Here is a 72089-nt window from a genome sequence, read left to right on the forward strand (position 1 = left end):
ACATACATCTGTATGGATTAAACCCAATAGTTCATTTGCTCTTTCTCCAACTTTAGAGAAAGGTTGCTTTGTCATTTTGCCAAGTAAACATGATTCGCATTTACCATAATCCTCTAAGTCAAATGGTTCTAGAATTCCTTCCCTTTGAAGTCTTTCTAAGCGTTTCAAGTTTATATGGCCTAATCGACAATGCCACAGATAGGTGAGATCTGAATCATCCTTTTTGGCCCTTTTGGTATTTATGTTATATACTTGTTTGTCGTGATCTAATAAATAAAGTCCATTGACTAATCTAGCAGATCCATAAAACATCTCTTTAAAATAAAACGAACAACTATTGTCTTTTATTATAAAGGAAAATCCCTTAGCATCTAAGCAAGAAACTGAAATGATGTTTTTAGTAAGACTTGGAACATGGAAACATTCTTCCAGTTCCAAAACTAGCCCGGAGGGCAACGACAAATAGTAAGTTCCTACAGCTAATGCAGCAATCCGTGCTCCATTTCCCACTCGTAGGTCGACTTCACCCTTGCTTAACTTTCTACTTCTTCTTAGTCCCTGTGGATTGGAACATAAGTGTGAGCCACAACCTGTATCTAATACCCAAGAAGTTGAATTAGCAAGTATACAGTCTATAACGAAAATACCTGAAGATGGAACGACTGTTCCGTTCTTCTGATCTTCCTTTAGCTTCAAGCAATCTCTCTTCCAATGCCCCTTCTTCTTGCAGTAGAAGCATTCGGATTCAGAAGTGGGTTGACTGACCTTCCTCTTTGCAGATTTGGCGCCAGTTTGCTTAGTTGGGCTGGCCTTGTTGCCACCTTTCTTAGCATTCCTCTTCTTTCCAGATTTCTTGAACTTGCCCCCACGCACCATAAGCACATCCTGCTTATCACTTTTGAGCGTCTTTTCAGCGGTCTTCAGCATACCGTGAAGCTCAGTGAGCGTTTTGTCCAGACTATTCATACTGTAGTTCAGTTTGAACTGATCATACCCGCTATGAAGAGAATGGAGGATGGTGTCTATAGCCATTTCCTGAGAAAATTGCTGATCCAGCCGACTCATATTCTCAATGAGTCCAATCATTTTGAGAACATGTGGACTTACGGGCTCGCCTTTCTTAAGCTTGGTCTCAAGAATTTGCCTATGAGTCTCGAATCTTTCGACTCGAGCCAGATCTTGGAACATGTTCTTCAACTCACTGATGATTGTGAAAGCATCTGAGTTGATGAACGTTTTCTGCAGATCTGCACTCATGGTGGCGAGCATTAGACATTTCACATCCTTGTTGGCATCAATCCAACGATTGAGGGCTGCCTGAGTGACCCCGTCGCCTGGAGCTTCGGGCATCGCCACATCTAGGACATACTCCTTTTCTTCCTGCATAAGAACTATTTGCAAGTTCCTTTGCCAGTCAAGGAAGTTTTTCCCGTTCAACTTCTCCTTTTCGAGAATTGATCGAATGTTGAATGAATTGTTGTTTGCCATATTAAAAACTACAATTGAAAAGAATAAACAAATAAATAACCATTCACAGTTTCTCTTAATAAACTTAAATTCTAGCATACATGCATAATTCAATGTTTATTAAGCATTTTATTCAAGTTATGTGTTCCGGCAGGTGTGAATAAAATGATTCCAAGATCCTAAAATCATTGAAGAACTAAGCACAGTTTGTCGACTTAATCCTAGAACATCTTAGGTAAGCAAAAGCCTTTTGCTAATAGTCTAGAAACTATTCTTGGTTGATAGGTACGTCTAAGAACTTATTAGGTAAACCTATCGAATTTGCCACGACATAAAAGGACTCCTTACTTATATCGTTGAGTTTCACCAAAACTAACATGTACTCACAATTATTTGTGTACCTTGCCCCTTTAGGACCAATAAGTAACACCTCGCTGAGCGAAAACTATTACTAGATTGATGTAAAGGATATCCAAGCAAGTGTATATTTTGGCATGGCACCTTTTAACTCAATTTTTAAGTTTGGAACTTAAGGCTCTTACTATGTTGGTTAGATTTTAAGTGAACTAAAATCCTTAATCATGCAACATAATCAAGCTTTTGATCTCATGCATTTTAAGACATATTTAAAGCAATAAATAACTTAAAACATGCATAAGATATTTGTGATCTAGTATGGCCCGACTTCATCTTGAAGCTTTGACTTCAAAGTCCGTCTTGAAAATCTCCGTGGGAGGCACCATTTTCTTCAAATAGGATAAGCTATAACTAATTACAACTATTTGATGGTTCGCAGACCATATTTGAATTGAAAAATAACTTTGGTACTTTAGACCAATTACATTCAAATTAATGGTACGCAGACCATATTTTCTATCCTATTTGGGCCATACTAGTCACTTCATAACCTGCAAAACAGTACATATACAATATATACCATTCACCCATTCATTATCATGAATGGCCCACATAGCTGGTTAGTAAAACACATTATGCATCACGTAAACATTTGCAGCAATTAATCAAGGGCACCAATAATCTACCAATTATTCAGTCCTTATTAATTCTAATCAAGTTGTTTTAACCTTAAGGATTTGTAGACCTAATCAAGAGTTTATGACTAAAAAGCGCTCCCACTTAAACCAATAAATTCATATGCTTTACCAATTTTAAACATAAAAATGTATTTCTAGTCCAACCGGAAACATACAAATTTAATTAAAATTTAAAGCTCATATCAATTTATAATTGAATCCAAAAATTTAATTTAATTTCAGTCGTATTTAAATTAATTCATGATTTTAATTTTAGTAAAATAATTAGAATAAATAACATTTATTATAATTATAATATTCAAAATTAAAATCCAAGAAAATAATTCAAATTATTAATTTTAAAATCAATTAAAATTACGTGAACTGAAATTTTCAAATTAAACATTCAAAACGATCTAATCGTAACGCAAACACCCTACGCGTTGCACGCCCATGGACCGTACGCACATAGCCATTGCTGGCCATGTGCGCGCAGCCCATGCGCTCGTCGCATAGCTGCTGCTTCCCTATCGCAAGCCTCCGCACACATTGTGCTCGCTGCGCGCGCCAGCGCTCATCGCACGCGAGCTATCGCTCGCAGTGCGCGCGCGCGACATCGCTCGCTGGGCGCGCGACATCGCTCGCTGGGCGCGCGAGCCATCGCTCGCTGGGCGCGCGACATCGCTCGCTGGGCGCGCGACATCGCTCGCTGCGCGCGCGAGCCATCGCTCGCTGGCGCGAGCCATCGCTCGCTGGGGCGCGACATCGCTCGCTGGGCGGGCGACATCGCGCGCTGTGCGCGCGAGTAATGCTGGGCGCAGCGCTCGTGGCACGCGAGCTTGCGCTCGCTGCGCGCGAGGCTGCGCGCTCTTGTGCGAGGCAGCGCGCGCTGTGGCGCAGCTCGCTTGCTGCCCACACGCGACTGCCTTGGCTCGCCCTTCGCCCATGCCCATTCGTTCATTGCTCGTGGCACACGACACAAGGCAGGGCTGCTGCCTTGTGCTCGTGCACTACGCCCTTGCTCATTGCATTCGTGCCGCACGGGCGACGAGCTCCCTTGCTCGTCGTCGCATGCCCGCATTATACAACACCCCTTAAGGGTAACACGAAGCGTCCATTGCTTCGTGCGTGCAAGTTATATGAACGAATCGCATAAAAATTTAAAATTTATATTAAAAATTAATGACAAATTAATAAATATTATTAATTTCATAATTTTAGGGCGAAAAAATCGAAAATTTATTATCCAATTGATTTCCGATTGTTATGGATTCAAGTCTAGGTCATAAAAACTTAAAATTTATCGTAAATTTACAATTTTTATGGTGGTTTTTAATCATAGGTTTCTAATTAAATTACAATTAATTATGAAAATCAAATTAATTCTAAATTATTCTAATTTTCAACAAATTAATCATAATTACAAATTAGATTGCATAATTAACAAGACTAGGCATTAAAACTTGTTAAACATATGCAGTAGGTCAATCAAAAATTCAAGATTTATCAACAAGAATCGCAAATATTTAATTTAACATCTTAAATTTACGAAATTTTGCATTCGAAAAACTAAAACCTTCGAAAAGTCATAGTTAGGCTTCGAATTTGAGAATTCTGGGTTCGGCAGAAAAATACTGTTTTTGTCAAAATTTTAGAATGCCTTTTACATGCGGAATTGACACAAAAATCACTCAATTTGGATGAGTAACGAAGAAACTGCCGAAAAACTGCGTACGTATAATTAAATAAACGCAATTTGCAATTAATTAACAATTACGAAAATTAATCACCCCTTTTAATTCTTGCAAATTTGTAATATTTAACCATGTTCATGCAATTTAGATTATGAAAATAATAAGGGGCTCGTGATACCACTGTTAGGTTATGATTCATATGACAGTTCATAAATCATGCGGAAAAACCATAAAGCCAGGAAACATATTATTTACACATAATCATTTAGCATAGTTTAGATGCATACTCTTTGTTGCGTGCCTTCCCTAGCTGCGCCCGAACCGAACAAGAACAAGTCTTTAGGACTCCAAGTGTCGTCCCTCCGTAGATAGTCCACAGCACGTCCGGATCCGCCTTAAGATTGACCAACTAGAATCGCCCTTAAGGTTCTAATATTTTCGGTTAGGTAGGCAAGAATATTGGCTGATTTTTCTGCTTAAAAATCTTAGTTTTGAATACTTAAAACTTGTGTATAAATAATGACCCCTAGGCCTTTATTTATAGAGTTATGGAAAAGGAATCGTAATCCTAGTAGGATACGAATTAATTGAAATTAGAATCCTACATGAATTCTATTAATTAATTTATCCAATTAGGAATAGAAATTTAATCATACACTGACTCTTGTAGATTTAGGAATCACGCATGAGCACAAACTCACACACACACGGCAGCCACAAGGGCTGCCCATGCGCGTGCGAGCAGCAGCCCACGCAGCGCGGCCCACGCATCCGTGGCCTTGGCGCGCGCTGGGCCTGCCTTGCGGTAGGCCTGGGCGCTGCCTTGGCTGGGCTTGTGGCGCGCGTGCTTGCTGGGCGATGGCCCGGCTTCGTGCTGGGCCTTCGTCCGGCAGGCCTCGTCCGATGCTAATTCGTACGATACGCTTCCGATTAAATTTCCAGTTCCGGAATTTATTTCCGATACGAACAATATTTAATATTTCCGATTCCGGAATTAATTTCCGTTTCGAACAAATATTTAATATTTCCGTTTCCGGAATTATTTTCCGATTCCGGTAATATTTCCGATTCTGACAATATTTCCGTTTCCGACAATATTTCCGATTCTGGTAATATTTCCATTTCCAATAATATTTTCCGATACGTACCATGTTTCCGTTTCCGGCAACATCTACGACTTGGATAATATTCATATTTCCGATACGATCCATATTTCCGTTTCCGGCAATATCATCGTTTCCGGAGTATTCATTTCTTGCCTGTGACAATCTTAGCTCCCACTGAAACCAAGATCCGTCGGTTCCGAATATTCATAGATGGAGTATTTAATGCCATTAAATACTTGATCCGTTTACGTACTATTTGTGTGACCCTACGGGTTCAGTCAAGAGTAAGCTGTGGATTAATATCATTAATTCCACTTGAACTGAAGCGGCCTCTAGCTAGGCATTCAGCTCACTTGATCTCACTGAATTATTAACTTGTTAATTAATACTGAACCGCATTTATTAGACTTAACATAGAATGCATACTTGGACCAAGGGCATTATTTCCTTCAAAATAATCATTGGAAGATTGAGAAGTAAATTCACCAGCATTATCAAGACGAATAGACTTAATAGGAGTATCTGGAAAATGTGCTCTTAATTTAATCAATTGAGCAAGTAATCTCGCAAACGCCAAGTTGCGAGATGATAACAAACATACATGTGACCATCTAGTCGATGCATCGATTAAAACCATAAAGTATCTAAATGATCCACATGGGGGATGTATTGGCCCACAAATATCCCCTTGTATACGTTCCAGAAAATTGATTGATTCAAAATTTATCTTAGCTGGTGATGGCCGAATTATCAACTTTCCTTGTGAGCAAGCAACACATGAAAAAATATTAGAGAGAATCTGTTGGCTCTTTAATGAATGCCCACAAGAATTTTCAATGATTTTTCGCATCATGATTGAACCGGGATGGCCTAACCGGTCATGCCAAACTATGAAGCTATCAGTAAACTTCTGGTTTACTATAGCATGTGTTTCAATAGAATTAATTCTCGTGTAGTACAAACCAGTGGAGAATGTAGGTAATCTCTCCAAGACAGTCTTTGTGCCATTGGTTATGCTCGTGATTTGAAGGAATTCATCATTTCCTTCACTAATTGTCTCAATATAATAACCATTACTTCGAATATCTTTAAAACTCAATAAATTTCTTTGAGACTTGGAAGAATATAATGCATCAATGATGACAAATTTAGTTCCTATAGGCAACAATATATTTGCTCTTCCGGAGCCTTCTATAATATTTGTACTACCCGATATAGTACTTACACTAGTTTTTCTCATCATCAATTGAGAGAAATATTTCTTATTCTTAAGTATAGTACTCCCTCTGTATTTATTTAAGAGATACACTTGTCTTTTCCGGCCGTATTTATTTAAGAGATACACTTGCCATTTTTTGTAACTTATCAACCCCACCATCTAATTAAATAATCTATCTACACTCCACCTCCATCCCCCACTCCCTAAAATGACATGGTCCCCACTTATTTTTCTTATTAAAATATCTACTCAACCCCACTTGTTTTATTAATTTATTTCATTTAATTCTTTTTCTTAATACCCGTGCCCGACCAAGTGTATCTCTTAAATAAATACGGAGTGAGTATGAGTAGTTGCACTGTCTGCAAGACACAATTCTTCACCATTTATTTCCCATTGACCTTGAGAGGTATTCATATTCTTCAAGGAAATAAAAATATGTGTCACAAAACTAAACATGTCCAAAATAACCATTATGAAATAAAACACCCAAAATAATACAATATCTTAGAAAACACACAGAATATAAAGTCATAATACAATCACAAAGTTCATAACTTAAACACATAATGTCATAATTAAAATACAATTCTATACCAAATCTAACACAACATATTAAAAACTTAATTATTCCTTTCAGGGGAAGTAAAGAAATCTGCAACTTCTAGGTGAGTTGTATCACCAGACTCAAAATCACCTTCGCCATCTTCAAATACAAGATTGGTCTCAACATTCTTTCTTTTCTTCTTCAATGATGATTGATAAAGGTCAACAAGGTGTTTTGGAGTGCGACATACGCGTGACCAATGGCCTTTTCCTCCACAACGATAACAAACACTAGTCACATTGTCACTTTTTCCTTTCTCACCTTTACCATCTTTACGGTCCCACTTCTGGTGGGAATGTGAGCTCTTGTAATAACCTCCACGACCTCTACCATAGCCACCAAAACCACATCCACGCCCACGGCCTCGCCATTGGCCACGACCACGACCACTGCTGCTGACATGGTCTTTATTCTTTGATATTTTCCCGCTATGGGTTGTCACATTCGCTTCAGGGAATGGAGTTGAGCCAGTAGGGCGTGCTTCATGATTTTTCATTAACAGCTCATTATTTTATTCAGCCACAAGAAGACAAGATAACAATTCAGAATATTTTTTAAAACCCTTTTCTCGATACTGTGTCTGCAGGACAATATTGTTTGCATGAAAAGTGGAGTATGTTTTTTCTAACATATCTGCATCAGTAATTTTCTCTCCACATAATTTCAGTCGAGAAGTAATTTTAAACATGGCTGAGTTATATTCACTCACAGATTTAAAATCTTGTAATCTTAAATGCAACCAATCATAACGAGCTTTTGGCAATATCACAGTTTTCTGGTGGTCATACCTTTCCTTTAGATTACTCCAAAGAATTTGTGGATCTTTAACTGTCAGATACTCAGTTTTAAGCCCTTCATGGAGGTGATGGCGAAGAAATATCATAGCTTTAGCTTTATCTTGACATGTTGCTTTATTTCCTTCTTCCATTGTGTCACCAAGCCCTTTAGCATCTAGGTGTATTTCAGCATCTAACACCCATGACAAATAATTTTCCCAGTAATATCAAGGACCACAATTTCAAGCTTTGCAAGGTTCAACATAATTCACTATACAAAATAATAATGTTATAAATCAATCAAGCATATTATATACGGATTTAGGTATTCTATACAACTTAAGACATACATTATCTCAAGAAAATACATCCATAATTCCATGGTATGTTACGGACTCCATATGAATCTAAACAAATATGATATGCATTATGGAAGTAATTGAATGAACCTTAACCAAACAATCACTCGCTATTATTAATGCATAGAATATATTTAACAATTAATCACTCGCCATTACAAACCAATTGCAAATTATTGACGGTTACCAAATCATGAGTACTTATAGCATCTCCAATGGTTGTAGCTAGCGACTTGCTTGCAATTTTTAGAAATTCCAAGCTACTAGCTTGACCATTGGAGTTGATATAATAAATTAGCTTGGCTAAGCAAATTAGCTTATTTAAGCTAATTTGCTTGAAAAAACTTGGCCAATGAAATAATATTAAATTAAATTAAATTAAAATATTAATTGACAAATATGACTACATTAAATATCAAGCTAGTAGCTAACCACTAAGGTACTAACTAGCTAGAAAGAGAAATAGCTTGAAATATTATGTGGCATGACAGGCTAATTTAGAAATTAGCTTACCATTGTAGATGCTCTTAGTATAATTATCCATCAAAATCACGTGCAACTTATTATAATTATCAAACAACTGAACAAGTTAATAATCAATTAAAATCATGTGCAAGAACAGTGAACTCTTGTTTAAAAGAAAATCATGAAAATGAAGATGAGCATAATAACAAATAATATAGTAATACGTAAATTAAAAATAAAAATAAAATAACAATCCTAAAATATTAAATCTGGAATACGTACTGATAATTTGATAACAAGGAATTAAAACCAACGTCGTTTAAATCTACGAAGTTCCGCTACTCAAACTACCACTTTCTATATCAAACCAACACATCAAGATGTATCATGCTATCGATTTCCGTCAATCAAAACTCCAAGTATAAAATCAAAACCCTTTCTCAATCAGACGCATGTAGTGCAATAAATATGGAAAATTATCACAAACGGTTAATCAAATAAACAATGCGAAATTGACGGTTATCATCGCGGTTTATAAAATTATAGACGAGGAAACACAAAATAATATAATAATTAATACGTAGTGATACTAACCAATAACGATGATTCTTGTAGTTATTTTCTCGTTTGTTCAATCGCGGTTTCCTTTGATTTCCATCAATGTTTGGCAATGGTGCTGATAACGTATTATAAAAGTAGAGAGAAAGGGAGAGAGAGAAAGGGAGAAACTGTCAGTTATCTTATTATTCATTCATATCCAAAGTCCTATATATAATATATACACATATAGGGGTAAGGGTATAATGGTCATCCATTCTAATATATGTATTTTATAACACTTTCACATTTGTCTTTTGATGTGAGGAAAAGTGAAAGAGGAGCCACCAATGGGCATTAAAATACCCTTGGGTACATGGTGCACCCTGGTGTACCTAATAATTTTCAAATTCATCCATTTATTAATTGATTAATTAATTAATTAATGATTTTAAAATTTCTAAAAACCTCTCACTCTATCAGTGAAAGAATGAATGGATTTGAATGAAACCATATGAATTAACTATGTCATTGTTTTTGAAGGTTGAAGGAAGTTAGGGAGATAATGAAGGTGAAATATTTACCATAAATCTTTGTAGCATCACGAAGTTTTTTTTTCTATTATTTATTTATAAAAAAGAAAATGATATGCCGCGTGTCATGAGCAGATTTTAATATAAAAGAGGAGTAAAAGGAGTAGATGCCAAATGTCATTGTGTCATAATTCATGAATGGTTTGAGTTTTAAATACTAGATATAGATTAATGTTTTTGGAAACTTTTATAGTTCTTCTAAACAAAGTCCTATTCTAAAACAACTTTTCTTTATCTATTTGATAATTTCTACTTTTTTGTTTTTTTGTTGGGTGTAAAGGAGGAGCAAGCTCTTGATAAAATTTCTTTATACTCAATATATCTAAAGGGTGGTTTAGTTGGAAAAGGGGAAAGGGAAAGAGAATGAGAATGAGAATTAAGGAGAATGAAATAAAATCATTTGTTTAAGAATGATGTTTGGTTTATCCATTTTTCTTTCCTCTCTCACCTGAATAATAAATAATAAATAATAAATAAAAATAATATATAATAATATAATAATAATAATAATAAATAAATAATAAATAAATAAATAAATAAATAAATATGATTTGTTATTATTATTAATTATTATTTATTATTATAATTTATAATTTATAATATTTTATTCATTACTACGTATTTATTATTATTATTATTTATTATTTATTATTAAAGACAGTGGTCAAGGGAAAGAGAGTGACAAACCTTGGGAGGTAGGGTTAGGGGTGTTCATAAAAAATCGTAACCGTGAACCGTACCGAAAACCGAAAAAACCGGACTAAATGCGCGGTAAGCCGAACCGTAAAAACAACATAAACGGTTACGGTAACCGAATCGACAAAATTAACGGTTAAACGGGTCGGTTACAAATTTTGACAAAACGGTTAACTGAAAAAACCGAAATTTATTTTTAAAAAAAACTTATTCAATTTAATTTAGTTGGAAGTGACAAAATCACTAAATTATAAGTAAAGTATTTTAGTAAAAAAATGTTTGTTTGTGCGCTTCTAGCTCAATTAGGTACTTACTTCTTAGGCTCTTAGCCTATTAGTCCATTATTGCAAAAATGAGTACGTGACTTCATAATTTTTTTTGAACACGATGAGCTTGTGTAATTTTTGACGTTGTTTGGACTTATTTTTGTTTTACTTGGTCTTCTATTTAAAACTATTATTTCTTGTAAAAAAATACGATAAATGCGACCCAAAATAGAAATAAAAAATTGACGGTTTATGGTTAGCCGCGTAATCGTACCGAAATCGTGGTTAACCGTTTAAACGGTAACCGGTTTAAACGGTACGCTTACGGTTCATGAAAACGCCAAAATGAAATTTTCGGTTACCGAACCGAATCAAGTTTAGGGACGGTTAACCACCCATGAACACCCCTGGGTAGGGTATCATTGTAGAGGGATTTGGGGTTAAGTGAAAAAGAAAAGAGGGTAAAGGAAATAACAAAAACCACCAAACAAACAACAACAAATGGAATGAAACTCCATCATTCCCTTTCCCTTTCCTGAAGACCCGCAACCAAACGCCCCCTAAAGGTTATGTGCCTATTGTAGGATTTTTTTTGTTCTACTACGAGGAGTTCCCACTGCCATCGGCGAGTGGACTAATCTCCCGCGTGAGTTTGCATGAGTACCTCGATGGGTAACATCTATTTCAGGGATGCTTTTACCATACCCAATGCTCAATCCCGAGACCCTGGTTAAGAAGCAAGAGACCCTTAACCACTCACGACAACACCAGTTAGTGCATATGGTAGGATTTAACAAAATCGATTAATACGTGAGTGTAGAAGTTATCAAATTGTTTATGCGGTGGTAACAACTTGGGTCGTGTAGATTCGGGCCATTCGGCCATTTGGGTCATAATGGATAATGATTTACGTTGGGTAGTTTGTGTGTGTAACAAATGCGTTAAAAGTTCCTTAAGGTCACTGACTCACTTATGTTATTATCTATTTATCTGATTGAGAATAATCATGTTAGTTTTCACAAATTTCTGAGTATAGCCCAAATTTTAACTTAAATTATAAACTCAGCCCAAATCCAAAGGGCACCCAAAAAAAGAAAATTCTATTAGTACAAAAGAGATCAAGTTCGAGGGTTATTCCCCTCGAAATTGAAAAGACCAGAACCATCATCAAACTAAAGTTGCTTGACTCCTCGCTCAGGCAAACGAATGGTCAAATCGCGCAAATTTTTGGTTATATCGGGTACAGTCAAAGCTGGCTGTACCCCCATCCAAAACGATGTCGTTTTGTGTTGTTTAAAATGAATATTAATATACTGGTATAAAAATGAACATTTACTAGAAATGAACATTTATTTATTTATTTATTTGGAATGAACATTTACTATTCTGGAAATGAACATTTATTTATTTATTTGGAAATAAACTACAAAAATGAACATTTACTATTTCAGAAATGAACATTTATTTATTTATTTGGAAGGAATATTTACTATTTTGGAAATGAACATTTATTTATTTATTTGGAAATAAACTACAAAAATGAACATTTACTATTTCGGAAATGAACATTTACTATTTCGGAAATGAACATTTACTATTTCGGAAATGAACATTTATTTATTTATTTGGAATGAACATTTACTATTTTGGAAATGAACATTTATTTATTTATTTGGAAATAAACAATATAGGCGCTTGTAAAAAAGAACATAAAATTCTAGAAAAAAGAACAAACAATACCACAATTATGAACAATTTTATGATGAATTTTAAAGCCAACATGAAAGAACAAACAATAAAACAAGAAAGAACAAACAATAAAGCAGATAATTATTATGAACAAACAAATAAACAAGAAAGAACAAATAATTCAACAAAAAAGAACAAACAATATAAAAAAGAACATAAAATTCCAGAAAAAAGAACAAACAATACAACAATTATGAACAATTTTATGATGAATTTTAAAGCCAACATGAAAGAACAAACAATACAACAATAAGTTTGATGAATGAATTTAAAAAACAACAAGAAAGAACAAACAGTATAACAAGAAAGAACAAACAATACAAAAAGAAAGAATAAAAGATTAATGAAGAGTTTAATTATCAACATTAACCATATGATTATTATAAACAAACAAATAAACAAGAAAGAACAAACAATATAAAAAAGAACATAAAATTTCAGAAAGAAAGAACAAAAAATACAACAATTATGAAAATTTGATGAATGAATTTAAAAAACAACATGAAAGAACAAACAATACAACAAGAAAGAACAAACAGTACAACAAGAAAGAACAAACAGTACAATAAGAATGAACAAACAGCACAATAAAAAAGAACAAACAATCGACAAGAATGAACAAACAATATGAGCGTGTCGTTTTTGGGGGGTACAGCCAGAGTTGGCTGTACCCCGGGTATAGCAGTTAGCGATTGGTCAAATCGAATCCAATTTAAACGACTTGATTGTCGCCTCTAATATTATTATAGGGTCCTAAAAGCAGCCTGATTTTACTTTCATCTTTTCATTCTAAAAAAAAGTCCTAGCCCTCACTTTTATCATTTTTTCTCAACCTTTTTTTTTTATTATTATTTTGGTTCAAACAAATTTGATTTCTTTTTAGTGTCATGTGTATCTAATCAAATTAGAATACATGGTTTAATTGCAATAGACAATTTATTTTTACTTTTTACTTTGAAGACCTTGGAATTGAGGTAAATTTTTTTTTGTTTGTTTTATCGAGCCATTTCATGCAATTTGTATGAAATAAATAATATATTTTGTGCAGATTGAACAAAGTATAATTAACTATTTTGTACAGATTGAACAAAATTTGATTAACCATTTCGTACAGATTGAACATTATCGAACTAAGTATTCCGAAAATAACAAATCCGTACAAATTGAACTTACCATAAATTGAACAACACACATAATTCCGTACAAATTTAACATAACAGAAATGAGTTCTATCATCGCTACTAATATATAACAAACAACTACTGCATGACCAGTCGACAGTTCTTTCACTATAGACAACCTGAAAGAACTATTATCACGATTTTGTTCAATTTGTACGGAATACTTAGTTCTCTTACGTTCAATCTGTATAAAATGGTTACTTATAATTTGTTCAATATGTATGAAAAAATTAATTATATTCTGTTCAATTTGTACAAAATAGAAGTATTTATTTCATACAAATTGCATGAAAAAGGCTCAAAAAGCAGGAAAAAAAACAAAAATGACCTCAATTCAAGGGTTTTTCAAGCCAAAAAAACATCAATTACAATCAAAATATGTATTCTAATTTGATTAGATACACGTGACATTAAAAAAAATCAAATTTATTTGAACCAAAATAATATCATAAAAGGTTGAGAGAAAATAATAAAAGTGAAGGGTATGGTGTTTTTTAGAATAAAAAAAAAGAAAAAAAAAATTGCGTAAAATAAAATCATGCTACGTTTAACCACCGTGTTTATTTTATACATCATTCAATTATTTTACAGATTAAGTATACAAACTTTAATTGTTTGTTACCACAAAAACGTGAGGACCAGGAATTCTTGTCTAAGACAACTTCAACTACTTTTGCTAATTTAGACAGAATCCAAGGGGTTTCACTAAACACTTATTTAAGTACACACGCTTTCGTAGATCACAAATTCTTATTTACAAAGGTTGTACAATAAATATTGTACACTAGAGTAAAAGTTAACTCAAAATGCTTAAAAGTCAAGCTTATATATGTAAAAGTTATCTATTTTTTAGTGAATTTTTTTTCATTTTTAATAAAACTTATTTCTTCAAAATCACTAATAAATGTATAAAATTAATCATATAACCATTTAAAATGTTTATCTATCAACTTTTTTTTACTAATATAAAAGTTAATCAAAATTAGGTTAAAGTTACAAGAAAATGAGTAAAAGTTATATTGGTGTACAATAAATTTATTGTACACCTTGTGCGCGCAAGACATTTTGTTCATAGATTTAGTTTAAGATTTAATGGATTGAGACAACATTAGATATCAACAATTTTTAAATGTACAATCGTTTGTACCGTATATTGATAGTATCTTGTGAATGGTATACGAAGAAGGATAATTTTTTACCCACGTACTTATAATTCGTGAGCTCATAGGGAAAAATATAGTCTTGATTAAAGGTGTTCGCCGGTCTAAACCCGAACAGGACCATCGTGGAACGAAGATCGAAATTTTGAAATTTTAAGACCTATAGATAGGACCATCGTGGAACGAAAACCGGAATTTTGAAACTTCTAAGGATTGACCGAAAAAAAAAAAATCGACCTGAAAACCGGATCAATTGTCTCTTATCCGGTTCGATCTATTTCTCTGGTCCGGACTGATTTTGCACACCCGTAGCCTGTAGTCCTGTACAGCGAAGATGCTCTTTCAACTTGGCAATCCTGTTAGTGTGTTTTATATTTCGTGTCATTATCAATCCAACGTATGTCGACTGCACTTATGTTTAACTTACATTAGAAGCAATTTCAAATAATAATTCAAGGAAAGCAACCTTAAAATATCTTCACTTGAAAATATGAATAAAACAAAAACAAAAATAATGATGTCAATTGTCAAACCAAGCTTTAATTCAATTCAAATTTACTGGAAATTCAAAATAAAATAATGTGAAAAGTAGAATTAAAGAACTGCCATGTCACAATCCTTCTGCTTAAATAACCTACGATGGCCTGAATACAATAAGTAGCAGGTTCAAATTCCCTCCCGCCTCTTTCGTACAACAACAACAACTACAAAAAAAAAATTAAACCCTGTAATCCTCAACCATAATCAAAATATAAAGACTTTTATCCTTAATTGGAAACGGATTTCCGACTAACTAATCTTCGTGGCATCTTTTTTTTTTTTTTGACAGATGATTTTTTGTAAATAATAAAATTTAACCAAAACACTAGGCTGTACAAACTTTACAAGGGACTTCTTCCTACAATAAACAGGAAAATTGGACCTTTTTTAATCCAATAAATAGATGATAATAAATGATTAATAAACACACTAAACTGAAAATTAAATTAGACTTGTAAATGAAGAAGTTAGCATGTAAGGTAAGTTGGCTAGCGGCCCTCTTTGGTCTGCTAGTTCATGAAGATCCCTAACAATTTCAAACACGGCCTCTGGTTTCGCCAACTTGAGGGCATTTTCCGACATCTTCCTTAGCTCATCGCCCTTGGTACTGAACCATTCCGCGACTATTCTTGCTGTTTCCTTAGGACTGCGTGTGAAGACACCCGCACCATTTTCTACCACGTATGGTACATTGCCTTTCTCCTGAAGTTTCCATAAGGGAAACACAGATAAAAGTTAGCTATGAACTTCGAAGTACATACAATGTATGAGTCAGAAAGTAAGGCCTTGTTAGCTGGTTTGACTAACCGCTGGGTGTTAGCTGGTTTGACTAGCCATTGGGTGTTAGTTGTTTACTTGTTTGTGTAAAGTGTTTGGCAAATTAGCTTGTTAGTTGTTGTTTGTATTAGCTGATATCTATTTTTCGGATGACTAGTCCATTATCTAGCACAGATTCTGCATATATACTGTATAATGTTTGAATTTTGTACTGAAATACAAGATTTCAAGCCAGTTTTAGTCAGATTATGCTCAGTCAGGTATAGATCCGTGAAAATATACAACAGATGGTGCATACTGTAAAATCGGATGATTAGTCCATTATCTAGCACAGATGCTGCATATATAATAATATACTGTATAATACGTGAAGTTTAAATGAAAATTCAAGATTTCAAGCCAGTTGTAGTAAGATTTTGCTCGGTCAAGTTGAGAGTTTACGACAGGTCTATACGAGAAGAAGTAGCAATGAGTTGTAAGCAAATGTATCAAACTCACTTGTCCGGGAATATAGTCATTGAGGATGATTGGAAGACCCCTGATCATCGCCTCTGCTATTGTCCCTGGTCCTGCCTGTTAAAATCCGAAACCATTCAACTCGTTAAGTCCAGTTTTTGGCTTAATAGTAATGCAAAATTTCACAAGCATGGGAAATCATTCACCTTTGTAATAATGCAATCACAAGCTCCCATCCACTTCTCCATCTGTTTCTCAAACCCTCGAACCTGTAAATCACAAGGCATTGTTATTCGACAAAGAAAAATTGTACCAAACTATGAGGAAATTTGCAATCTGGCTGTAAAGGAAAGTTACCTTAACCGGTATTTTCCATTCCTTCGATTCAAGGGTAGAAGCTAGGGATTTATTGCGGCCACATATAATGATCAATTGACCGATGGGTTTCTCAAGCTTTTTATCAAATAAGGACTCTGCGAGAGCCTTGGCAGTCTTCTGCACAGGACCCATCCCTTCACCACCTCCCATTAGCAAAACTGCTGGCAAATCCGGGTCCATCTCTAGCTCCACTCTCAAGTCATCCTACAAGCACAAGTTTTGTTAAGCAAAAATCTTCATAAACACACAAACACACACACACAAAACACGTGCAAAATTACTTCAGAGCGAGCACAATGCTGCCAAACATATCATCAAAATGTGAGCACACCTTTGAGAGAACTGCACGAGCAAAAGAAGGCCTAACAGGCAAGCCAAAAACTTGGATTTGAGAGTCTTCAAGACCATCTAATGAAGCCCTCTTTGCAACCTCTTCTGAGGGACAATAGCAACGATTGACAGCAGGATGAAACCTGCGAAAAATAATTTGTTTCTGAATGTTAAAAAACAATCCAATTAACTTCTGTTTTTCGAGTGATCAATGTGAATCCAATCCATCTTACCAAGTTCGATGACAAGAGTTGAGATCAGTGATAACAGTTACAAATATCACTTTCTTCTGAAGTCCTTGCCATCTTAAAACCCACAAGGGAATATGTTGCATAAGAGGATGAACACTAATGATTATATCCGGCTTGTATTCCATCAAACCAGCCTCCACTTCCCTTCATCCATCCAAAAAAAGTTCCACCATTAATCATTAATACCGTGTTTTAGTAATAACTCAAGCATCAAGGCTTTCCAGAGACAATAAAAACTAGCTACGCAACTAACAGGAGGAAAGATGCCTTAAATACCCTTGTCGAGAAAATTGTAGTAAGACTTCGAACAAGGGCAATAGGGCATTATTGGCGTTGCACACTTGCACCCCTGTTAATTGACTAACCGTTAGCCAATAAGTAGGGCTCATCCCAAAAGCAAAAGAAAATGATTACCAAAATGGTGTTTTAGTCATTTCTTATAAGCATTGTGAACTGGAAACAGCCATGATTAAGTTGATTACAATAATTTCATTTGAAAAGGCCACATGCATTGTAATGGTGTCATTAGTGATCAGCAATATACAAATATTAGATCATGATCACAGTTACAAGGCTTCTATTAGAAAGGAAATGGTAGACTCTTTCTTCAAAGGATTGATTATTTCGCGGAGAAGGTAATCTACCATTTTTAACAAGAATTGTTCAAGTCATTGAAGCAAAGGCAAACATACTTGGCATAAAAGGCGGCGATAGCAGCAAGATACACAGAGTGAATCCACTTAGGTGAAGTACTGTGAAATGCAAGGCTCCAAAGCTGGACATGCTTCACCATGAACTTGTACTGTCTTTCCATGTCATTCAATGGCCAACCAGTATACTCTTTCCATACATCCTTTATTATAATCTGGAATTACAATGTGACAACCCATCAGATGCAGATTCTATTTTTTGATATGACAGCAAGATTAACATAATGTAAGGTTCTTTATTCAGTTTTTTTTTTTTTTTTTTTAGGGTAATTACACTAATGAGCAATTTCATAGAAACTCCTCTATCATAACATTTACGAAAGAAACAAATCAAGGAAGGTTCAGATATAATCAAGCAAAAAAACAGTACAAAAAATGCCAGGAAATTCTGGTAATTTACTGCACAAAATAACTGTGAAATTCAGCACTTGCAACTTCTTTACAGTAGATGATGAAACTTCAGGCATCAAACTTTTTTCTTTTTAATAAGAAAAGAAAACTCAGGCCGACTATCTGAAATCTACCCTTTCGGAACAGGCATCAAACTATGATCAAATGGTTAAACATCTTCAGTCTAAAGCAGAATCAGAATTGCAAATTTGCCTCTTTTGAGTTTTGACCATATATCTAGCAAATCATAAGCTTAAAAAAATAAAAATGGAAGCTTAAAATAAGCATTTGACATTTTGACCCCAACTAACAGAATTCAAGAGATACCATATGACCAAATCACAGCACACACTTCTACAGAAACCCAGAAAAATTCAGCAGAAACCCAGAAAAACCCAGATATTTTTTATGAAAAATCAGAAAATTCAAGAGAAAACAAGAAAATTTGATATAAACCCAGAAATCTTAGAGAAAACCCAGAAAAACCCAAGAAACAAGACTTGAAAAGGCAAGTAAAGTTAACCAAAAAAGACCCAGAAAAAAAAACTCACATTATATTCATCACCAAACTCCAAATTGAAAGCATCCCTTATAGCTTCAGCAGAAGCCCTGTGGCCCCCACCAGTATCACTCATCAAGATCAAGACGTTTTTTGTACGGTCAGCTCCAAGTTGAACCATCTCCATTGTTGAACCATCTTCATCATCTTCCATTTCGTCAATCACCATTGAAGAAGAAGAAGATGAAATTCCAGATGAAGAAGAAGGGTAAAACTGTGAAGAACACCTCTTTTTACTGTAGTAACCTCCAACTCTTGAGAATACAGAGCTTAATGATGACGACCTTTTTGGCGCAATTACCGACATCACCATCTCACAAACAACAACAACAGCACCAGCAATTTCTCTCACTCCTCAGCTTGTTCTTGAAAGTATAAAAAAGATAAATCTTTGTTCAAAGTTTTGAATTTTGAACAAAACCCAACGGTTAAATTTGGAAATAAAATTGTGGGGTTGTGAAAAAAAATTGATCTTTGCTTTGTCTTGGTCCAAAATTTGTTTGGGCAATTGAGCGGAGGAAGAAGGTGAGTTTTTGTAAGGGGTGTGTTTGATGCTTGGAATTATTCTAGGAATTTTAGGAGGAGGGAATTCTTTCTATTTTTAATTGAGGAATGTTCTGATAAATAGATTCGGATCTTCCAATTGGCTCCATTAACAAACAGCAGTAATGTGTTAAAAAAAAATTAAAAAATAATACATTTCTAATTTTAGGTCCCATTTGTCAAGGGTCCGTTTAATATTGTTTTTACATTTAACTTGACTATTATAAGTACATAATTTTCTTTTTTAGTGTGCATGAGTCAGAATGACGGTACAAATTATACACAGGCCCCTCAATCTTCATCATTGGGCCAAGAAATTATTTGCTCTATTAACAAACCGCAACAATATGTTAAAAAAATAAAAATGAAACAAAATAAATCAACATTGTTTTTTGGTCATTAGAATCATTTTTAATGGGGCCTAAACCTTTGTTTTTGGGGTATAATTTGAACTTTGTTATTTTGGTGCGAATAATATGAAGTTGATTCTTTTGATGAGTATTGCTAATTGTTACAATAACAATTATTCCCGTCAAGAAAATGGAAAAAACAGCATTTACCAATAGTTTAGCCAACTGTGCCAAGTGGAAACCTTTTTGTTAATTTTGTCACTCAATTACTGATATTGGTCAACTTCGCAATCTGGATGTTTGGGTATAGATGCCATTAGGCCGAACCAGACTTACGTAAGCCACCAGCGGGACACGATATGAGCATGAAGTCTTGGTTGTCAGCTGGGCTTGGCCGTATTTTTTTTTTGGAAAAAGCACGGTACGATACAACAAAACACGTTAAATTGAGTGAAATTAAGCCTAGACATGGAGGCACAATCCGAATGTCATGAGGGCACGTGGGCTTGGATTGTGCCCGAGCCACCTTTTTGAAATTTTTGTCCGACCGGTCTAATACGAAACAAGTGATCTTGGCGTAGGTGGGACCCGTTCAGGCCCAAGGCACGTGGGCATGGCGGCTTTGTCGGCCCATAATCGTCTTTAGGGTTAGGCTCAATCAGGGGATTAACGTATCTAATCGGGTGAAGCTCAAAAATCAGATTAGCTGATTATTCCGGAATTCAGTGATGTTTACGCGCCTGACCGGGGGACTTTGTCATGAGACGACTTTTGTCATATTTTGCCAAGTTGTATGTACATCTGATTGAATGAGCTCGCTCAGCTGGTCAGGCAAAGTTCAATTTAGCAGTTATCTATTTTGAACAACTAGCTTTGTGAATGAACATGTTTGTTGGTTATCAAGTTAATTCTTCATATGAACTTTGTAAATAAAAGTTGATGTGACATACTTATATGATAGCTAACATATACATACGATACTTTGAGAGAAAATTTGCACTAATTTAAGGTGAAACAAACACATTAAACACAAACACTTTGTTGAATTGAGTATTTAGAACAAACAAATTCAATTGGTTTCTCACTGTATCCCAATAGTTTATTGTACAACTCGGTTGTTCCATAAAAGAGTTGATATATGACTACTTCGTATTATTGAAAAAAAAAGAAAAATAATAAAAAAAATTAAAGGAAATTTTCAAAATTAACACCTTATTAAGTCCACATTTTCAAACTTACCACCTTATAAAATTTTAATTTAAAATTACCACCTTATAAAATCACAAACCTTTAAAGTTACCACCTGTTAACGAATTCTGTCAATTTTTCGTTAACAGGTGGCAAATTTAAAGGTTTATTTATGTTTTTCCTACAAAATTCCACTTTTTGGGTTTAAAATTACCACCTTATAAAATCACAAACCTTTAAAGTTACCACGTGTTCACAGAAAAATTGACAAAATCCGTAAACAAGTGGTAACTTTGAAAGTTTGTGATTTTATAAGGTGGTAATTTTAAATTAAAACTTTATAAGGTGGTAAATTTGAAAAAGTGGACTTTATAAGGTGTTAATTTTGAAATTTTCCTATTTTAAATAATTTATCTAGTTTTCTGATTTCTTGATTCTTTCCTATTTTTTCTAACACTAAATATACAAGGGTATTGTCATCTAAAATAAATTTACACGTGTGTTTTGTGTTACATGCATTTTATATTTGTAGGAAAAAGAACTTTACTGAGCCCACGCCTAAGGTTAATCTGTCAAGTTATGCATGTCAAAGATTGAGTCACTCGCAAGCATATCGCAACTACCACTCTACCAGTGCTCGACCTTGCAACCTGGTGAATTTCCCACCAACTCTATCAACTTGTGTTGATTTTGTTGCATTGCATATATACAATTCGATTGAATAATTGTGGTTCGTTTTTACTACGTACTCAGTATATACTAACAACCACAAATCCAAAACAACTACTCCGTATCTAGTATATACCGACTACGAGTCCAAAATAAGTATCTACAGACTACTCAAGTCCAAAATATTCCAACAACCAAATGGTGTACGGACTATAGTCATTGTCATAGTATTAAAGAATACCTGTAAAGCCAGTTAAACCAGTGATGTTTACGTTCAACTAATAAGTAAAAACCCCTTAAGCCAATTAAGATGGCTAGAATAAAAATTAATAAGTTGTCAAATCGGTTCATTGGTCTATCACGGATCGGTTTCAATCGAATAATGTTTTGTACAACTTTTTGTGTCTATATAGATTGAATGCATAAACTTTTTCTTTAATACGGTTACAACGTCACGACTCTTATGTAAGATTGAACCCTATATCTTGAGTACTGAGTATTACACAACATCTTTCAACAGCATCCATATGTAAGCAACCTTGAAATACCTCTGCCCGAAAAATACGGGGAAAAACAGCATATTCTACCAAAACACCTGAACATAACAACTTTTGCCTTGTAATTCTAACAACAAACTAAAGGGGATAAATAACTTACCAAAACACCTGAACATAGCAACTTTTGCCTTGTAATTCTACAACAACAAACCTAAAGGGGTTAATTAACAAAGTTAAACCACGAAGAAAACGACCATCATTAAAAACCAGACCTTGCAAGCTAATTGCACAGGAATCTATCTCTATACATGATGTTTAATTTAATGTTAATGAGTCTGAATATTTATCCCTAATTCAAGTAACCTCGGTGTGTCCTCCCGAGCAAATTGAACAAGGAGGGTCTCGTTTATCCTCAAGGCGTGTTCTTTGTTCTAAGCAATCAGCATGAAAAATATGCCCACAAATTAAAACTGCAACAATTGATAGCTCTTCCAAGGCAAGGGCGGTTCCAAAATGATGTGGCTTCCGTCTTAATGATTTCTGGCATATCCCACAAACCTTTCTCGCTCCTTCGGGTGAAACTGCACGAATGACCGAGGAGCTCCGCCTAATTCTTTCTGGCCTCCAGAAGGCCCTTTCCCTAAACTCTGTAAAATCTTCATTTAATAAAAAATAAAACAAATGAAAAAGGTAAGAATTCGTGTTGAGAAATGCGGAAAATAACTAGGCACAACTGAACAGCTTTGGTAACAACCAAGAAAAGTGTCCACCCTAATTGCGGGTAAAAGGGTTGATCGTATAGTAAAAGACCAAAATGATATCGTTAATATCAGCAACTAGCAGATCTACGGGTTCTAAGAACGGTCTCAAATAGTAAATATCCAAAGAAAGGAAACTGATTTTGGCACACCACATTGTGACAAAAGCACGGGAAACTGTGTCTCACAGAGGTGTGTCAAAATAGAACTTTTTTGGTGAGCCAAAATCATTTCCCCCAAAGAAAGGTTAACGTTTTTTACACAAAAGCCTTTTTTCCGTCTCATTCTCAAGAGAATGACTACGCAAAATCGAACTTGTACAGCTCGTAGTTATGAAGCAACCATCTTTAGTCTAGTAACTAAGCGATCTTGATTCTTGCACGTCGTCATGTATCCCCCCTCCCCCCATTTCTTATGCAAAGAAAATCTCCAAACGCACGCATATATACTAAGTTACTAACTAATCTTAGAGACAGGTATATCATAATCAATATATCATACAACATTGTAAATGTACAAATTTACGTGCCAATAAGTTCCAGAGAACCACCCAAAAAAATCAAGTTTGAAATAATGAGAAGAGAATGGCGACATGTCACTTCGTAAAGCATGTAAGAAAATGTTGTGGTAGAAGTACAACAATCCCCCTTCCCTAGGTTGATATCTTACTTTAAGCGGACAGCAAATTGCATGCTAAACATGTTCGAGGAAAAACGAATCAAGCTCCTTGAAATGTAATGCTTGAACTCATAAAAGTGATTTATTGAACCAACATCTAGTCCTCATAAACTCACGGATTTTTTTGGTATTTACTCCTTAAAAATATGGAGTATTTTTCTTTGGAATCACTACCACTTTACAGTTTTCTCATTTTAAAATTGAGATATCTCTTTCGTTTCTTAATCATTTTAAGTGATTCAAAACTCATTCTTCTCATTTATGTGTACGGATTCCGTAGAGATCTTGGTTATAAAATTTAGTAAAAGGTAAAACGAATTAAATAATATTTGTACAATTTTAAAATATTTGTGAATTATCAAACGAATTGTTTTGAAATGCCGTTCTCAATGAAATCCCTATAGAGAAAGGAAAATAATGAACTTTGAATCATTTTAAACGATTAAGAAACGAAAGAGATATCTTAATTTTAAAATGAGAAAACGGTAAAGGGGTAGTGATTCCAAACAAAAAACATACTTTAAGGTAGTAAATTAAAATAAAATTTTCATAAGGTAGTAAATACAAAAGTGATGTATTTTTTAAGGTAGTAAATACCAAATTTTCCTAAATTCACGCTATAATCTTTATCACCTCCAAGAATACACCTATAAGGAAAAAATGACATGAGATAAAAAGGTGAGGAAAGAAGGAAACCTGGATGATGACCCAAATCAGAGTTGTATTTACTACCCAGCTTAAAACATAATCGCTCATCGTGAAAAGGGCTACTCTTCCCGTAAGAAGTAGAGGGTTTAAGGTAATTGGATGAGTTTCGCCGAGAATACTGATTTCCATAGTGATGACGAGGGCGCTTCCATAACATTGAGCGGCTCAGATTTTGATGATGATGTTGACCAAGTGCAAGTTGAGATACTGGTTGCTTTCCATGACTATCCATGATGTCTTTAACAGAAGGACGAGGCTTGAATATACCACTGTTGTCAGGATCGGAAGAGTTCTGCTATACAAGTGAGAAACATAAGCCCTTCAATCAGGGAGCAACAATAAAAGGGTAGTACACAGTAAATCGAAAGCGTAAAATAGACAAAAACAAAAAACACCCGCTTCAAATCAAATTTCGGGGTTCTAAAACCAACAAAAGGTATGCAGTTTCTAGTAAGTTATTCAGAAAACATTAGCCGGTTACATCAACAAAAAAAAAAAACATTATGGTAATGAAGTGATAGCAATGAGGGGCAGAGCCATAGCGGTAGTGGTTGGTAGTGAAAGTGTTACCTAATTCTCTAATCACCCCACGAACGCGAACCGAAAAGGCGAATTATAACATGAAAATGGTATATTTTGGTCTAATTTAGCAACGTAGGTAGCAAATTGCGATCCCGTACCCGGTCTCATACTAGCGAATCAGGAAACAGAGGTAGTGATACAAGAACTAATTGACAAAACACACACACACGGGAAAGGGTAAAAACCTAGGTTCTTTTGAGATATTGGAATCTCTGTTTTAGCAATAGGCTTTTGGGCCTTCTTTTTCCTTTCTTCAACTAGAAGGACATGGATGAAATAAGATGAGTACAGTACAAAAAAATTGTTGATAGAAATAGTCTCAACCTAGGATTGTTGATAGAAATTGTTCCATTATTTATGATCTATTATCCAAAAGGATGGGGAATTGGATGGCGATGTGGCTCATAGAATCAAAGCAGGTTGGTTGAAGTGGAAAAGTGTCACGGGGTTCCTATGTGATCCTGGCATGCCCCAAAGATATAAAGGAAAATTCTACCGCACGGCAATTTGACCGGCGTTATTATACGGCACGGAATGCTGGGCAGTGAAACATTGTCACGTGCATAACATGAATGTGGCAGAGATGCGCATATTACGTTGGATGTGTGAGCATACAAGAAAAGATCTTTTGAGGAATGAGATTATTAGGAAGAAAGTAGGGGTTGCACCGATTGAGTTTAAGATGAAGGAAAATCGTTTAAGATGGTTTGGGCATATGAGCAGAAGATCAAGTGATGCCCCGGTTAGGAGGCTAGAAGGATGGCAAAGTGATAAAATTGCAAGGGGTAGGGGAAGACCTAAGAAAATTTGGAGGAAGGTGATTGAGCACGGTATGAGCCTTCTTGGGATTGAGGAAAGTATGGCGTTGGATAAGACAGAGTGGAGGGAGAAAATATACGTGATGACTTCATTTGACTTAGACAACTTCCATTTTGACTTTTTATTTTATTATTTGTTTTTACATGTTATTTTGAAATATACTTATTTTAATTATCCCTTATAATTTTTTCTGCAATATATATATATATATATATATATATATATATATATATATATATATATAAATTTACACTCAAATGAGAAGGAGACTTAAAATGGGAAGAATGAGAAGGAATCTGACATGTTCAAAGATCATACAACAGACGACCAAGATTAGATCCGATTTTCCTTTATTTTGTTCCCCTTCTTCACAAATTATACCTCCTGTGAAGCCTATATCCATGGCACCCTCACTCCCTCCCTCCTCCTTATCTCTCTCCTCACCCTTACCTCCACCCAACCACCAGTCGCACCATCACCGTGTTCCCACCTGCTACAACCACCAAACCTCCATTATCGTCCTTCATAGCTAGAAAATAAAAGAAAAAATTGAAAATAAAATGCAATGTTAAACAAGAGGAAAGAAGAATGAGTTGGGGACGAGATGGAATCACAAACCAACATTGTGTCGAAGAAGCACCAGCAAAGCCATTAATATTTGAGCTCGGAACATAATAATGACTGAATTGTTTGAGCGAAAAAAATTGCTCATTTATTCAAATGAGTAAAAAAAATTGCTCATTTATTCAAATGAGTAAAAAAAATTGCTCCTTTACTCAAATGAGCAAAAAAAGGTTGCTCATTTAGTATAAATGAGCAAAAAATATATTTAAATGAGCAAATTTATTTGAACAAATAAGTAAATTTTAAGTATAAGAAAACAATAATTTGGGGATTTTCCTTTGCCATTTTTACTGTGTTTCTGGGTTTCGTGATGAGATTGAGAACAAATTGGATCCCCAATTGTTTTAACATAAAGAATTGCTCGTTTATCGATTATTTCTGTATCATTAACACTATTAATCTCAAATTTAACCGATTGCTTACCTAATTTGCCAATCACATAATTTGATGTAACTCCTATGCTAATCTGATGTACCCCCCGACACCCTCTCCTTCCTCTTCTAGTCTTCAATTGTTCTAGAGTTCAAGCTCCAATTTCTCTCTCCTCGTTCATCCATGGTAGCCCACATTCCCTCCCTCAGTCATTTTCTCTATCTTGGACTGAATTTGTGCATATGTGTAGTTTAATTAGAAACAAATCCAAGTTTAATTAGGAATTTTTGGAAATTCATGCAATTCTTGGGATACCAGGAGCATGAGATTAGAAAAGGAACGAAGAAACAAAAAAAGTGGGGTGAGAGTGAGACTACCGTGAGAGATGGAGGAGGAGAGAGAAAGCAGTGGATGGTGAGACTCGATTTATCATCCTCAATGTCAAATCTCCATAATATAATGTAGTTATTGATGAAAATAAAATGATGAAATTAGCTAAATGATTAAGCAATTGAAAAGAGATGAAAATGAACACGAAATAACAAATCAGGAGTGAGAAAGAAAAGATGGAGAGGGAGGAGAGACAAATATGAGGTGGGCTTTGTTTGTTTTTGGCTTTGCTGGCACTTTTATTTACTCCATACGTTTTAATCATTAATGATTTAATGCCGTGTTGTATGGAAATTTCTCAGTCGTCGGTTTAATTTAGTTGAACGGCCTAGATTTTTTCTCATTCTTCCTATTTTAAGGATCTTCTCATTGGAGGGTTACCCAGTAATATATATATATCTTATCTTACTTTCATTAATTTCACTTTCTCCCTCTTCCTTGTTTATTCTGTTACCTTCCCGCTCTTTTCTGGTTTGTTTGGTGACAATGACGATCTCCTACGACGATTCATGTTAGCCGACTCCAAAACATTTTGGGACTAAGGCTTTGTTGTTGTTGTAGAAATAGTCTCAGCCTAGAGTGATCCGACTTTTCCCCCTTGGGCTAGAAGATGTAAGCAACAACTATTTGTAGAATATTAATTTTCACACAGCCAAATAATTGATTAGTAGTATGCCTATGGTTGATATTGCTAGAAGACCTTCACCCTCAAAATCTCTTATCAGTCTGTAGCAGTTTGCAGTTTTCATATTCCTTACTAGATTAGTTTTCATTAGTTTAGCAACTTTGGGATCTTTATCAGTAAGCATTGTCATTGTTGTGGAATTTTCAAATGTCAGCTGATTCAATAACCAAAGACGGATATAACACAATAGTAAAAGTAGAATCCGTAGTAATGGCAATTTTACGGGAGAAGGCAAACCTCCGCAGGTGTCAGATCTCTTCCTGATGAACATGGCATGGAATCTGAAATATAAAAATAAAGAAGTAAAGATGACCGTTTGTGACACAAACATAAAGAAATTCATCTCCAATAGAAGTAGAACTCTCATTTCATGTGTCTGTCAAGGTTTGTCAAGTGATTAATTAAATGGAATAAAAATATAGCATCAAAAATTTGCAGGCATATGCTGATAGTTTGATACTAAATTTATTAGACTCGATATGCATTGAGAATATCTCTCAGAATTCAGTCGCTCACGAAATCTACAACATCAAGTCTTTATCTAAACCCCTGCGTTCGTGAAACTATAGCAGAAAGACTAAAGAAAATCTTGCTATTACTAAAATCACCATGTCCAACTGTAGATGCCAAAGACATGAGACCTCAAAAAGGTCGAAAGACCTTTAGCCTTATCTAAGTAACATAAGCAATGATATTATCGTGAGTAACAAAAGGGTGGCCCAATTTATGGCTCTCTGACTCCAATGTTCACACCCTTGCCTGAAAATCCTTAATAATCTTACAATAACGTTCCAATGTGGAATAGGGTGCCAATGCTGACACCAGCATGTATCTGGAGATCCAATTCAGTAAAGAATCGGCATACATTATGCCCTTGTTCGATAATCATGATAATTTGTAATGTAGCTTCAGCCTGACTTAGGCACCAGTGTCCAACACAGACAAAGTGTATTAGAGGTCCAACTCCGCCAATTTCCTCATACTTAAACAGTTCTGCATGTCTAAGATAATACCACACATTCCATGTCTGATAAGTGATAATCCTAGCCAGCTGACAAAATGTTTCTTCAATTTAGACAAGAGCACCAACGTCTAATACAGGGATCTAACCTCTGCCATTCTCCATAAATTTTACCTATATTCATGATGCTCATACACATGTCCTGAGTATCCGACTAACTTAGCTACCAAGGCACAAGAGCACAACATAGGCATGTTTCTAGGAAATCAACACTGGCAATGTTCTCAAATTTGGTAACTTCAACACTTTGAGCAGTCATATCCATACCCATAATCATGTTCCAATACCCTGACTGTTAGTCAAACAAAGCAAAACTTCGATTCGACATTTCCTCATTTGACATCATAAAATTCGCCAAGCAAACATCTTTTTGAACATAAGAATAACTTATTTAACCAGCTAAAAACAGATCCAATTACAAAACTATCACCCTTTAGAAGCACTACTGGAAGCCAGTTTCTGTATACAACATAAACTCGATTCTCCCAAAAAAGATCGAAACTTTGATCAAACATATCCCTTCAAAAAGAAATAAACAAACTCACAGGGAAAAACTACCCATCAAAATGATCAGATTAAGCTGAATAAAGGTACACAATCACACTGAATCATTCCCTTCTCCACTAAAATTCAAGAAATTGACAAAACTACCCATCACAATCATCAGATTACAGTCACACTGAATCATACTACCCTTCTCTACTAACTTTCAAGAAATTGATCCAAAATTCTCAGAATCTAACCAAACCCCGTGTTTCTTACCATCAAAATGATCAAATCAAGCAGAATAAAAGTACAAAATGACACTAAATCATGCATCGTTCTCAACCTAAAAGGCTAAAATTCAAGAAATTGACACAAAATTCTAAGAATCTAACCAAACCCCACGATTCATACCATCAAATTACTATAAGGGTCGGCCACATTTTCCCATTTCAACAAAACCCCATCACTAAATTTCATGAATTAGCAACATCCCACAAAAAAATATGGCATAATAGGGGAAATTTTTTTATAAAAAAAAGTTCAAATAAAAGAGAGAAATGAAAAGAAAACCTGAAGGAGAAGGATGGTAATCAGCAGCTGATGATCCTGTTCGCTTTCTTTTTCCCATAATTAACAGATTTTTTTGGATTAATACATATTTTAACGGCTGAAAATTGAGTAATTTCGTCTATTGATCTACAAAAAAAATCACCTTTTTTTGTTCTGATTTCTCCCAATCGCTAGATTTTGGTCCGGGAAAAAGATTAAAAATACAAAAGGGGAAAGAAATAGCGGAGAAAAAGTGAGAAAGATGTCAAATTGTGAACCATCATTTTCTTCAATTGTTCTCGTGGGATTACTTTGGAAGTCAATTGAAGACACGTGTTGTTCAATCTATATGGTAATTAATAATTGATGTCGGGAAATGGGATAGCTGGTTCTTCCAGATATTTTACTTGCTGTGATATTTTTTCCAACACAAATTCTTATTTTACATTGATTGTACGATAAATATTTACATTAAAGTTAAAGTTAAGGTAAAATGCTTAAAAATTGCCCTTGTATATATCACAAATTCTTATTTACAAGGGTTGTACAATAAATATTGTATACCAGATTAAAAGTTAACTCAAAATACTTAAAAGTTAAGCTTATATATGTAAAAGTTATCTATTTTTTAGTGATTTTTTTTAAAATTTTAATAAAACTTATTTATTCAAAATCACTAATAATGTATAAAATTAATCATTTAACCCTTTAAAATGTTTTTATATCAACTTTCTTTTTACTAATATAAAAGTTAATCAAAACTAGGTTAAAGTTACAAAAAATGAGTTAAAGTTATCTTGGTGTACAATAAATTTATTGTACACCTTGTGCGCGCAAGACCTTTTGTATATATATGTATAAAAGTTATTATTGTTTAGTGATAAAAAATTTCAATTTAATAAAAAAAAATTCTTCAAAATTACTAGTAATGTATAAAATTCATCATTTAACCTTTTAAAATGTTTATCTATCAACTTTTTTTTTAATAATATAAAAGTTAGAGAAAACTGGATAAAATTTATGTTGGTGTACAATAAATTTACTATACACCTTGTGCTTGCAAGACCTTTTGTTTTTTCAAGCTCAAAGTTACTTGACGTGATGAAAATAGTAAAGTATTTGGATTTGTTATCCTTGTTTGATATGATTTGATTTTTCTAGTTCCTTTTTGTTTAATCTGATTTGATTTTTTTAGTTTTGGTCTGATCTGGCCAAAATATTTTTTGTGAGTGATTTTCCTGATTTAGTCTGGTATGAATTTTCTTACGGAGTATTTGATACTATGTGTGATCAGTGGCAGAGGGAGGGGTTAAGTAGGGGAGGCCGCCCCCGCAACATTTTAAAAAGAAAAAAAATTAACAAAGAGATAAGTAGTAAAACTCTTTGTCTAAGTGGTTATTGTTGTTTTAGTAAGTGTGGACCATTAGGTCAAGGGTTCTAATCCTACCCAATACTACATACCTATCTTTTAACTTCATTTTTTCCCTCGCTCCCCCATTTTAGCTTCATTTTTTCCTTCATCCCTCCAACGTACATTTTTTGGCTTCGCCACTGCATGTGATTTTAAAAAGAATAAGTAATGGTGTAAGCAATAAGAATAAGGTAAGATGTTCCATAAAAAAAAGGTAAGATAACATAGCCTAAAGTGCCGACTGTCGAGACTTTGATCATATCTCGTTTGTATCAGTTACCGATCAATATGAAATGAGGTCGTCGTTGATTGATCAACAATTGGGTTTTCACTTAATCGCACCACCTCTCTGTGAGTCTATTCCCCCTTCTTCTGTCAAGAGTCAAAACTCTGCTTTACCTGGTAAAAAAAAATATTTATAGCCTAGGTATTAATTATGGTCACTTTGTGGTGAGATCATGTTCACCTAGCAACTGTCAACAAAAGTGTATAACTTTGTGTTGACCTTTGGTTATTTGTTTTCCCTCCCAAAAAAGTCTTTTTCATTACTCCTCCCACCCACCTTACTCGATCAAGATACTTTTTTTTAATCTTCCTTCCCTCACCCTATCTTCTCTTTCATCCACATTCGTCTTCGTCTTCAACCAGTCAACCACTATCAACAAGATAACACCCTTACCCACATCTTCTCTCCTGTTGTCTTGCATCTTCATTTTCATCTCCAACCACCATCAACACCCTCGCCCCATTCACACCCTATTTTCAAATTTCAACATCATTCAACCTCCAATCAAAACCGATAAAAAACTCTCCACTCGCGTTGGGCTGGTGTTGGGGTTGTTCTGGCCTGATATAGAGGTTAGGAGAGAGAATGGGGTGGTGGTTTTCGCTGGGTATAGGTTGTTTTCGGGTTAATCTTGGTGTAAGATTATCTCTCAATCGCTTTAAAGTTTTTCGGGTTACTTGATTCATTAATGGCGGATTAATTAAGAAGATAAAGATAATGGTTATTCATTCAACTGGGAATACTGTAGAAGAGTTGCTTGGTGAATTCTTTTGTAATTTTTTTTAATCTCTTGTTATTATGAACTTCTTGTGTGCTCGATTTTCTGGGTTAATTGTACCTTCTTACTGATTTATTAATGGCAGAGTATGAGAAAGAAGTTAATCGGTGTTGATTATAATGTTGAAATTGATTCGAGGATTTTTATAATTGATTTAGAATACCATGATTTTTCTGAAATTGAATTTGTACTCATTGATTTGATTGTATTTGTACAAATTTATGTGTCTTTCAGTTGAATCTTATGGTTGTTTGAGAACATCTTGGGTCATTAGTAAAGAACCTAAGGAAGAATCCCATTATGATTGGTAGAACTTCAAATGCATGAATTGAGCATATGACGAAGAAACCCATATATGTTGGCACTTCAAATAACAATACCCCTCATGAAACTCATCTGAACCGTCCAACAAATCAACAACCCCATTTTCTTGGTTTGGAGATAAGTATGGCTCCTGTTGGTGATGCCTACCCCACCATGTCAATTGCAACCTCGTGTCACTGCCATTGTTTAAGAAAACCAATGAAGCTAAGTCTTCAATGGCGAATAAATAAAATAAATAGGACCACGGGAGAGGTTTTTAAAGAATCACGTGAGAAATGGGACCCACACGCAAAATTGCAACGGTTACTTGCCACATCATCAATTATGTCCGACTTACCTGCTCGGTAACCTGTAAGGAGCAATAAAAGTTAAAGGGTGGATTATTAAAAGTAACTAGTCGTCTGACATGTGCCTTGCACGGGCCAGTCTTAGGATTTTGGATATCTTTATTTGTGTATTATTTTTCTAATCTTTGGGTGGTTAGTGAATGTTTGTTTTTAGTTTTGTTTGGATCGCATCTATATTTAAATCCTGAAAGTATGGGGAGATGCAACCAACACAACTGGTTTCTTTACTAGCTAAAACCATAAGAAGTTCCATTTTTTTTTTGTTAATTGGTGAAGTGCAACTGTCCACTTAGATTAACAATATACGAAGTATTATAGGAGAAACTAATACTTTCCTAAGATTACCAAATACTTTGTATTATTGCTTTAGCCTATTTTGGGATAATGAATTGCCAAGTATAAGCGCAAAGATAACGCCTTTGTAAAACGAAAAATTAAGAATAAAGTCTTGACCTAGTGTATCAGTGCATAAACAAAAGTTACCATTAACTTCACGCATGAACGCCTAAGTAAAAGAAATGTGTTTCTTTCTTTGTAATCCCCCGTAAATTTATAAATTTTATTAATATATTTTAACGTATACTTATTTATATTTAAATGAAATTTATGAATTTTAGTAATAATATATATTTAATGTATATTTAATTTATTTAAATACATTCTAAATATTTTAAAGATTTATGTAATCAAACATTTTTAGAATCATACTTCGAAAAAGATTTGAAACATAGAAACACTTTTGGTTTTGGAAAAGTATTTCAAATCACCAAAGAAAGTTATGAAGGAAATTCAAAGGATTTCTAGATGTTTTATGTGTACTGATCTGAGGCTGGATCAAAGAAGGCTCCTGTTTCTTGGGAACAATTGTTTTTGCCTAAGAGTGGTGGTGGGTGGAACCTAAAAGATCTCACTATTTGGAATAAAGCTGTTGTCCTGAAGCATTGTTGGGCTCTTTCTCTAAAACGGGACAGGATGCAGGTTAAATGGATACACTCTTACTATATTAAGAACAATAACTTCTGGTCCATGCCTATTCCTAATGGTCTGACATGGTCATTGAGGAAAATATGCCAGGGTAGTGATATGTTCTCTCAGCAGAGTGGGTTTGATCAATTTGTTGTGGAAGGGAAATTCAGGATTCAGAAAATGTATAGATTCCTGCATGATAGAGGTGCTCCTGTTGAGTGGAGGAGAATTGTTTGTAACAGCAAGGCTAGACCAAAGAGTACTTTCATTGCCTGGCTTGCTGTTCAAAGTAGATTGCCTACCAAAGATAGACTCATCAGTTGGAATATGAACATTCATAGTACTTGTGTACTTTGTCAGATGCAGGATGAAACTCAAAGCCATTTTTTCTTCCAGTGTAGTTACTCTTGTGAGTTATGGACTCTTGATCTTCATAAACCTAGGATCATTAGAGGAGTTCTCTTCTGGCAAGATGAATTGAGATGGGCTGCAAAGAAAAGTAGAAGCAGCATGCAGAAGGATATCAAGTGCAACATTGCCTTTGTAGAAGTTGTTTATGCAATCTGGATTCAGAGAAATGCCAAAGTTTTTAGCAATCAGCTAGAGCCTGTTTCAGTTGTAGCTAATAGAATCTTGTTTTGTGTCTTTGGTAGAGCTAATTAGGTTTGTACTTAGAGGTTGTTATGGTGTCTTTGTCGTTTTGATGATTTGGTGTATGGGAGACATTGTAATATCTTGATTTGGTAAATGAAATATACTATCTATTTGCCCAAAAAATGTATTTCAAATCGGGTTTGGACCCGAACACTTTTAAATTGGAAAATAAATCCTAATCATAGCCCAATTATATTCCTAAGCACATAAAATACTTAAGCCCCAAATAAACCCCCTAAACCCCAAATTTTACCCACACAATTAATTCTCTATCCTCACTCCTCTCTTTCATGTAAACTCTCTCTCTCTCTCTCTCTCTCTCTCTCTCTCTCTCTCTCTCTCTCTCTCTCTCTCTCTCTCTCTCTTTCACGTAAAACCCAACCTCCTCTTCCCTTTCTTCTTTCGCACGCCACACCACCAGCGCACGCCACCACAAGACGCACCACCAACCGCCGCCGACCGTACCTGCTGCCGCACCCTATTTGCCGCCATCCAGCCTTCCTCCCTCTCTTCTTTTTTGTAAATTCTTAAACCCTTAAACTTAATAATGTTTTAATTATGTTTAACAATTCAATTTATGTTTTCTTGAATTAAATTTATACTTTTTATGGTTTGATTATAGATTTAAGATTATATGTTTTACATAATAAAATTATTAATTTTCAGATTCTATAATTTTGTATAAATAATGGTTTTAATTATTAAATCATGAATTTTTAGTGTTTTAATATTTTTAAAATCATAATAGGATGATTTTAAGTTATTAAAGTTATTTTTTTATGATTTTAAGCATGTTGGATATACTTTGGAGTAGTTTTAAATTATTTTATATTGGTGGAATTGTAAAGGGCATGTTTTATTGGAGTTATGATGATTTGCGATCATTAGTGTAGTAATCACTATGCTATGAGGTTTAGTAGTTAAGTTTTTATATTGGAGAATGTTTTAAATATTTTTAGGAAGGGTTTGAAGTACTCTAATGTTGTTGTAAATTCAAGGAGAATTGATATGAATTTATATTGGTTGTTTTGAGGTGGAGAATTCTCTGCAGGCGACTTTTGAGTTGTTAAAGTGGCCTCCCAATTTGTTTACACAAGGTATGTACCTACCTATGTGTTTGTGGATGTGGTACTATGAATAGAAAACATGTTGAATTTATTCATGAACTTGATTATGTTGGAAATTGCATGTTGATGCCGTTGAATAAACATATTGAGCATGAGAATTATATTATGAGATTTATATTATGTTGGCATGATTGATTTATGCAAGCATGTTGGTTGAGAACTTATATTATTTATATATTGGCATGGATCTTGATTGGTCGTTGTTCCCTTTTTAGTATTTCGCTACTTTATGAGGACCGTGGACCTTGTTAGTAAGTTGATATATTACACCTATGAAAGGTGGTTGATCATTGGTAAAGGAAGGATTGAATTAATTGGAATTAATTCTAGATTGAAGGTTGTGTGATCATTTATTTAATTCCAATATAAAATAAGTTGTGATTATTTGTTGATTATGCTATTTACGTTATTGATGAGTCATACCAGTATTAATTGGTAAATTATGTAAAGTGAAACCGGATATCAATAGCTTTAGACTGTGCACGTCTGAAGTGACAGACAATCAGGAGTTGGAGTTCATGGTGGTAGTTCATGACTTTTTCTAGGACCGGATTGATCACCGTGTTCTATTTTAATTAAAATGTTTCTCGATATCGCAGGTCATAGGAATACGGAGTTGCGCCCGTATTCTGTCTTCCAAAAGGAAGGCTATTTCAGTTAGACAACTCAGTCCATTGACTAATCCATTTAAATGAATTGTTATTCAAAGCTATTTTAGTAAAAGTTATATGTGAGTCTTTATTTGTTAATTATTATGGTTTATTATTTATTAGTATCATGTTAGGTTTGTTCATTTATTAGTATCATGTTAGGATTATTATTATTTAGTATGTAGTACTCAGCTTCTATAATATAAATACTTTTTTCTCTTATCTTACTTTCATTAATTTCACCTTCTTTTCCTTGCTTTTTTTCTTTTACTTCCTGCTCCTTTCTGGTTTGATTGGTGACGATGACGATCTTCTACGACGATTCATGTTAGCCGACCCCAAATCATTTTGGGACTAAGACTTTGTTGTTGTTGTTGTTGTTGTGGTTGTTGTTGTTGTTGTTGTTGTTGTTGTTGTTGTTGTTGTTGTTGTTGTTGTTGTTGTTGTTGTTGTTGTTGTTGTTGTTGTTGTTGTATGTAGTACTCAGATTTGTTGATTACGTTCTTTTGTTTGTGTGTGTTGATCATGACTATGCCTTATTGATCTTGTGATGACCCATTTTAGTGAGCAGTATCTAGGGATCAATAAGCATTGTCCATTTACTGGTTTGATGATGATGCATAATTGGGTTCGGGATTGGAGAGCTTGTGTAGTTATTTATGATTTTCTAAATTGACCTTGGTTTTGATTTATTTAAGTTGACCTTGGTTTGTTTTAAGTTGGTCTTGGTTTGTTAAGTTGACTTCAGATTTTATTGGTTGGTTAGGAAGTTAAATTATGATTGATTATTTATTCTATAAAGCTATTATTATGTTCTCCGCTGCAAAATTTTGAATAAGCCGATACGTTTTCACACGGGCGATAATGCCTTGATAATTCTCTATAATTTATATTAAAAGGTTATTTAAGAAAAGAGATAATGGTTGGGGTGTTACAAAGTAGTATCATAGATATAGGTTTATTGGTCTTTCGTGTCTATTTTAAGTTTTAGGCGCTTAACAAACTAGTTACTTAAAATGAATTTCGTAGAATTGAGCTCCGAATTTTAAGAGGCCGAATTTTTTTTTCTTTAAACAAAAAGGTATGAATTTTTTTTTATAAAGAAGAAGGTCAGAATTTAAAAAATAAATTAAAAAATCCGAAGTGTATTCTCTCTTTGATCGAGTTTTTCTTCGAATTTATTTTAATTTATTCGAAAAAAAAATCTAGTTAGCAACTACAGTAACGGAAAAATATTAAATTTTTTATTTTATTTATTTTTCTTCTTTTCTTATTATTAGTTTTTTTTTATGATTTAAATTACTTCAATGCTTTAGTTTATTCTAAATATATTATGTGAGATGGGTAGTATAGGAAGGGCATATAGGATATAAATATCATATGCCTGCATTAAATAGTTAGTTCAGCATGATTATGTTTATACCATTCCTATGCATTATGATTGCTATTGTTCTTACTTATTATGTACTTATCGTACGTTAGGTGAGAGCACTAATTACTATAAAAACTAATGTTTATTTGTTATAGATCACTAACCATGTCTGACATAGAAGATACTAGAGTAGGGGGCTACTCCACCCTATCGTTCTGAGCGATGATGAGAGTGAGATGGATTATGAGTCTGACAACAATAATTACACTGATCTACAACGCATTATGCGTAATATAATGGGAAAAGGTTTTCTAGATAGTGATGATGAGGCTCTTAATGAGTTTGACCGTGCTAGAGGTCAAACTAGAACTGATATTTACCATGCTTTTATGAGAGTCGACAGTGATTCTGAGTCAGGAGAGGACGAGCCTCAACCTGAAAATCTATGAAGATTCACAAGAAAGAGAAAACAAGCTTATTATTGTAGTGCCGAGAGTGAGGATGAATTTGAGTATGAACTCTTTACTCTAGAGAACTACAAGGATTCAAAAGATAAATATGATGATGTTTCACTCTAGATTTGTTTACTTATCCAGCTATGTTTTGAGAATAATGTTGGACAATTCGCCCAACAACAATTCAAGATATATTAAACAACAACTTGGCGTAGATCCTGACAAAAGTGGCCATTACATCAAACCGTACACAAAAAGGATTTGATGCCTTGGAGATGCCTTACGCTTATCAACCTCCAAAATTCTTGCAGTTTGATGGAAAAGGCAATCCAAAATAAAATGTTGCACATTTTATTGAAACGTGTAACAATGCATAGACTGAAGGAGACTTGCTCGTGAAGTAGTTTGTTCGATCGCTAAAAGAAGTTTCCTTTGATTGGTATACCGCCGAATTAGAATCTGGATCGATTGATAGTTGGGACCAGATGGAAGAATTGTTCCTAAATCGCTTCATAAGCACTCGTCGCATTGTCAGCATGATGGAGTTAACACAAACAAACCAGTTGGAGGATGAACTGGTCGTGGAATACATCGATCGCTGACGGTCACTAAGTCTTCAATGTAAGGATCATTTACCCGAAACTTCTGCAGTTGAGATGTGCACCCAAGGTATGCATTGGGACTTGGTTTACATCTTGCAAGGAATCAAGCCCAAAATTTTTCAAGATTTGGAAACTCGAGCTCATGAAATGGAGAATTCATTAGCCAATCATGAAGAAAAATTCGATTAGTCGAGCATTTGTTGAGACTTCGGCAATTTGGGGCCACAAGGCTGCAAAAAGTTTCAACAATGATCATGGGGGTAAAGGTGAAAACGACGTCCTCAAAAGCTCCTAAGCACGATCCAAACTGCATAACAGAAAAAGCTCCTAATCACGAGCCTAAACTGCATAACAAAAAAATGTATTGAACTACGTTTGGCTTGACCCAAAAAAGTGAAGAAAAAAATCACTTATTTTGGTACGTAGGCATCTTGGATAATGAAAATTTTCAAGGGCAGCCACAACAAAAAAATAGAAAATTATTTTGGAGTATAAGGTTATTTTGAAATTGTATATCTTAAAAAATATTAAAGGAGTACATATTTTTTGAAAAATACCAAATGTTTTAGTAAATAAATGTTTTTTAAAATGAAGTATGACATAGGGGGCATTAGTGAAAATTCAAAATTTGTTACTTAGTCTTCAAAAATTATTTTGTAAAATGATGACCATGAAAGTTTGTAGTCATTTACTCAAAGTTTGGAGGAAGCTCAAAAGCACCAAACACCTCGAACCAGCGATCTGGAGAAAGCTTCCAAGCACTAGGGGTTCAACTACATTGAGATCTGGAGAAAGCTTCCACGCACCAAAATTTGTAAAAGAGATAGATTGAAGGATGGAGAAAGCTTCCAAGAACCATCACGTAACAAAGCTCAAAAGGAACAAAATTTCACCAAATTTTCTTGAAGACCTAGAAGAAGTCGTCGAATTTCCCGGAGAAAGCCACCAAGCACCATGAATCCAAATGTTGAACATGAAGATTGGAGAAAGATACATGCACCAACCTTCGACCAAAATTCTCCAACACTAGGGATCAACTCAACATTTCAAACATCAAGATTTAGGGTAAGCTTCGAACTGAGCACCAAATCGCTCATTGTTATCTAGCACCAACCATGGCTAAGAAGGTAACATCCAACGTCTCAACTCCAAATTTCATGTTGGAACTTCATTTTGTTTCCTTACGAGACAAACGTGCAGACGAAAGATTGAGCCTCATCGTAAGGACGGTGATGTGACATACGAATGAAATGTATAGGTGTTTTGCCACCAAATGCATCATGAAATTCTTGTACCAGCTTTTCGGTCTTGACGTTAATTTTTACAAAAGGACCTATCACAAGAGGAAAAAACGAAAGTGTCAACCATCAACTTCATTGGTATTTTCCAGCAAGGACAACTTCTCTTCTCCAAGAGTGTTCTAGTACTTGAAATAGATAAACCATGGCGATTTCATTCCTACAAAATAAAGAAAATATTCAAGTTAGTACATGCCCAACAATGCAAAAGCACGAGAAGTTCTTGTTCTAACTGCTAGGAAAATTTATGTTCACATTGGGAGTGGTAAACGAGTACGGAGTATATTGGTCGAAATATAGAAGCTGCTAAGGGACATTTATGTGCATGAGTTTGGCTAATCATTGTCACATATTATGATCATCCTTTAAAAAAAAGAGAAGAAAATAAAGCTTAGCAGCTATTCACGTGGAGAAGGAGAAGTTGTCCATCATTAATTGTAATACCTCGTAGTTTTATAATATTTATAAGTATATTTTATTTTTATTTATAAAGCATTTTATGATCTATTAGCATTTAAATAATAATTAAATGTATTTTATTAATTAGAATATTTATTATTTTAATTAATTACGAAACGAATTTAATTCTTGAGTCGGGAAATTTAATGAGTTGCAAATGATTTTTATGTGCTTCGGGTTTTAAATGAAAAGTCCAATTCATTTTACTAAACGAGCCCAATCAAAAGAATTTAATTCAAGTCCTAAGCTAGCCCAATCATTTAATTCCCTAAGCCCAATTCGAATTCCCTAAGCCTAGCCCATTAGAAATAGGGAGCCTATAAATAGACTCCCCCATCATTAAATGAGCCCCTAAAATTCATAAACCCTCTTTTCTCTCTTTCTTGGCCATCACTCCAACTCCCTCTCCTCTCTCTCGTCCGCACGCACGCAGCCCGTGCTCGTGCCCTCGTGCTGCTCGGCCTCACGCCCAGCGCGCGCTGCCCCTGTGCGTTCGAGTGTTGTCGCGCCCAGCGCTGTACTCCCTCTCGCCCTCGCTCGCCTTCCCTCGCGCACCAGCGCCCAGCACCCTCGCTCTTTCCCTCGCGCAACAGCGCCCAGCGCCCCTCGCTCTCCCCCTCGCGCACAGCGCCCAGCCGCGTGCCTTCGCCCCTGCTGCTGCTCTTCGTGCCGCGCTACACACGCACACACGAGTAGTGTGTCGTGTGTTGTGTTGCTTCGTTGTTGTTCGTTTTCCAATCTCTTTTCGCCCAATCACATTAATTCGTGGTTGTTCCGTGCTATAGGCCGGATTGGTATAATTCTCTTCTTCCTTACCTATTCTATTTAAATTCCGTATTTTAAATTATTATATTAATATTCTTTTGAGTAATTAAAATGCTGGGAACCGGTTATGAATATCGTGGTTTGAGGATTTGCGTGTTGTGATTCATTAGGCTTGTTTTAACTATTAAAGGATGAATTTTCAGATTTGTTTATTGAATAAAGCATTGATTTTTATGATAATAAACTAGTGTTATTGGGATTTTCAAGTTAGGGTTTTAACCTAGACCTAACGAGTCAATTGATTAGCATAATTAGGTGATGATTTTAATTATGATAATCAATTATATTTTCAGATTTGAATAAAGGTTTAAAGTGTTGATTTTTATTGATTTTAAAGGCGAAAAAAGTATGTTTTTGTACTAGGGATTGGTTTTGCAAATCGAGACGTTTATATTATTGAAAAACGATTGAATTCTAAAGTTTAAAGGAGATTTTAAATTTTATAAAGTTGCTGGAAATTTAGTGAACATGGAAATAATTTAAGTTTCATTATTTTGATGATAGGAGGTGATTTCTAGTTGAGTGCTCGTTATTGCAAAGTGGCCCCTACGCTTAGGTATTCAAGGTACGTACAAGTCTAGGGTGACCACACCTTTTGTCAATGACATTACATGATTGTTGATGATGTGAATTACATTATGTGGAATCATGTTTATTTTGGTGAACGAGCATGTGATTTGTGATGTTGGATTTATTGGATTAATTGTTGAACAAGCATGTTGGAATTATTATGAGTATGGATTTCATTGTCAACCATGTTGTTCAATATTTATGCATGTATGGTTTATTTCACATGCAAGGGATGGATTATTTATTTGTATGCTATTGTACGGGATGTCTAGCATACTTTGAGCCAATTATTCGTACTTCGTTGTACTATTTATTTTACCACATGTGAAGGGTTAGCTCACGTAAGCCGCCGCACATGTAGGGTTCAGTTGGGAATATTATGTATGAAATGAATTAGGATTTGTCGTGCAAGGGAACAACCCTCATGTTAATATGCATGATGTGGAGTCTGACCTTGGTGAGGAGGAACATGGTAGTAATATCACAAGTGTCTTGCCTTGTTGATCACAAGTCCTAAAACATTTAAAATAAGATTGTTTTGGTTGTTGTTTATTAATTGAATGAATGTACGTTGTCGAGTCTTGAGTTCACCTTTAATAAAACATTAATAAACGTAAAGTGCAACCAGAACAAGCTTCAAAACTCTTGGAACGTATATACCTTGAGTATGAACAATGAGGGGAGTCTTGCTGGAAAGCTCGTACTCCTACTAATGATACAAGACGTTGTTTCATTTATATTATGCGCAGGAATTCCGTCGGTATGGCCCGACACTCGGTATGGCCCGATTTTATTATTATATATTTGGTGTATGGTTGGCTCCCATCACCTTTTTCCCTTTGTGGAATTTTCTTTTGGCCCGTTCGAAGCTTATTCTAATTAAATTGTGAGTCAAGAGTCGAGTCTTGTATTCATGATTGGTTGTTAATTATTATATGGCTTTTGCATGTTGATTAGTACTTAGTGAGTGATGCATGTTTTAGTTTCATTTCACTCTATTCTTGTAAGTACTCAGCTTTTGCTGAGTACGTGCTTTGTGTGTTTTGCTCATGGCCTTTGCCTTAATGACCCTATGATGATCTATCATTTGCACTTGCATTGATAGGAGTAGAATAAAATAGCAGGTTGGTAGATCGGAATCATGTGGCTTGGGATGATCGAGAGAGTTGCATGTTTTCGTATTTCGAACTATTTAACTTTACTTTAATTATGTTTGAAATGTTTGAATCATTTATACTTTGGGTTTTGGGCCATTATGGTTCCAAATTGTAGGAGGCCTCAATATTTCATTAATTATGTTTTTAAAAGTTAGTTGACATTTAATTCCGCTGCGTGATTCTGGTAATAGCGTTAACCGTTATCACGGTGGCGGTAATACTTTAGTAATTCCTTTATTTTAAGTTGGAAAATGGTTTTATAAAAGCAAGGAATTATTAGGATGTTACATCAGGAAGTACAACTACTCGCGTGAATAAAAAAAAAGAAGGGGCATGTTTCAAAACAAAAAGTCGAAGACGAAGCAAATTTTTTTGAAGGAAAGCCGAAGAAAATCTTAGTAGGCAAACATACGAGTATCAAATAAGCAAGCAGACCCTTCCATGGAGGTAAATAATAGAGAAGCTCCCGCATCAGTCATAAAAAAAACACAAGAGAATACTCTTAAAAAAAGAAAAACATAAGCAAGAATGGAAACTCAAGAAGGTCACCATGACAGTCGCAAGTAATATAGTTTAGAGGCTCAAAAAAAAAACTACGGGAGAAATAAAATTAATGAGCATACCTGCTACAAGACTTAACTGGGCTCACAGTTGAATTGTGTCTCGTCTTCTTTAGGATTTAAGGTTGCGGTAGCGATGCTCTGACCAGGCTCACACGACACTGTAGATTGGTATCTCGAGCTTCTGGGATTTACGGTAGCGGTGTTCTCTGCCATAACATTTACTTGACTTCATGGTAGCAAGTAGTGGAAATGGGTCTCGGTATTTCTGATCAAGGATAGTTCTGTCTCCGGTCTTCGTACGATCAAGCAGCTCGGACACTCGGACGTGCCCTCTCCTTCTCGAGGACAATAGGTCAGGATAACAGATAAAGGACATACAACAGGTTAAGGACGAAGCTACGTACGTTCGAACAACAAGAGTGATAACGGACTATGTCAATGTCAAGAACATCTCCATTATCTCCATCTCTTTGGCGTCAACGCAGTTGGCGATGCAGGTCCTTCACCCCTTCATGCGAAACAATGTCAAATTGGGTCAGGTTCAATCACCTCCTTCACGACGTCAAGATGGCAAGCACAAAAGTTCAGTGGCTCCAAGGTACCAAGAATGGTAGGTTGTGTCTTCGAGATAACTCCCACCATATTGTTGATGTCGATTTGGTGTTCCTCTTAAGGGTCACAGACACATCTTGCTTTTTCAAGTTTTGGCATCAATTTGCACCAGGTTAAATATCAATGAGAGGAATTGCTTCACCATTGTTGTTATTCATGATCATACCTTTAAGAGAAACAAACAAAGCAAACAAGTGCAACAATTTTTCCCTCAAGTACGACATCCGGTCGGGTTCACCCATGTTAAATTGATCATCTCCTTTACGTCACGACGTCAATCGGTCATGAAAAACTGGAAGGCTTCTTGGCGCGGCGTAATCGAGGTCTTTAGTTTTATCCCGTCTCGGCAAGCCTCCGTCTTCAGCAGTATGTACTATGCATGAAAATCCTTAGTCTTGGATCGGAGCTGTATTTTATGGTTATATATTTGGCTATTCTACAACTCTCAACATGCAGGGGATACATATTGTTTATCAAGTAAACCAGTTTGTAATGCACGTGAAGTGATGCTCCATATCAAATAGTGAAGAATAAGTATTCACTCTTGAGCTATATTTATAGCACTAAGTTTGACTAGATTTCCAGAAAGTTTTATACGGTTTACAACTCTTGGCAAGGTAAAGATTGTTTACAGTTTTATCTTCAAAGGTTGTTGGTTGTGTGTTATGGGTGACGAGCACGATCTCAAATCTTATCTCCAACAAGGGTAAAAGTATCTTTATTTACAAAAATAATGAAGATTCCTAGATGGAGAAATTAGTATGAGAGATTACGCGAAACACCGAAACTTCCTGGTAACATTGGTTTCTTGGAAAAGACAACAAGTTAAATAAAAGGGTTATATTTTTTTATCGCAAAACAATTTCGAGACTTTAATCACGAGCAAGCACTATAAATCGTGCACGTGATACAGTCTCAAAGGGGCAATTTGTAGGCACGGAATCTTTTTTAACGTGTCACGTTGGATATAATTTGGGTCAAAATTCAAAGTATTGACTCGAAAATCATTTGACGGTTTATTAAATTAATTGATTTGGGTTCTCGTATTAATTTAGCCAATTTTAGTTATTTTAATCAAAATTGAATATTTTTAATGGTTAAACCTAACAAAATAGGTTAAACTGTTATAAACTGGTCATGACTATCAAGTTCAATTCAAGAAGCCCAAAACACATAAAACCCTAAAAGTTCAACTCACTCCTATAGATTGGAGTTTCCCGCATCATTTGTGAGAAGAGGAGAAGCAGACGGAAAAACCTAAAACTCTCAAATACTCTCTCTGCTAGTCAAGTCATATAAAACTCTCTCCCTAGAAGAAGAAGAACAACAAGCATTCAAAACGCACCAAATCGACATCAAATCATCCTGGTGGAAGAAGAACAACAAGCACATAAAACTAACGTGCCGTTCTATTATACATCAACATTCTTGCACAAGATCAAGACCGAAGGCCTTCATTCAAGAACCAAATCAAATAAGTCTGCAAACCAAATCAAACAAGTCCGTGAGTAGTCAAATTCAAAGTGGAGATAGAATCAGAGGAGAAAATATTAGAGATTATACTCAGAAAATACAAAAATTAATAAAATATTATTTTGTCACATATTTTGGCTTTGTTATTTTGCAGATTTGAAATTTGTGTTTACAGTGTCAAAGGACGGAGTCTTTGTAGATCCTACTAAGATCCAAGCTGTGAGTGAGTGGCCTACTCCAAAGAACGTGTCCGATATCCAAAGTTTTCTAGGCCTAGATGATGGGAATGAGGGGTTTGAGGTGTGATCGAGAAATGTGAGGAAGCTTTCCAGTTTTAAAAGAGAGTTTGACCTCCGCACCTGTGTTGACACTGCGTGATGGGATGAGGGGTTTGAGGTGTATAGTGATGCTTAAAGAATGGTGTGGGATGTGTGTTACAGCAAAATGGGAAGGTGATTGCATATGTGTCGCGTCAATTGACACCTTATAAGGCTAGTTATCCTACCCATGACCTAGAGCTAGTTGCTATTGTATTCGCTTTGAAGATTTGGTGACATTGCCTTTATGGGGCAACTTGTAAGATCTTTACATAAAATCCTGAAGTACATTTTCACCCAAAAAGACCTCAATATAAGCCAGAGAAGGTGGTTAGAGTTGATTAAGGATTATGATTTGAACATCCAATACCACGAGGAGAAAGCAAATGTGGTTGTTGATGCATTGAGTAGGAAGTCGAGTCATAGCATAAATGTTTGGGTAGTTCCTGAGGAGTTGTGTTGAGATATGCAAAGACTTAGCCTAGAAATGGTAAATCCCGGGGAGATCAAGACAAGATTGAGCCTTATCATTGGGGTTGTCCATATTTAACGAGATCAAGGAAAGCCAAGTTGGGGATGAACATCTAGAGAAAATCAAGGAAAAGGAAAGGAAGTTGATTTCAAGATCCATGATGATGGTAGTCTGAGGTTCAAAGGGAGGTGGTGTGTACCGCAGAAATGTGATGAGCTTAAGAGACGTCTTATGGATGAAGGGCATAATACTCCATATTCTGTGCACCCCTGGGGTGACAAGCTGTACAAATACCTTAAGAAGATCTATTGGTGGCCAAATATGAAGCGTGAAGTTGTCGAGTTTGTGTCTAAATGCCTAACCTATCAGAAAGTCAAGATAGATCAAAAGAGACCCATGGGAAAAGTTCAACCCTGAGAAGTTCCTGTATGGAAGCGGGAAACCATTTCGATGGATTTTGTTGCTGCATTGCCTAGATCAAGGAATGGAAATGATACTATTTAGGTTATTGTGGACCGTCTGACAAAGTCGGCCGTGTTTATTCCGATCAAAGAGACATGGAAGAAGAAGCAACTGGCAAAGACATATATTAAGCATGTAGTAAGGTTGCATGGAGTCCCAATTGATATTATTTCAGACCGTGATTCGAGATTCCTCTCGAAATTTTGGCAAAAGGTCCAGTTAAATCTTGGGACAACATTGAAAATGAGTACTGCTTTCCACCTTGCGACCGATGGACAGACTGAGAGAACTAACCAAACAATGGAAGATATGTTGAGAGCATGTGATATTGACTTTAAGGGTAGTTGGGAAGACCACCTAGATTTGGTTGAATTTTCATACAACAATAATTATCATGCGAGCATTAAGATGTCATCTTTTGAGGAATTATATGGAAGAAAATGCAGAAGTCCCACTTGCTGGAATAATTTTAGTGAGAACATAGTATTGGGAACAGAATTCATTGAGGAGACTGTCAAGAATGTGAAGATAATTCAGGCTAGAATTCAGTCTGCCCAAGATAGGAAAAAGAGCTATGCAGATTTGAAAATAAGAGATGATGAGTTCGAAGTAGGTGAAAGTGTTCTTAAAAGTACCACCAACTAAAGGAGTGATGAGGTTTGGGGAAAAGGGCAAGCTAAGTGCCAAGTATGTAGGCCCATATGAGATTCTACAAAGAGTGCGGAAAGTAGCCTATAGGTTGGTTTTGCCTATGGAGTTCGAAAAGATGCACGATGTGTTTCACATTTGCCAACTAAAGCGTTATATCCCTGATGAGAGTCATGTCTTAGATCCTGAGAAAATCCAGATTGATAATAGCCTCGCGTATGAGGAAAGGGCTGTGAAAATCCTTAATAAGAAAGTGCGTAGTACACGCAATAAAGACGTCAACATCGTAAAAGTGCTTTGGCCGAACCATGAGTCCAAAGAGGCAACGTGGGAAGCCGAAGCCGAAATGAAGAAGCAATATCCAGAGTTATTCCATGAGGTGAGTTATGAGGGCGTAACTCGTTTTCTTTAAGGGGGGTAGAATGCGATAGAATTTCGCGCTTTTTACCTATTTTTATGCTTATTTTAGCAAATTACACATGTTGATGCAAGTAATTAAATTCTTCATATATGTGTTCTTGAGTAACACAAGCAACTTTATGTTGGCAAAATAGTGCACATGAGTAGCACAAGTACTTTACTAGTAAGAATAAGTTCAAATTTTTTGAAAAATGTGTGAATTTTTGTGTCAAGTTTAGGGACAAAACTTCTTTTAAGAAGGGTAGATTGTAATCCCCCGTAAATTTATAAATTTTATTAATATATTTTAATGTATAGTTATTTATATTTAAATGAAATTTATGAATTTTAGTAATAAATATATATATATATATATATATATATATATATATATATATATATATATTTAATGTATATTTATTTTATTTAAATACATTCTAAATATTTTAAGGATTTATGCAATCAAACTTTTTTAGAATCATACTTCGAAAACGGTTTGAAACATAGAAACACTTTTGGTTTTGGAAAAGTACTTCAAATCGGGTTTGGAATCGAACACTTTTAAAATTGGAAAAGGAATCCTAATCCTAGCCTAATTATATTCCTAAGCCCATAAAATACCTAAGATCCAAATAAACCCCCTAAACCCCAAATTTTACCCAAACAACTAATTCTCTCTCCTCACTCCTCTCTTTCACGTGAACTCTCTCGTTGTTTTATTTTTCTCTCTTCCTTTCTTTCACGTAAAACCCAACCCCCTCTTCCCTTTCCTCTTTCGCACGCCACACCACCAGCGCACGCCACCACCAGCCGTGCCACCAACCCCCGCCGACCATACTTGTTGTCGCGCCCTGTCCGCCGCCGGCCAACCTTCCTCCCTCTATTATTTTTGGTTAATTCTTAAACCCTTAATTGATTAATGTTTTAATTATGTTTTAACAATTCAATTTATGATTTCTTGAATTAATTTTATAGTTTTTCTGGTTTAATTATAGATTTCGGATTATATGTTTTACATAATAAAGTTATTAATTTTCAGATTCTATACTTTTGTGTAAATAATGGTTTTAATTATTAAAGCATGAATTTTTAGAGTTTTAATAGTTTTAAAATCATAATAGGATGATTACAAGTTATTAAAGTTATTATTTTTACGATTTTAAGCATGTTGGATATGTTTTGGAGTAGTTTTAAATTATTTTATATTGCTGGAAATTGTAAATGGCATGGTTTATTGGAGTTTATGATGATTTGTGATCATTAGTGTAGTAATCACTATGCTAGGAGGTTTAGTTGTTAAGTTTTGATATTAGGAAATGTTCTAAATATGTTTAGGAAGGGTTTAAAGTACTCTAATGTTGGTGTGAATTCAAGGAGTATTGATATGATTTTATTGAAGGAAATAATTCCCTTGGTCCAAGTATGCATTCAATGATAAGTCTAATAAATGCGGTTCAGTATTAATCAAACAAGTTAATAAATTCAGTGAGATCAAGTGAGCTGAATGCCTAGCTAGAGGCCGCTTCAGTTCAAGTGGAATTAATAATATTAATCCACAACTTACTCGTGACTGAACCCGTAGGGTCACACAAATAGTACGTGAACGGATCAAGTATTTAAGTGAATATACTATTCATTAAGTACTCCATTTATGAACATTCGGAAACGACGGATCTCGGTTCCAGTGGGAGCTGAAATCGTCAAAAGGCAAAATATAGAATGCTCCGGAAATGATGATATTGCCGGAAACGGAAATATGGATCATGACGGAAATATAAATATTATCCAAGTCGTCGATGTTGCCGGAAACGGAAACATGGTTCGTATCGGAAAATATTATCGGAAATGGAATTATTGCCGAAATCAGAAATATTGCCGGAAACGGAAATATTACCGGAATCGGAAATATTAACGGAAATGTTAATATTTATTCGAATCGGAAATATTAACGGAAACGTAAACATTTGTTCAAATCGGAAATAAATTCTCTATACGGCTATTGTTTATAGTAAAGTACTTAGAGAATAAACCTTAGAGAATATTCTAGTTGGTTGAGTGACGTCTAAGCTACGAATATCAAGACATAATCGGAAATTTGTTCAAGTACTATATGATAAACAATAGCCGTAAGGCATTGGTCGCGGATACGAGCAAGGCAAGGCTGCCGGCCCGTCGAGCTAAGCGCGCAAGGCCCAACGAGCGCAGCAGCTCGCCAGCGCGAGAGCAAGGCCTGTAGGCCTGCGGCTGGGCGCGCGCTAGACAGCAGCACTGGCAGCAAGCAGCAACGAGGCCCAAGGCCCATGGTTGCGTTGTCGTGTGCGCGCTGCTCGTGGGCTTTGTGCGTGAGCTGGCCCGTTGAGGCCTTGTGCCTTGGTTGGTCATGTTATAACCTTAGGGTTATAACACCTCACCTCTCCTTATGTTTTTCCACACAACACACACAACTAATTCACGTACATCAGTTTAACCTAAATAAAAAAGAGAAACCCTATTCTCCTTTTGCTTTCGTTCAAACTGTTCTTCCCAAAAAGCTAAAATATCTTGAGTGACGTCTGAGCTACGAATATCAAGACGGATCTGAATGTGTCGGTGAACCAAGTAGAGGAACGACATTTGGAGTTCTTGGTCATGATTCGTTGAACTAGGGAAAACACGCTACAAATGTAAGTCTGCTTAATCTGTACTTTATACATGGTTCCTGGCTTTGGGGATTATTCCGCTGCCTTAATATGTATTTAACTATATTCCCCTAAAGTTTTCAGGTGGAGAATTCTCTGTAGTCAAACGGCCTCCCAATTTGTTACACAAGGTACGTACATACCTATGTGTTTGTGGATGTGGTACTTTGAATAGAAACCATGTTGAATTTATTCATGAACTTGATTATGTTGGAAATTGCATGTTGATGTCGTTGAATAAACATGTGGAGCAAGAGTATTATATTATGAGATTTATATTATGTTTCCATGATTGATTTATGCAAGCATGTTGGTTGGGAACTTATATTATTTATATATTGGCATGGATCTTGATTGATCGTTGTCCCATTTTTAGTACTCCCTCCGTCCCAGAATAGTTGTTACACTCTCATGGGCACACAGTTTAATGCGATAAGTAGTAGTGTGGTTATCAATTGTTATTTTATTGAAAAAGTAGATGTGATAGGAGTTAGTGGGGTATTTTTTTTAATTGAATGAGAGAGGGTGTGGGGACAAAAAAAAATTAGTGGGAAGAGAGAGACAATATAATAATTATGGAGTCATTCATAATTTAGAAGTGTAACAACTAATCTGGGACGGATGAAAAAGGAAAGTGTAACAACTAATCTGGGACGGAGGGAGTATTTCTTTACTTTATGAGGACGGTGGACCTTGTTTAGTAAGTTGATATTTTACACCTATGAAAGGTAGTTGATCATTGGTAAAGGAATGATTGAATTAATTGGAATTAATTCCCCGATTGAAAGTTGTGTGATCATTTATTTAATTCCAAGATAAAAAGAAGTTGTGATTATTTGTTGATTATGCTATTTATGTTATTGATGAGTCATACCAGTATTAATTGGTAAATCATGTAAAGTGAAATCGGATAGCAATAGATTTAGACTGTGCACGTCTGAAGTGACGGACAATTAGGAGTTGGAGTTCATGGTGGTAGCCCATATATGGTTTTTTTCTGAGACCGGATTGGTCACCTTGTTTTATTTTAATTAAAAGGTTCCTCGATATCTTAGGTCATAGGAATAGGAGCCGCGCCCGTATTCTGTCTTCCAAAAGGAAGGCTATTTCATTTAGACAACCCAGCCCATTGACTAATCCATTTAAATGAATTGTTATTCAAAGCTAGTCTAGTAAAAGTTATATATGAGTCTTTATTTGTTAATAATTATGGTTTATTATTTATTAGTATCATGTTAGGTTTGTTCATTTATTAGTATCATGTTAGGATTATTATAATTTAGTATGTAGTACTCAACTTTGCTGATTATGGCTTTTGTTTGTGTGTGTTGATCATGGCTATGCCTTATTGATCATGTGATGACCCATTTTGGTGAGCAGTCTCTAGAGATCAATAAGCATTGTCCATTTACAAGTTTGAAGATGATGCAACATTGGGTTCGGGATTGGAGAGTTTGTGTAGTTATTTATGATTTTCTAAGTTGACCTTGGTTTTGATTTATTTAAGTTAACCTTGGTTTGTTTTAAGTTGACCTTAGTTTGTTAAGTTGACTTCAGACTTTTTTGGTTGGTTTGGAAGTTAAATTATGATTGATTATTTATTCTATAAAGTTATTATTATATTTTCCGCTGCAAAATTATGAATAAGCCGATACGTTTTCACACGGGCGATAATGCCTTGATAATTCTCTATAATTTATATTAAAATGTTTTTAGAAAAGAGAGAATTGTCATGGTGTTACAATCTTAAAAAGTTCTTATGCCAAAATCTTAAAGGTACTGCACAATAACAACAGTAGAACTGCATAAGGAGCCCATGGAGAATTTTATTTCTTCAAATTTTGTATAGAAACATAATCATACAAAGTTTTTCAACGAAGTATAAGTGCAAGAAATAAGTATTATTTAATGTGTAAAGAAACTTAAGCGAATGGGTTACACAAATGGCCAGTTTGAATGGGAACTGATAAATAGACGATAAACTCTAACATCAACCTCAACAGACTACATCTTGTTCAACGCATATGACTTGACAGAAACGGGTCCATGTTGTTAAAGCCTAGACTCGGCAAGACACTCGATGATTTCCAAATAAGGGTAGTCTCCGCAATTATGGAAGTTAAACAAACGGGTCCATGTTAGAAGTCGGCCTCCTGTCCTCAAAATATCATTTTCCCTCCTTCTCAATGTCTCTTCCAACACAAATTGATGCACCTCGGTTTGCTAATCCTTATCGGATGATTACGAATTCACTCTGATAAGTCTTATTTGAGAAAATTAACTAGCTTTCTCAAATCAATTGAGAAAATACCGAAATAGGATGAAAAGTAAAGTCAAATACTACAAGTAATGCCTAAATAAGTACGGAGTAATATAATGGTTAATCATGCTATCATTAGAACAAACTATGAAGTTGACAGATTCAGTGATATGAAAATAACACTTACCCACAAGAAGGTTAAAATGCTGGTTGTTTCGTGGTTACCAGTGAGACGACGTTCATTTCCTTCACCATAAGCAACAATGTGCTCCTTGAGTCCTTGTGCCTCAATCAAAGATTTTCAATAGCCTCCGTAATGATCTCATAGCCACCATATTGCCTCATGGAATTTCTGCTACAATCATTAACAATACCCTTTAGTCATTTATAGTTAACATTGCAAAAAATTTGTATACAAATTGTTCACCAAGGAATAAATACATCACATACCAGCACCATTCCAGTCACCTGGAATTGGCTTTGGATAAAAAGAAAGAGCCCCTCCAGCAATCTCAGTAATCCTCTGTCAACATACAACCCAATGTATATACAGTTCATATTGACACTAAAATTTGATCTATACCATGTTAAAGAAAGTGGAAATTTAGTTCAAAGATCAATTTTTTTGTTGAAGTACCTCCAAAATATAGCGAGCAACCCACGCGATCATAAACATTTGAGGAACTCACGCTTACAAAATAATATCATTAATAGCAGTAAAACACTATGATTGACTTTTCTCTTACCAGTAAAACTTATTTAATCCCCTATTACCACTTAGGCTATCTATAAACACAACTACCACCATTATTCTACTCAAGCTTATGCTCGAATCGATATCGGTTAATTAGTTCGTCCCTCCACCCCCAAGGTATACTCTCTCTGATCTCTCTTCAATTTCAGTGGATTTTATTTTCAACTCAAATATACAATTTTAAAAATACAACAACATATAAACAAATCAATTTGAAACCTGAAAAGTAAAAATCTATACCTATTAACAAAAATAGAACAATTTAAAATTGTAAATTAAACCAAATTTAAACAGGAAAAAATACAGCAATTCAATATTGTAAATTAAACCAATTTTGAACAGGCATTAAAAAAAATGACACATATTTGTATGTAGCTTTGGGTCATATCATTACTCATGGAAAACCTGTGTTAAATAGATTCGGGATTAAATTAAAAAATGAGAGATGGAATGTCAATGATTGTTTGTGCATACAAACCGTAACAGACATGATTTAAGAAATTATTAATTTTTTTGGGGTGAAATTAATTTGAGATTGAATGCAATTATGTAAGGTTATGAACAATATAATTCATGCGGAAAAACAATAAAGCCGGGAATACAAATTAATTGTCACATAGTCAATTAGCATATTTTTGTAACATACAATGTGATGCGTGCCTTGCCTAACTGCTCCCGAACCGAACAAGAACAAATAAAGGACTCCAAATGTCGCCCCTCCGTAGAAAGTCCACAGTACGTTCGGATCCGCCTTAGATTCAACCAACTAGAATATTCTCTAAGGTTTTATACACTCGGGAAACTCACAAATGTGATAGGCAAAGGTTACGAATTATGTGCTTAATTCAATGTATTCCATGTGTTCTGTGTTTATATAAATTGTGATTATGAACCACGTATTTATAGATTGAAAATAAGGAATTGCGATCCTACTAGGAATCGAATAACTATAGCTTTTAGGCTTTTAATTAAACGCAAACTCTTTAGTATTCCATAAACAATTAAACTCTAATTATGTTAGAATTCTAACAATTGTAGGATTAGGAAAACAAAGGCTTGAGGCCTAAGCTTGCTTGGCGCACAAGCCATGTGTACGGACTGGGCCAACGCTGTAGCACGCGTGGCTTGAAGCCCACGCAGCTGTTTGTGGCTTGGTGCCCAAGTCATAGCACACGACCCATCGTTGGGCACTGCTGTGTGCGCGCAAGTATGCTGGGCACTGGGCCTTGCGTATCGCGGGCTTGCTCGTCGAGCAATTCATTTTTCCGATTCCAGATTTTATTTCCGATTCGAACAATATTTATGTTTCCGATAATATTTCCGATTCCGACAATATTTTTCGATTCCGGTAATGTTTCTGTTTCCGACAATATTTCCGATTCAGACAATATTTCTATTTCCGTTTAATATTTTCCAATACAAACCATATTTGCGTTTCCGGCAATATCTTCGACTTTGATAATATTTATATTTCCGTCATGAAAATATCTTCAATTCCAACAAATATTGTTTCTTTGCCTTTTGATGATTTTAGCTACCAGTGGAGCCAAGATCCATCATTTCCGAATGACCATAAGTAGAGGACTTTAATGAATATTATATTCACTTAAATACTTGATCCGTTCACGCACTATTTGTGTGACCCTACGGGTTCAGTCAAGAGTAAGCTTTGGTATTTAATAATAATTCCACTTGAACTGAAGCGACCTCTAGCCAAGCATTCAGATCACTTGATCTCACTGAATAATTAACGTGTTTAATTAATACTGAACCGCATTTATTAGACTTAGCATTAAATGCCTTATATGCAAACTTGGACCAAGGGAATTATTTCCTTCAAATTAAAGTTAGGGAGAATATGGTGGGGTCGAATTGAAGGTGAAATTGGAGTTTGATTCTGGTTCGAGGTCCAATATATTAAAGCTCTTGCGAGTGTTTTTGCGATGGTGGGATCGAATTAAAGCTGAAATTTAAGACGATAGATATTCAATGCTTGTAATTTCCAAGGTAGACCTTATCAATTTGGAATTAATGATGATTAATGGCAGGAGGATGAAACGGAGATGACAGTAATGGAGAGGATGAAAGGGGGGTGGTATAGGAGAGGATGAAAGGGCGTGGTAAACAGGGCTTCAAGTTAGGATGGTTTTTGGCGGTTTTTTTCCTTTTTAATCCTGCTTGTTTATTGATATGGTGAGCCACGCAGAGTTGTTTATTTTTTAGAGGTAGCCACGTGGCTTTATAATGGAGGTGGTTGTGTTTTTAAATACTAGGTATTGATTTTTCCTGTGCCCTTATCACCTTATGCATGTTTTCTCGTGACTTTTGCATAAACACTAATTTTTATTTTACATTTTCTTAATAATACACTTTACATAAACATTTGATGTTGTTGTGTATTGGTTTTGTCTCAATATACATTTATTAAATATCGGTTTTTGTTATATAGTTTTTACAAAAGCATAGTTGCATATATTTATAGTTAAATTTGTGCATTAACAAATTTATCGGTGAAACTATTGCAAATATTTAGGAACAAAGGTAGTAGTAGCATACATGTGACCGTAATGCGTATGTGTCAAGTGTGGTTGGAGGACTATACTAAATTCCAATACATTCGATTATTTGAAGGAGTGAACTGATGAAATCGGATTAACAATAAATGGAGCAAAAGGTTTTGCACGCACCTGATGTACACTGGTATAACTTTTACCTAATTTTTTTGATAACTTTTAACATGTTTTGATTACCTTTTATGTTATGTAAAAATATGATGGATTAACATTTTAAAAGGTTAAACAGTTACCTGTATTACTAGCAATTTTTTAAAAATATTTTTATTGAAATATAAAATTATCACTTAAAAATATAATCTCCTCGTTCCTAAAAGATGTTCCTATTCTGAATCTTGGGTGGAAATTAAGAAAACTAGAATATTGGTTTGTATGGGTATAAGTGTAATGATTGTATGTAAGAGATTAGAATAAATAAAGGAGAGAGAAAATAAAAAAAAAAAAATAAGGTAAGAGAGAGGAGTGGTAAGGATGGGTGATAAAGGAGGTGAGAGAGTGGGTATATGGGGAAGGGAAAAGAATTAAATAATAGGGGTTGGGAAATTTAGGTAGGAATTTGGGTAGAATTTTTAGGTATTTTGGTACTCCCTCCGTTCCTTTAAATTCTTCCCGTTTCTATTTTAGGGGTTCCTAAAAGTTCTTCCCGTTTCTATTTTTGGCCATATATTTTTTCCCAAAATACCCTTATATCCCTTTTTAATTACCAAAATACCTAAACATTCTACCCATATTCACACCTAAATTTTCCAACCCCAATATTAAATTAATTTCCCTTCCAAACCCCTAATATTAAATTAATCTCTCCTTCCCTATAACCCACTTCCCCACCCCCCTATAAACTCATCCCTTTCACCCCTCTCTCTCCTCATTCTTTCGGTTCCTTCTCCCTCTCTCTCTCTCTCTCTCTCTCTCTCTCTCTCTCTCTCTCTCTCTCTCTCTCTCTCTATCTCTCTCTCTCTCTCCCTCTCTCCTCAAAAAACACTCTGCCTCTCAAGAAACCCTAAAACTTTTCGCCTCTGTTCTTCGTTGTTTCTCTTGAGATCTCTTAGATCTTTAATTATTTTGCTCAAATTTGTTCACAATTTCTAAACGGAATTACATTCCGATCAGATCCCTTTTATTTTTGTCCCCTAATTCGTCCCACATCGTCGTCGACTTTCGATTTTCTCTCGAAAATTTATGTGGAAAAAATTGGAGATTTTTAGGGTTTCATAATTTTTTTCATGGGATCCTCTTCTTAGAAACGTTACGAGAGCTCTTTGATTGGTACTTCTAGGCAACGCATTCCTGACTCTAACTGTGATTTGGGTCAAAATGCAATTGTCCCAACAACGAGCACTCGTATTCTGCCGAGTATTTGAATAACTTGAGGTTGGCCCAGCAAGAGAATACGAGTACTCGAAATTATCTGAAAGTTTGGTTGGAGAAGAGGGAAGTGGAGCCTGGTGAAGAGGTGGAGTCGAAGTATGACGATCAGTTGCCCACAGCTGCAGATCTGCGATTCTTTGGAGGAGACGAACAAGTTGAGGTATATTTTCTCTTGTTTTAAGTTTTCTGGGATTTATAAGGAAATTAGGGTTTACTATGTTTTTTGGGATTTACTGTGAATTTATTGGAATTTATAGTGATTTGCTGTGATTATTTGTGATTTATTCGTATTTAATGTGATTTATTTGGATTTTTGAGTTTTTCGGTCTATTATTTGTGATTTACTCTGTTTGATTGAGTGGTTCTGATATTTTTGGAGTTTTTTCGATTTCTTTTTCATTTGCATGTCTGATTTGGGATGATGTGAAATTATTGGAGTTTTTTCGATTTCTTGTTCATTTGCATGTTTGATTTTAGATGATCTGACATTCTTGGAGTTTTTTCGATTTCTTTTTCATTTGCATGTCTGATTTGGTGTGATCTGAAAATATTGGAGTTTTTTCGATTTCTTGTTCATTTGCATGTTTGATTTGAGATGATCTGATATTTTTGGAGTTTTTTTGACATCTTTTTCATTTGCATGTCTGATTTGAGATGATCTGAAATAATATGAGTGTTTTCGATTTCTTGTTCATTTGCATGTTGGATTGAGATGATCTTAAATTTTTGGAGTATTTTTTATTTCTTTTTCATTTGCATGTCTGATTTGGGATGATCTTAAATTTTTGGTGTTATTTCAATTTCTTTTTCAGTTGCATGTCTGATTTGGGATGATTTGAAATCATTGGAGTTTTTTCGATTTCTTGTGCATTTGCATGTTGGATTTGAGATGATATGAAATTATTTGAGTTTTTTCGATTTCTTGCTCATTTTCATGTTTGATTTGAGATGATCTGACATTTTTGGAGTTTTTTCGATATCTTTTTCATTTGCATGTCTTATTTGAGGTGATCTGAAATAATTGGATTTGGTTTGTTTGATCATACTAATCACCTTTGATGTCCCCTATTGCTTGCAAGGAGCCCAATCAATTTGATTCATTTGAACTATATTACTTTGGTGAGTGTAAGAACAAAGTTGTTGCTGCTGAGGTGTCTGATGAGCAATGTTCAACTTCGTTCCAAAACTCTAAGGATGATGATCTGAAAGATAAATCACCAAAATCATCTGATGACGCTTAGAGATAAGTGTGTCTCCTTTACACTTTATTTATTTATGAAATGTTGGCTAGATGTGGAGACATAAGGTGGAGATGCCAACAACTGTGATCTGTTGTTGGCCAGGGGTGTTGTTGTTGTTTTGATGATGATGTTTTAGGGTTCGAAGTGTATGCATGTCCTCTTATTTTGCCTTGGTGATTGATACATGTTTCCTTGTTGATGATGTTGTGATATTGGTATACAAAAAATATGTTTCATTTACTTGATGCTATGGTATGTTGTCTAGTTGATCCTCCTAATTTTATGGCTTGCATGTTGAATGTCCCTTGAATTATGGTGAAGTATGTTTGTTGGTTAACTGATCATGTTGGTTAGCTAATAATGTTGCCTTGATGATTATGAGAGGGGTGAAAGAATATGGGGATGAGTTTGTGAATTAAAGAATAAAATATGATTTGAATCAGCAGAGCATGATTTTGAATTGAAATGTGTGAAATAAATTGAATTATTAAAGTCCCCTCTTAATGTTTGCTTATGTGTATCCCTTTAGTATAATTGGCTTAGGGTTTGTATGAGGTCTGTGATGAGTCTTTTAGTTTGCTGAGAAACTATCTGTGTTTCATAAACCACAGTGCGCCATTTGTAATCCCCCGTAAATTTAGAATTTTATTAATATATTTTAACGTATAATTATTTATATTTAAATAGAATTTACGAAGTTTATAAATAAATATATAATTAATGTATATTTATTTTATTTATTTACATTTAAAATATTTTAATGATTTATGCAATCAAACGTAAATTTTAGAATTTTATTTTGAAAAGAATTGGAATTATGAGAACGCGTTTGAATTTGAAAAACAATCATAATCGATTTTGGATTCAAACACTAAAAACTCAATCCTAGTTCTAGCCCAAATTGTAAAAGCCCAAATAAGTAAACCCATAATTTCACCCTTTTTTCAATTCACGTGAAAAAAATATGCTCATCTCCTTCATCCAACGTAAAACCAAACCCTCTTTCAAACAAAAAAAAAACAGTAAACTTCTCCTTGCTTGATGTTTCAGCCGCGCGCCACCGTCGTCGACCACCCGACCACCGACGTTCTCCTCCTCCACCGTCCGGTATCTCTCCTCCTTCCCTTGTTCTTTCTTTCTTTTTTTTTCGTTTTTATCTCTCCTCCTCACTCAATGTTTTCCGTTTACTCAACCACCACCACCAGCGCAGCCACCGTGCCGCTGCTCTGTTGCGCTGCCCCGCCGGTCAGTTCACCTTCTTCCTTCTCCTTCTTTCTCTCTTTCGTTCTCTAAACTCTTTGGTTTCAGTTTCTTGCACACCCTCTTAACAGTTGTTGCTTGTTTCTATTTCCGCTCAGCACACCACCGTGCTCGCCGCCAGCACAACCGTCGAGATCCCTTGCCGTCGCCTGACCTCTGGTCTGCACGGTAGTCTTCTCCTCCCTCTCTTTTCTTTTTCATTCTCTTTCTTTCTCTCGTTTCCTCCTCTCCTTAATTGTTTCTGTTTCGCACAGCCAACATTCGCGCAGCCACTTCACCCTGTGACCACCTGTGTGCCGCCGTGCCTCAGCTCGCCGCCGCTGCCGCGCCTGTGCTCCACCGGCCAACCTCATCCCTTCTCTTTTTTGTTATGTCCTTAAAACCCCTATGTGAATTATATATTTTAAATTATGTTTAAATTATGTAATTTATGTTTTATTGAATTAAATGTATAGTTTTTATTATTCAATTATGAATTTCAGATTTATATATTTTACATAATTGAATTATTAAATTTCAGATTACATAATTTGATTGAAACGAGAATTCGAATTATTTAAAGCATGAATTGTAAGTTTAATGGTTTAAGTCATGGTAGGATGATTATGAATCATTAAAGTTATGATATTTATGATTTTGGGCATGTTAATTTGGTTTTGGTGAAGTTTTAAACGATTTATATTGCTGAAAATTTTAAAAGGATGTTGTATTGGAGTTTAGAACGATTGGGGATCATGGATTCAATAATTATTATGCTAGGAGATTAAGTATCCAAGTTTTGATATTGGGGATGGTTCTAAATATGTTTAGGATGTATTTAGAATGCTTTATTATGGTTACGAATGATTAGAAATTGATTGGGAATATTTGTTGGTTGTTTTAGGCGGAGAATTCTCTTTAGGCGATTTTTGAAAGTGTTAAAGTGACCTATCAGTTTGTTTACACAAGGTACGTACATACCTGTGTGCTTGGAGATGTGTGTTGTTGTTGAAACCATGTTGAATGTGTCGATGAACTTGGTTATTTTGAAATTTACATGTTTAATATTGTTGGATGAACATGTTGAACATATATTTCGTTATGAGAATTATAACATGTTGATGCAAGCATGTTGGTTGGGAACACTAGATTACTCTATATATATTGGTTTAGATCGATTGATCGTTGTTCCCTTTTAGCTTTTCACTACTATATGAGGGCCGAAGACCTTGTTTAGTAAGTTGAAACCTTATACCCATATAGAGGGGTTGATCATTGTTAAAGGAAAGGTTGAATTAATTGGAATGAGTCTTGATTGATACCTTTGTGATCACTTGCTTAATTCCAAGATAAAAACAGTTGTGAATAATTGTTGATTGTATGACTTATGTGAATGTTGAGTCATAACAAAGTTTTAATCTGTAAATCATGTAAAGTGAAACTGAGTAGCAATAGCTTTAGACTGTGCACGTCTGAAGTGACGGACAAACAAGAGTTGGGGTTCATGGTGGTAGCCCATGGCCTTTTCTGGGACCGGATTGATCACCGTGTTCTATTTTTATTCAAAAGTTCCTCGATATCGCAGGTCACTGAGTTTACGGAGTCGCGCCCGTACCTCGTCTTCCTTAGTGAAGCTTCTAGCTAGACAACTCGGTCCTTTGACTATTTCAATTAAAATAATATTATTGTTATAAAAGTTCTAGTCCAGTCTAGCCTAGTCTAGTTAAGTGTTGTCTTCAAATTGATATGTTTGGTTTGCCCTTATGTTTTATTAGTATCATGTTAGGATTGTTCGTTTAATAGAATCATGTTAGGATTATTATTGATTTAGTATGTAGTACTCAGCTTTGCTGATTACGTGCTTTGTTTGTGTGTGTTGATCATGGCTATGCCTTATTGATCCTGTGATGACCCATTTTGGTGAGCAGTCTCTAAGGATCAATAAGCGTTCCCGTCTACAGGTTTGAAGATGATGCATCATTGGGATCAGGATTAGAGAGCTTGTGTTTATTTTGTCTTGCTAAGTGATTTGGGTTTTGTTAATTTGGACTTTAAACTTGTCGTACTATTTACATTTCCTTATTTTCGTCGATTGGTTTTTGGGATTAAATTTGTAATCGATTATTTATAAACCTAAAAGTTAGTTTTATGTTTTCCGCTGCAAAATTCTGAATAAGCCGTTACGTTTTCACACGGGCGATAATGCCTTGATAATTCTCTACGTTTTATATTAATTAAAAGGTTATTTTAGAAAAGAGAGAATTGTCGGGGTGTTACATCATTAGCATCCAACCGTAGGCTGTTTGAGGCTTTTGTGTGCTAATGGTTTGTGAATATGGTATGCTTCAATGAAGTTTGGGGACATCCGAGACCAATATTAACATGATTTGTTTTGGCTTTGCAATCTTTTGCCAGTTTAAATGGGTTAGGAATCATTGTTATTCATTCCTTCACATATAAATTGGCATTAGATTGCTTAGGCAATTGAAGTCTTGTTTAATAGTACTCTACTTAACTTGATTTGTTTTGGCTTTTCGGTCTTTTGCCAGTTTTAATGTGTTAGGAAACAATTAAATTGAATCATTCACATATAAACTGGCATTAGACCTGAGAGGCAATTCATGTCTTTTTTACTTAGTTGTTACTTGTCCCCTTAAGTTCCTTTGCTGTGTAAGATAGATGATGAGTCTTTTATATGCTGATAAACAAGTCCATTTAACTACACTCGCTCATGCTGCCATTAATATCAGCAATGGTGCTTCTCAGGCGCTAAGTGTTTGTAGTTTGGATTTGTTTCAATGATGCTTGGGGGACATTCTAAGATGAATATTGATGTTTTGCATGAATGACTTTTAGTCTTTAGGTGGTTCTTCGAAGGGGATTCAGTGATTGTTTACTATCCAATGTGAGAGTTCACAATTTCTCAATTCCTTTTGGAAGAAGCACCAAAATCCTAAAACAACATGTATGAATGTGGTGTTAGTGATACTCAATGATCGATGTGATTGTTGATATTCTGATATTTCTGTTTTAATATATGTCCTTTAACTCATTCTGTCCAACAGAGTGATTGTCATTTCACATGGTCAATAGTGAATATCAATCATTCCGTTGGGAAAAGGATGTTAAAGTTGTGAAAATATTGGAACAAAACAATCAGTGATGTAAATCAACAAATCTGAGATTGAAACCCTACATTACGTTAACTAATCAACTAATGTTTGCTAATGTCCCATGTGTGTGAGTCCTATATATCCCACCTTGTTCATGCTTTTCTGAAATTTGTTTTGTTTGATCTATGATGAGTCATCATTTACTGAGATTCAAACCCATTCTTCCATTAATCATTTACTATGGTGTTAGTGATATTCAATGATGTAATTGTTGATAATCTGAGATTTTTGTTTCTAAAAATGTCCTTCGTCTCCTTTTGCAAAAGGGAATAAAGATCATTTCACATGAGCAGAAGTGATCATGTATTCCCTTTTGTAAAATGATGATGAGGTTGTGAAAAATTTAGAAACAAATTGGTCAATGATGTAAATCAACTAAACTGAGATTGAAACCCTATATTCCTATTTTCATGTCTTACTTGTTCCATGCCTTGCCTTGTTCTTTGCTGCCTTGTTCATGCCTTGCTCATGCCTTTCTGAATTTTATTTTGTTTGATATTTGATGAGTCATCATTTGCTGAGACTCAAACCCATTCTTCCATTAACACGCATGCTCCATTAGCATTATTGCTGCTTTTCAGGCGCTAAGTCTTAGTGGATAGGGTTTGTGTAAGTGATGCTTGGGGACATTATGAGATCATAGTGTGGTGATTTTAGTAATGTGATATTAGAGATATTCAATGATGTAGTTGTTGATAATCTGAGATTTTTGTTTCTAAAAATGTCCTTCATCTCCTTTTGCCAAAGGGAATAAAGGTCATTTCACATGAGCCGAAGTGATCATGTATCCCCTTTGGTAAAAGGATGATGAGGTTGTGAATAATTTAGAAATAAAATGGTTAATGATGTAAATCAACTAAAATGAGATTGAAATCCTATATTCCTATTTTCACTTGTTGATTATGTTGCCTTGCCTTGTTCATTGATGTCTTGTTAATTGTTGCCTTGTTCATGCCTTGCCTTGTTTTTGCTGCCTTGTGCATTGCTGCCTTGTTCATGCCTTGCCTTGTTCTTGCATGTCCCCTTCATTGTTTTCTTGTTCATCCCTTGCCATGTTCATGAATGTATCTTAGGTTCATTGATGCCTTGTTGATTGTTGCTTTGTTCTGCCTTGTTCATGCATGTCCCCTTGTTCATGCCTTGCCTTGTTCATTGCTGCCTTGTTCATTGTTGCCTTATAAAATAATTATGTTGTAATTAACTACCTTATAAAATAATTATGTTGTAATTAACTAACTTGCCTTGTTGATTGCTGCCTTGTTCACGCCTTGCCTTGTCCATGCATGTCCCCTTGTTCATTGTTGCCTTGTTCTAGCCTTGCCTTGTTCATGCATGCCCTCTTGTTCATGCCTTGTTAGTTCCATGCCTTGCCTTGTTCATGCATTGCCTTGTTCATGCCTTGTCTTGTTCATTGTTGCCTTGTTCATTCATTTCATGTCTTGCCTTGCCTTGTTCATCCATGCCTTGTTCATTGCTTCCTTGTTCATGCATTTCCTTGTTCATCATTGTCCCCTTGTTGATTGTTGACTTTTGATTGCTTTACTTGTTCATGCCTTGCCTTGTTCCATGCCTTACTTGTTCCATGCATTACTTGTTCCATGCCTTACTTGTTCCATGCCTTACTTGTTCATGCCTTTCCTTGTTCAATGCCTTGTCTTGTTCATGTTCATTATTGTCCATGCCTTGCCTTGTTCCATGCATTACTTGTTCCATGCTTTACTTGTTCATGCCTTGCCTTGTTCTATGCCTTATGTTCCATGCATTACTTGTTCATGCCTTACTTGTTCCATGTCTTACTTGTTTCATGCCTTAAATTTAAGTAAAATTAAGAATAAAACATGAAAGTGCATGGTTGTGATTATGAATGATGAACACAAACTAAACTCTGATTAACAACACTAAACATTCGTTCATTCATTCAATCTTTCAAAATATATGTTGCTTTCAAAATGTTTTACTTACATGTGATGCTTTCATTCAAGCTTACAAAAGTTACATGATCATAATAATTGTTACTTTCAAAGCATGTCCCCAAAACACAAAAAGAAATCTACTTGTTTGCTCACTGCTTCACTAATCTGCTTTCCATTCTTCATAAAGTTGCATGCACTCATTCACTGCCCACCTTGGTGCCTTGACTTGTTCTGGCAGATTGCCATCATCTTCTAAAATTTTCTTCTTGTTGTGTGGAAGTTGATAGTCATTGTTTTGCTTGTGCTTTAGTATTTCATTTCCAACAAATTGCAATGTCATCCACACATTACAAAGAGTCTTTGGATGCAATTCATTAAATGAATCAGTCACTCAACCACTTAAATCTTCCACTGTTTTGGGCATCTTTTTGTACATGAGTGATTGTATTGACCTGAAAACCTCAAGTCCAAGATGTTGCAATTAGGACTATTTGCTAGTTGTTGAGTCAATTTCAATGTAAACCCATCTTGCTTTTAGTGTTGCTTCCATTCTTGATCAGATTGCAATATGTGTGCCTTTGCATTATCTTGAATGATGTAGATCACCTATTCCCCCTTGTGAGGGGGTCGAAAAAGCGCGAGGCTAATGCGTGACCTCGTCCCTCGTGGGTGTGACGTTTCTTTTTGTCAAATCAAGTGTAATTGGATTTCCTGTGAGTTTACACCCAATTGACTGAAGGAAATAATGCCCTTGGTCCAAGTATGCATTCAATGTTAAGTCTAATAAATGCGGTTCAGTATTAATTAACAAGTTAATAATTCAGTGAGATCAAGTGAGCTGAATGCCTAGCTAGAGGCCGCTTCAGTTCAAGTGGAATTAATGATATTAATCCACAGCTTACTCTTGACTGAACCCGTAGGGTCACACAAATAGTACGTAAACGGATCAAGTATTTAATGGCATTAAATACTCCATCTATGGATATTCGGAATCGACGGATCTTGGTTTCAGTGGGAGCTGAGATCGTCACAGGCAAGAAATGAATACTCCGGAAACGATGATATTGCCGGAAACGGAAATATGGATCGTATCGGAAATATAAATATTATCCAAGTCGTATATGTTGCCGGAAACGGAAACATGGTACGTATCGGAAAATATTATCGGAAATGGAAATATTGCCGGAATCGGAAATATTGCCGGAAACGGAAATATTGTCAGAATCGGAAATATTATCGGAATCGGAAAATAATTCCGGAAACGGAAATATTAAATATTTGTTCGAAACGGAAATTGATTCCGGAATCGGAAATATTGAATATTGTTCGTATCGGAAATGAATTCCGGAATCGGGAAATTAATCGGAAGCGTATCGTACGAATTAGCATCGGACGAGGCCTGCCAGACGAAGGCCCAGCACGAAGCCGGGCCATCGCCCAGCAAGCCAGCGCGCCACAAACGCACCAGCCAAGGCTGCGCCAGGCCCACCGCAAGGCAGGCCCAGCGCGCGCCAAGGCTACGCAGCGTGTGGGCTTGCGGCAGTGGGCTGCGAGCTCGCGGGCTGCGCGCGCGCGCATGGCGCCCCTCGTGGGCTGCTGTGCGTGCGTGTGTGTTTGTGTGCTACTCGAATCCTAAAGCTACCGGGATTTGTCATATGATTAAATCTAATCCTAAAAGATTTAGTTTATTTAATTAGAGTCCTAGTAGGATTATAATTAAATAAATTAGTATCCTAATAGGATTCCAAATCCTTTTCCATAACTCTATAAATAGGTGCCTAGGGTCACATATTTACATCGAGCATTCAAGTATTCAAAGTGAGTTTTTGAGAGCAAAATTCAGTCATACAATTGCCTATAAAGTGCCGAAAATTCTAAGTACCTTAAGGGCGATTCTAGTTGGTCAATCTTAAGACGGATCCGGACGTGCTGTGGACTATCTACGGAGGGACGACACTTGGAGTCCTAAAGACTTTTTCTTGTTCGGTTCGGGCGCAGCTAGGGAAGGTACGCAACAAAGAGTATGCATCTAAACTATGCTAAATGATTATGTGTAAATAATATGTTTTCCTGGCTTTATGGTTTTTCCGCATGATTTATGAATTGTCATATGTATCATAACCTATCAGTGGTATCACGAGCCTCTTATTATTTTCATAATCTAAATTGCATGAACATGGTTAAATATTACAAATTTGCAAGAATTAAAAGGGGTGATTAATTTTCGTAATTGTTAATTAATTGCAAATTGCGTTTATTTAATTATACGTACGCAGTTTTTCGGCAGTTTCTTCGTTACTCATCCTAATCGAGTGATTTTTGTGTCAATTCCGCATGTAAAAGGCATTCTAAAATTTTGACAAAAATAATATTTTTCTGCCGAACCCAGAATTCTCAAATTCGAAGCCTAACTATGACTTTTCGGAGGTTTTAGTTTTTCGAATGCAAAATTTCGTAAATTTAAGATGTTAAATTAAATATTTGCGATTCTTGTTGATAAATCTTGAATTTTTGATTGACCTACTGTATATGTTTAACAAGTTTGAATGCCTAGCCTTGTTAATTATGCAATCTAATTTGTAATTATGATTAATTTGTTGAAAATTAGAATAATTTAGAATTAATTTGATTTTCATAATTAATTATAATTTAATTAGATACCTATGATTAAAAACCACCATAAAAATTGTAAATTTATGTTAAATTTTAAATTTTATGACCTAGACTTGAATCCATGTTAATCGGAAATCAATTGAATAATAAATTTTCGATTTTTCGCCCTAAAATTATGAAATTAATATTATTTATTAATTTGTCATTAATTTTAAATATAAATTTTTAAATTTTATGCGATTCGCTCATATAACTTGCACGCACAAAGCAATGGACGCTACGTGTTACCCTTAAGGGGTGTTGTATATTGCGGGCATGTGACGACGAGCAAGGGAGCTCGTCGCCCATGCGGCACGAATGCAATGAGCAAGGCCATGGTGCACGAGCACAAGGCAGCAGCCCTGCCTTGTGTCGTGGGCTGTGAGCAATGGACGAATGGGCGAGGGCGAAAGCAAGGCACAGCAGTCGCGTGTGGGCAGCAAGCGAGCTGCGCCACAGCGCGCACTGCCTCGCGCAAGCGTGCGGAGCCTCGCGCGCAGCGAGCCCAAGCTCGCGTGCCACGAGTGCTACGCCCAGCGTCGATGCCTCGCGCAGCGAGCGATGGCTCGCAGGATCGAGCGCTGGCAAGCACGCGCAGCGAGCAATGGCCCGCATAAAGCGAGCGCTGGCGAGCGCTGGCGAGCGAGCGCAGCGAGCGATGGCTCGCGTGCATCGAGTGCTGGCGCGCGCAGCGAGCACCAGCTCGCGTGATGCCTTGCGAAGGAGAGCAGCAGCAGCGATGCGACGCAGCGCATGGGCTGCGCGCACATGGCCAGCGATGGCTGTGTGCGTGTGGCCCATGGGCGTGCGTTGCGTGGGGTTGTTGCGTTGCGATTGGATCGTTTTGAAATTTTAATTTGAAATTTTCAGTTTACGTAATTTTAGTTAATTTTAAAATTAATAATTTAAATTATTTTCTTGGATTTTAATTTTGAATATTGTAATTATAATAAATTTTATTTATTCTAATTATTTTACTAAAATTAAAATCATGAATTAATTTAAATACGACTGAAATTAAATTAAACTTTTTGGATTCAATTATAAATTTATATGAGCTTTAAATTTTAATTAAATTTGTATGTTTCCGGTTAGACTAGAAATACATTTTTATGTTTAAAATTAGTAAAGTATATGAATTTATTGGTTTAAGTGGGAGCCCCTTTTTAGTCATAAACTCTTGATTAGTTCTACAAAACCTTAAGGTTAAAACAACTTGATTAGAATTAATAAGGACTGAATAATTTGTAGATTATTGGTGCCCTTGATTAATTGATGCAAATGTTTACGTGATGCATAATGTGTTTTACTAACCAGCTATGTGGGTCATTCATGATAATGAATGGGTGAATGGTATATATTGTATATGTACTGTTTTGCAGGTTATGAAGTGACTAGTATGGCCCAAATAGAATAGAAAATATGGTCTGCGTACCATTAATTTGAATGTAATTGGTCTAAAGTACCAAAGTTGTTTTTCAATTCAAATATGGTCTGCGTACCATCAAATAGTTGTAATTAGTTTTAATTATAGCTTATTCTATTTGAAGAAAATGGTGCCTCCCACGGAGATTTTCAAGACGGACTTTGAAGTTAAAGCTTCAAGATGAAGTCGGGCCATACTAGATCACATTTATCTTATGCATGTTTTAAGTTATTTATTGCTTTTAAATATGTCTTAAAATGCATGAGATCAAAAGCTTGATTATGTTGCATGATTAAGGATTTTAGTTCACTTAAAATCTAACCAACATAGTAAGAGCCTTAAGTTCCAAACTTAAAAATTGAGTTAAAAGGTGCCATGCCAAAATATACACTTGCTTGGATATCCTTTACATCAATCTAGTAATAGTTTTCGCTCAGCGAGGTGTTACTTATTGGTCCTAAAGGGGCAAGGTACACAAATAATTGTGAGTACACGTTAGTTTTGGTGAAACTCAACGATATAAGTAAGGAGTCCTTTTATGTCGTGGCAAAATCGATAGGTTTACCTAATAAGTTCTTAGACGTACCTATCAACCAAGAGTAGTTTCTAGACTATTAGCAAAAGGCTTTTGCTTACCTAAAATGTTTTAGAATTGAGTCGACAAACTGTGCTTAATTCTTCAATGGTTTTAGGGTCTTGGAATCATTTTATTCACACCTGCCGGAACACATAACTCGAATAAAATGCTAATGACTTGTTGCATGATTGCTTTAATTTTCAAGTTATTATTCATGATAAATGTTTAGACTTTGCATGCTTCAATGTATGTTTTAATTATTGTTTATAATTAAATATCTTGCACTGCAATAAATCCTTTTAGAAAGGTAACAGTAAATTTCCTCGATTGGTAGTGAATCCAAGAACGATTCACGGAAATGAGAGATAATGAGCAATTTAAAATGTACGTTTCTTATAGCGACTTTTATGGTTGTTTTTCGAGTATCAAAATCGAATGGCAAACCAATTGGTGCTTGTGAATTCAAAATACACTGTAGTTTTGAGATCATAAAGCATTGAGCTTAAACGCTCAGCTTTACCAATGGTTAACAACCTAAACATCTTTGTCCATTTAATTCTCGAATGAGTCTAGTCCCTAGACATTCGAATAGATCGATGCTTAGAGAACTTTAGAAGCTTCTGGTAAGATCATCTAGTTGAAGCAAAATATTCAACATAAATTAAAATGGTAAAAACCTTGTTGGTGACATTGTACATGTCTAACAAAGTATAAAAGTCAACACTAAAGAAATCAATTCTTAAGACTATAAGAAAGGGTACAAGAAATAGGAAAACGAGGAACAAATGAAAGGAATTTACGATTCCGTTTCTACCTATAAGTTTATGTTTAAAGAGAAGTGACCTAGCAATCAAACTTCCTTGGTATCATATACCGCTTGAAGTTCTTACTTCGGTAATAACTCAAACAATGGAAGCTAGGATACACTAATGACCTACAAGTGGGAAATGAAGCATGGCAATGCTACATTAGTTGTAGGGTCATCTAGTTTGTTTTAAGTCCTTTCAAAGGCTGGAACTTAATGGCTATTTTGTTCCATAATCAACATACCTAAATTTCTGTTTTCAAACACAGAAAGACTCACATTCAAGAAAAACAAAAACAATGTTTGTTTGTTTATTTGAATGAAATGGTCAATTACAGGTTGAGTCAATATGCTTGATTAAAACAAACAACTCTTTAAAGAACTTTACTAGGTTCAAATCAACCCCTTGATTTGAGTTCCACTAATCTTTGGCATTGTTGCTTAGACCATATCAACAAATTAACATTCAAAAGCTCTATTTTGATGGACTTTTGAAAGTTCGTTGATTTCTAGATCAATTTAAGACGACTAGTCTTACTTGTTGAAAGTAACAAAAGATATGAACTATTGTTAGAACACCTAGACAATAGAGTTCAAAGCTAAAGAAAGGTTTTATGACTTTATTATTTCACACAGATTTGAGTGAATATAGGTTTATTTACTCAATGTAATATAAGTTTGAATCTGTTTGGCTAGTTCAAAGATTCAGAAGTATAAATCCCACTTGGTAAGAAATCATAAAGATCTAGGTTAGATCATGTTGATGATTACTTAAATCAAGAATGATCATCAATGATTGTGTAGTAAAATTCACAATCTAGCTCCATAAGATATGGCATATCTAAGTTGGAATGATCGAAGTCGATTAGTACTTGATTCGATCAATGATGGATCATAAAGACTTTTCCTTTAATTTCTAAAACAAAATGCTCAACTACCACCAAACTAAACTAAATTCGTCAAAGCTATAGAAAAGAAATTTCA

At 35.3% G+C, this 72089-nt stretch overlaps 4 protein-coding genes and 1 pseudogene across 6 annotated transcripts; 1 reads left to right on the forward strand and 4 right to left on the reverse strand.

The window, feature by feature from the left end:
- Nucleotides 1–7143: 7143 nt before the first annotated feature.
- Nucleotides 7144–8055, reverse strand: LOC110780130 (uncharacterized). The gene is made up of 2 exons (XM_021984555.2): nucleotides 7689–8055; nucleotides 7144–7607 (listed from the first exon to the last, which is right to left on the reverse strand). Exons 1-2 carry the CDS (start codon nucleotides 8053–8055, stop codon nucleotides 7144–7146), a joined length of 831 nt encoding a protein of 276 aa, XP_021840247.2.
- A 7374-nt stretch (nucleotides 8056–15429) lies between these two features.
- Nucleotides 15430–19922, reverse strand: LOC110805894 (monogalactosyldiacylglycerol synthase 2, chloroplastic). The gene is made up of 8 exons (XM_022011511.2): nucleotides 19293–19922; nucleotides 18334–18506; nucleotides 17624–17785; nucleotides 17392–17533; nucleotides 17040–17264; nucleotides 16889–16951; nucleotides 16725–16799; nucleotides 15430–16151 (listed from the first exon to the last, which is right to left on the reverse strand). Exons 1-8 carry the CDS (start codon nucleotides 19611–19613, stop codon nucleotides 15891–15893), a joined length of 1422 nt encoding a protein of 473 aa, XP_021867203.1. The 5' UTR covers nucleotides 19614–19922; the 3' UTR covers nucleotides 15430–15890.
- Nucleotides 19923–22576: 2654 nt separating this feature from the next.
- LOC110805891 (uncharacterized) lies at nucleotides 22577–30512 on the reverse strand. 3 transcript variants are annotated; one of them, XM_022011508.2, is made up of 4 exons: nucleotides 30241–30512; nucleotides 28401–28444; nucleotides 24680–24986; nucleotides 22577–23203 (listed from the first exon to the last, which is right to left on the reverse strand). In XM_022011508.2, exons 1-4 carry the CDS (start codon nucleotides 30296–30298, stop codon nucleotides 22902–22904), a joined length of 711 nt encoding a protein of 236 aa, XP_021867200.1. In that variant the 5' UTR covers nucleotides 30299–30512; the 3' UTR covers nucleotides 22577–22901. The 3 variants fall into 3 exon arrangements, with proteins under 3 accessions (XP_021867200.1, XP_021867201.1, XP_056693122.1); XM_022011509.2 differs by having other exon boundaries at nucleotides 22651–23203; nucleotides 24680–24983; nucleotides 30241–30509; XM_056837144.1 differs by lacking the exon at nucleotides 30241–30512 and adding an exon at nucleotides 30082–30173 and having other exon boundaries at nucleotides 22651–23203; nucleotides 24680–24983.
- A 17539-nt stretch (nucleotides 30513–48051) lies between these two features.
- On the forward strand, nucleotides 48052–52933 carry LOC110805899 (uncharacterized). Its single transcript, XM_056836133.1, has 2 exons — nucleotides 48052–48426; nucleotides 52841–52933. The coding sequence occupies exons 1-2, from the start codon at nucleotides 48052–48054 to the stop codon at nucleotides 52931–52933; spliced, it is 468 nt and encodes a 155-aa protein (XP_056692111.1).
- A 206-nt stretch (nucleotides 52934–53139) lies between these two features.
- LOC130467588 (glutamine synthetase cytosolic isozyme 1-1-like) lies at nucleotides 53140–54060 on the reverse strand (annotated as a pseudogene).
- Nucleotides 54061–72089: the final 18029 nt, after the last annotated feature.

The sequence above is a fragment of the Spinacia oleracea genome, chromosome 2, assembly GCF_020520425.1.
Source record: "Spinacia oleracea cultivar Varoflay chromosome 2, BTI_SOV_V1, whole genome shotgun sequence".
NCBI lineage: Eukaryota > Viridiplantae > Streptophyta > Magnoliopsida > Caryophyllales > Amaranthaceae > Spinacia > Spinacia oleracea.

Excerpts from the sequence above, each read along its gene's own strand:
- LOC110780130 (XM_021984555.2), bottom strand. The coding sequence starts at position 8,055 with ATGGAAGAAGGAAATAAAGCAACATGTCAAGATAAAGCTAAAGCTATG. Across the intron at positions 7,608-7,688 it reads GACACAGTATCGAGAAAAGG|CACGCCCTACTGGCTCAACT; the intron begins GTTTTAAAAAAT and ends AAAATCATGAAG.
- LOC110805894 (XM_022011511.2), bottom strand. The coding sequence starts at position 19,613 with ATGGTGATGTCGGTAATTGCGCCAAAAAGGTCGTCATCATTAAGCTCT. Across the intron at positions 17,534-17,623 it reads AACTCTTGTCATCGAACTTG|GTTTCATCCTGCTGTCAATC; the intron begins GTAAGATGGATT and ends TATTTTTCGCAG. Across the intron at positions 16,800-16,888 it reads GTGATTGCATTATTACAAAG|GCAGGACCAGGGACAATAGC; the intron begins GTGAATGATTTC and ends GGATTTTAACAG.
- LOC110805891 (XM_022011508.2), bottom strand. The coding sequence starts at position 30,298 with ATGGGAAAAAGAAAGCGAACAGGATCATCAGCTGCTGATTACCATCCT. Across the intron at positions 28,445-30,240 it reads TTACCATCCTTCTCCTTCAG|ATTCCATGCCATGTTCATCA; the intron begins GTTTTCTTTTCA and ends TTTATATTTCAG. Across the intron at positions 24,987-28,400 it reads GAGATCTGACACCTGCGGAG|CAGAACTCTTCCGATCCTGA; the intron begins GTTTGCCTTCTC and ends TCACTTGTATAG.
- LOC110805899 (XM_056836133.1), top strand. The coding sequence starts at position 48,052 with ATGAGGTTTGGGGAAAAGGGCAAGCTAAGTGCCAAGTATGTAGGCCCA. Across the intron at positions 48,427-52,840 it reads ATCCAGAGTTATTCCATGAG|AAAAGAGAGAATTGTCATGG; the intron begins GTGAGTTATGAG and ends AAATGTTTTTAG.